This window comes from Gossypium hirsutum, chromosome D07 (genome assembly GCF_007990345.1).
Source record: "Gossypium hirsutum isolate 1008001.06 chromosome D07, Gossypium_hirsutum_v2.1, whole genome shotgun sequence".
In the NCBI taxonomy this organism is placed as follows: Eukaryota; Viridiplantae; Streptophyta; class Magnoliopsida; order Malvales; family Malvaceae; genus Gossypium; species Gossypium hirsutum.
The window spans coordinates 7,221,745-7,287,875 of NC_053443.1; the positions used below are offsets into that span (position 1 = coordinate 7,221,745).

Sequence of the window (66,131 nt, forward strand, 5' to 3'; positions counted from 1 at the left end):
AGCAAGTGCCTGATGAGGTGGCTTGTTGAGCGTGTGGACAAGGCCACCTTCGAGAAGGAGAGAGTGGTCCGAGTTCTTAGTTGAGAACACAAGGAGAGTTAGGTGAAGAAAGCAGGCGATTTGGCTTGGAAAGATGTTCGAGTGAATGGGACCTAATGACGGGGAGTTGAGAGTCTAGTTTCGATAGCTCATTGTGCTGACACGTGTCCTAGCTCTAGAGGGTATAACAATTTTCAAAATTTTATGTGTCAAACATATTATTATGAGTATAATGTCATGTTGACTTATTATTTCCACACAATACTCAAAAAAAACCAATTAATGAATTAACGACTGTCATTTGTATCAGAATTGAAAATTTAAAATTTAAAAAGTATAGATACTTAGAATGATCGAATTGAAAAATATGGACCAAACCTACAATTGTATGCATAGTATAAAACTAACAATTGAATTTAACCAAATGTATTTAATGGTTGTGGCTTGGGTTAGGACTAAAACTGACCAATTAAAGTACATGGACTAATCCACAACTATTGTAAAATATAGAGACTATAGTAGAATTTAACCTAAAATTTTTTTTTAAGAAAAAAGAAGAGAGGAGAAATGCAATTTTCAAAATTAAAAATTGGGTGGAGAATCCTATTCAAAAACAAGTTGAAAGGTTATTTTCTCACCAGTCTGATAAAAACCTATTATGCCATTACTTGGCAGTGCCAGGGAAGAAACCCAGCCTGAAAAATGAAAAAAATTGGTTTCACTGTTTGCTTGATAGTCAAAAGGGTTGGATTTGTATTCTCATTCACATTCAAATCATAAAAATGATTGCAATCAACAACCATTATTATGACTTGAAAATGAGAAATTGAAAATCAAAGCGTGATTAAAGGAAAAGATTCTGCCTAAAATTTATATGCTTTAGGGAATAGGAAAGGAACAAATGGGGGGAGTCCCCACTGGATTGGATGCTTTCTGCTCAAGACATCACTCCATTCCTGCTATTTATTTTGTCCAATCATAGCTACTGCGCCTCTGCTGTAAGCCAATCCAAAACCTTTGTCTTCTTCTTCTTTTTTTTTTGGTTAAATTATGATACAAGTCTTTCTGCTATTTCTACATTTGAAATTTAGTCTTTATACTTTTTAGATCTCAAAATTCAAGTCTAATTGTTAAACTTTTTCTGTAAACTTGAATTTGACAAAAGAATTTTAACTATGTTAATAATTAGATTTACATTTTTAAATCGGTTAAAATATGCTCCAAGCCCTTATATTATTTGTATATTTAGAATTTAGTCTATCTACTTTTTACTTTTAAAATTCAAGTACAATTGTTAAAACTTTTTCTGCTAAATTTGATGATGCGATATTTTGAAATTAAAAATACTCACTCGATAGCCATGTAACTAATAAAAAAGATGTTGCAATGAACCTAAATTTGACAAAAGATTTTTAACTGTGTTAATAAAAAGACTTGCATTTTTAAATCGGTTAAAAAAATACTCCAAGCTCCTATATTGTTTGTATATTTGAAATTTAGTCGCTCTCTACTTTCATTCAAATAAATTTAATTCTTTTAATTTTAGATTTTAAAATTCAAGTCAAATTGTCAATATTATTAAAATTCTTTTGTTAAATTCAAGTTCATTACAACTCTAATTTTTTTATTGCGCGGCAACCAAATAAGTTTTTTTTTATTTCAAAATGTCACAGCAATGAATTTAACAATATTGACAATTGAACTTGAATTTTAAAATCTAAATAAAAGTAAAGGGACCAAATTTCAAATGTGTGGAGTGTAAAGACTTGAAATGTATTTTAACCTTTTAAATCTGAAAAGTTATTTGTAGGGTCAGTTGAAACAGACCCCACAGATCTGACTTTTTGAAGACTCTATTCCCAATTTCATAGATGCATTTCTTGGCTTCCTAACCCTAAAAAGAAAAGAGTGAAAATACCCACAAAATATCATAGCCTCAACCTAACTTTTGTTGAAAAAGACAAATAGGCTGTGACTTTAAACCCTTTTCTCTTACAATACTTAAGTCTCAGTTTTAAGCTTAAATAAATAATTAAACTTCTCTGTATGAGAAAAGAACAGAGGTTTACTTACATACAGATTCCAAAGGACACAGTGGCAGCCCTCTCTCTGATAGCTAAACCCTACAAATTCCCAAAACATGACTTATCATACCCCCGGCCCCCACCTAACAAACTCTTACCATTCAACCGGTTTTTTATCGAAAAAATAAAAAACCAAAATAGTATGGTGAAACAATTATGTACTGGTACATTAGATGGGTGAAAGGTGGTGTATAGGTGGTACCTTCTTCATTCTGACATTAATCAGTTAAAAATATATATTATTTTAATAGTGGAGGGATAGGGATAGGCTGCACCACTTTTACTTTTCTGGTATATACAGGTATAAAAATATGAAGTAGGTCTGATGCCTATCTGATAAGCGACACCACTGACCATTATCTGATAGGCGGTACACCCAGTATATTTCCCCCCGACTCCCCCATCTAGCTCGTATTAGTTGGAAAAAAAATTTAGCAGAACAAGAGAGGGAGAAGAGAAGAAAGGAAGAAAAGAGAAGAAATAAAATGTATCATTTTTATTGTTATTCAAATAGAATAGATTATGATAAGAAAAAAATTATTTTGTTAGTATTATATAGTTTGTTTAGTGCTATTTTTATGTTTTGTTTTAAAGTTATTTTGTTTATTGTGATTTGTTAGTAAGTTTTGTGTTTAGATTATTTGGAATGTTATGTTGTAAAATTTTTTAATATATTTGAAAGTTTTTATGTTAGTAACTATTATAAAGTAATTGTTAGTTAGTGATAACAACAGGAAAAAATAGATAAATATTGAAAATGTTTTTATCATAGATATTGTTAAAAATGGCAATAAATTTGGTATTGTTAGAAATGGACTATTTTCATTCATTAAATTTTTTATGTACGTATTTTTATGTTGTTCGAAATTGTTTTAAGAATTTTTGTTAATTTTTTAACAGATACAGTATTGAAGATGGATAATCATTTTTTGTATGTGTTTATTTCGATGGAATCATCTTGACAACAACCGTTGGATTATATTTGAATGTCGATAACAAATAGTAATGAGATTTAATAGAAATGTCTCGTTCGATGATATGAATGAAAGGGCTAAAGCAAAAATTGTTAGACGTTGTGGGAGAAGGATATCGAAACTTTTCTACAAGTTTCCAGTTTCGACAGATCCCATCAAATTTACCGAAATGGAACTTGTATAAGATGAAGATGTGGAGACAATGATTGCTCTTTTTTGTGGGAATCGGAGTGACCAAAATGCACCGATTCACTTATTTGTTGAGTTAGCCGGTGTGGGGCAAAATGAACATCTCACTGCATATGGTGAAGAACATGGAGCTCAAGAACCGTGTATGGTGGCTCCAATATCGTACGTTGATAGTGAATCGACCATACGCGATATCGATATCGATCTTAATGTTGCTCCCGATATTGATGTGGTTGGTGATGATGGATACGATAGTAGTGATCATTGTGATCAAGAGGTCGATAGTGATAGTGATCCCGATGTGGACGAGGTGAGGTCCCCAATGATATTAACAACGAAAACGTGAATGACGATGGAAACATTAATGTGTCTTCATTCGAGAACCAGATTCGATGTATTGTGATACACAAGAATCCTGGGCCACCATGTCGCTTATAGACCCCGATGTGACGCACGTAGCCGAGTTCTCGGAATACCTTGAAATACTACTTACTCACCTACTGGCCGTAAATTCTGATATTGAAGAGTTGTTTCGTAGCCCAGAAATTCAAAAGTAAAGAAGATTGTGTATTTGCTATTAAGCGGTATAACATGAATATATCAGTGAACTACAAAGTCACAATGTCTAAACCGACATTATATATTGAAGAGTGTTGAAAGTTAGCGGAAGGCTACAATTGGCGGGTACGAGTTGCATTTATTCAAAATTCGCAGATATGGGATATACGAAAATTTGTTGGGGGTCTCACACATGTACATCAACATGTATGATAGAAGATCATTGAAAACTTGATTCTAAAACTATCTGTACATATATCATGCCAATGGTGAAAGACATACCGACCATTAAAGTTTTGGTATTGATTGCCGAAATGCAAGCATAATTCCAGTATCGAGTATTATATCGAAAGACGTGGGTAGCTAAATAGATGACAATAGAGAAATTGTACGGGGATTTTGATGCGTCGTATAATGAGCTACAGAGATGGATAGCCGCTATGTGGGAGTACGTATTGGGGGCGGGGGGTCTTTATGATACAATCAATAATTTGATTCATTTTCAATTAGGCCTTGCACTAGCTTCTTTAGGGGTTATTACGTCATTGGTAGCTCAACACATGTACTATTTACCTGCTTATGTGTTCATAGCACAAGACTTTACTACTCAAGCTGCATTATATACCCATCACCATTACATCTCATGATTCATCATGACAGGAGCTTTTGCCCACGGAGCTATATTTTTTTATTAGAGATTACAATCCGGAACAGAATAAAGATAATATATTTTGATAATATATCCAAATGCATTTATTTTTTATTAAAAGGAAATGCTATAGCTCCAACAAATAAAGTAAATAGAAGCAATATAAGTATAGGAAATAGCATAGTATTATCTGATTCATGAGGATAAGAAAAAGCCTTCTTGTAGCCAAAATTCGTAATAATAATAAGAGCTTCTTCTTTTTTCACCAATTGTATATGGCTGCTCGTTCTTATTCATTGTTAATGGTAACTGTCATTAAGTTACAGACACGACCTTATTACGGCTTGGATGACCAATTACAACCGGGAGAAAAAAAATTCATTGGATGTTCTGGACGTTTGATCCATGTGTGTGCGCATTTCCCCACTGTAAGTCATTTGTAAAAGTAGATGAGACCTGGCTATATGAAAAATATAGACAAATCCTACTTCTTGCGGTTGCTCAAGACGACAACAATAACGTGTTCCTGATAGTATTTACCATCGTAGATAATGAGAATATGAAATCGCGAGAATTCTTCCTTACTAACCTACAGAGGTATGTTATAAGCAACGATAATATTTGTATCATCTCCGATAGAGGGAAATGATTAATTGCCGCCATTAGGTGTTCCGGTATGCTATGGAGATCCGTTTATTGCATCTAGCACATTATGACTAACTTCTATCGAGATTATAAGAATGCAGACTGGCGGAAACAAGTTGTGAAAATGGGTAAATGATAACTTTATCTTTTCAATATAAGTTTTAATGTTTTAGGGCAATACTGTAACTTATCTTTTCTCAATACATATATAACGCACGAGTTAGAGCCACACATTTTTCGCCAAAGAATGACTTGACTTGAGAGTGACATGGAGGGTCAAACGAGCACATCTTTCTGACAGTGGTTGGGTACCATAGAGCCGTAGCAATGAGCTCAAAGTTTTGACGAGGGCTTTCGTTTTGGTCAAATGACCACAAACTTGGTGGAGGGGATCAACGCTGTGTTGTTGAAAACACAACATCTTTCGATTTCATCTGTTTTCTCGGTTATATTCTACAAGTTGGCAACCTTGATGCCAAGAATGGGTCAGCAATAAGTCAACCAAATGGAGGTGGAACACATGTTTATCGAAGATGTCACGGATGTAATCGTTACAAATCATTGGATAGTGAGGTCGATGAATGTAGAAGTATATTCACGACGTATTGAAACATTTTAAGTTATAGAAACCATCGGTCGTCAACCTGGTATACCACCTAGGTCCTATGGAGTTGATCTCTGAAACAGACGGTACGATTTTAGGAAGTTCCAAACACTTCATTATCTATGTGCGCATGTCGTGGCAACGTGTGCTAAAGTCTCACTCAATCTTGAACAATTTGTCGATGATGTGTACACACTCGAGAGTACGTTGCGTGTCTGGGAGAATGAGTTCCCCTTCTTACTTTACCTGTCTCTGTGGGAGGTGCCTCCGACGATTTTCGAGCTTGTCCCAAACAAAGGGTTACGTAGGAATCCGAAAGGTCGTCCGCAATCATCTAGAATCCGTAATGAAATAGAGATTAGGTAGAAATCCGACAGTAAACGTTGTGGATTATGTAGATTAGCTGGTCATAATTGGAGTAAATGCCCGTAGCGAAACAACCATGTTGGACAATCGTCACGATCGGGTAGGAATTGAGCTTATGTAATCCAATGTACCAATTTATATTACAAAGTTTGTTCCAATTTTTAATGTTGTAATGTATTTAATTTATATAACAAAATTTATATTACAAAGTTTGTTACAAGTTTTAGTGTTTTAATGTTGTAATGTTGCGATTAATCTAATTTATGACCACAAAGTTTGTTCGAAGTTTTAATATTGCAATTAATCTAATTAACTAAATATAAAGATTGTCTTTTTCTTGATTTATATATTTTTAGAATAAAAAAATACAAACTTTGTAATATTTAAATTGCAAGAAACCCCTAAAATTGATGGTTCGATGATGTGGTCCTAGGGGTATATTTCTACGGAGGTCGACGTTCATGTTATGAGTGATTGCGGTGATTAACATCTTCTTAAGCCGTAGGTGAGGGTGTGCGAAACATGGAAGAAAAAGCATATACCCCGAACGCCGTTGATGAACTTGAGCAGGGAGGAGTGCTATACTGCAGTGGATACGACCTAGGAAGAGTAAGGTACTGTGGTGGATATAGGCCAGGATGAGTGCTGTACTATGGTAGATACAACCTAAATATAACAAACCCGAAATGATATCCGTGTCTTGACGAGCCCGAGAAATAGTCATTGACCCGCAACTTCGGATAATAAGAAATATCAGCCGAATGTGTACGCGATCGCACGGGTTCGAGCTCCGACTGTGGCTCGGGCTCAGGCTCAGCCTCTATATCTGGCACTGGCTTGTATGCCTCAGGTCGATGCATGTGCGGAGGGACTACAGTCGACTGCTTACCAAGTAAATATGGTTTTCCCGTACTAGAGTACCATTGTATGTACTCTAACAATAGTTGCAAATCGGAAGAAATATCCATTTGAGGTCTTCGCGCCATATGATTATCCCATACTACAACATATTTACGGTGCACAACCCTCAATTATTTCCATGTTTTCCTCTCTTGTTGATCCCGTGAATCTTCCCTACATGTATTGGCTGATTCGGGATATACTGGATGCGACCAAGCTGCTAGAGTACTCTATCCCCATTATACCACTCGATTGTCTGGAAATTGATAATTGGTGCGTTGTTGCACCACATGTGAGAATGAATGTGGGCAGGCGAGGGTATAACAACCGTAATTTCTGATATTCGATACGACATCCAGATAAACTGCACGATTAATAACATGGTTAAAATTTAACACGGTTCGAGTAAGATATTCAAAGAAATTACATGTCACAAATATTGGAAAGCTTACCCCTTCCCTGACATGTTGTTCAATCATCAGATGATATATTGGGACAGTGTACGACCTCTCGATACCCGGATAAAAACTTCATCTACGAAAACAAATTACATGTTAGAATAATATCATTAGAAAAAAATGCCAATTAATAACAAGTTAAATTTTATCACCTATTCACTAGTGGAAATACGTATGGTTGATGCTAACCGATGCCAAGAATGACATCCGGTAAAAAGCCTATGATTGCAGCCATAGAAGGCATCCGTTTATGTCTATAGCATCAGGCTTTGTCGTCCAACAAAGCTTACGATACAACATAGCCAGAACTGTAGAACCCCAACTATACGAGTGAACATTTTGCAAATCAATTAATAGGGGTAAATACATCAAATCAACCCTGTTATTGTTTGCATCGGGCATCAGTACACCCTCTATAATATGCATAATGTACTCTCAAACTGCGCACATCACCTTATGCTCAGTGACATTAATTGATAAATGTTCAAAATTGGCTTTCAGCCATGAAAATTTCAAACCCGTAACATTGAACTCAACATCGGCGGGCGAGACTTCTATTAGGCTATAACAAAGGGTAGCTGGCTCAGCTATCGCACTTACGCCCGTTACGGCACTCCCGTCAATTGGAAGCCCAAGTTGCAATGCAACATCCTTGAGAGTGACAGTGCATTCCCCACACGACAAATGAAAAGTGTGGGTCTCTAGGCGCCAACGCTCGACCAATGCGGATATTAAATTGTACCGCAAATCAAATGTCCAGATTAATGCTGCTGACCCGAATCCAGCTAACTCCAAGTATGGCATCAGTCATTCATTCGTGGAATATCCTAAACCATTCACCCAACTCGTTAATGTGCGGTACAGGCTCTGACAGTGTTAAATTACAGAAAATAGTTATAATAACATAATTTATTTCCGTAAATTACGTAGATCTGTTTTTAAGGGAATCCGTGATTAACAAATAACAATATATTACCATATTATTAACTGTGTTTGATATGTGACCATCGTTTTTAATCAATGGAGCCATTGCGATACCTGCAATTTTAAAACAAATTTCGGTTATTAATTTCAAAGTTTGATGGATTTTAAATATTTATCAAAATACCTAAATTTTATATATTGCTTTTAATTACAAAATAATACAAAACAATTTTTTCCACGTCATATTTTTTGCTATACTACATTAACAAAATAAATATATATAATAAGTAAAATGTTTTGGTTTAAAATATAATATATATAATAACATGCCAACTTAATTTTTAGCAAAAAATATACTTTTTTTCATAGAAGTTCAAAAGAAATTTCATTTTTAATATTTATAAAAAACATAAAATAAAATTTAAAAACATAAACTCTTATTCTCAATTATAAAATCTTAAAAAATTAGAACATATAAACTAATTCCTAATTTATCTCATAAATTTCAAATTCCATATCAATGGTCTCATCTTTTACCTACATAAAAAATAATAAAAAACAATATTAAAATAATCAAAATAAAATGCCAAATAAATTTCATAAAAAATATATCTAATCAACTTAAAAAACACATAACAAATAAATTACATAAAATAATAAAACATTCTTTGTACATAACATAAATAGGCTTTTTTACTTCTAGAAACATTAAAAATAAATTATGAATGAATGAAAATATAAAATAAATACAAACATACCTTAATATCTTTTTTTAACCAGATAATACCTTACAAAAATAAATTTAAAAATTAAATCCGAATTAAATCAACAGTAATAACGAAAAAAATTAAATTAACAGTAATCCATTAATTTATAACAAAAAAATTACCTTTTTATTTTTATTTTTTTTCCTTCTCTTTCTCGTTCTCTCTCTATTCTCTTCTCTTTTTTTCTTTCTTTTTCGCTTCCCTTCCCTTCCATTCCCTTCCCGCCCTCTCCTTTTCTTCTGTTCTTTTCTTCTCCTTCACTCACCGGCCGAAAATGAACTTGGGGACCTTATAATGGTCCCCAAACACACAAAACAAATTAACTCAGCTTGCATCCATCCCATCGCCTGTGATGCCGCTTCTGCCAGCTCCTCCACCAGTGCCGCCTGCGCCAGCTCCTCCACCAGTGCTGCCTCTTCCCTAAGCGTGACTCGTGTCCTGTCCCATCATGTCAGCGGGTCGATTTTCGGGTCCGATTTTTACTATATGCGACCTGTATTTGACCCGTATTTTTACATGTGTGCCGCCTGTCCCTATCCCTCCACTACTAAAATAATAATTTTTTAACTGATTAGTGTCAGAATGAGGGTGGTGCCACTTATGCACCACCCTCCACCAATCTAAATATACCATTTTGGTGCATATTGTTTCAACATACCATTTTAGTATTTTTTTAAAATAATTTTTCGATAAAAAACCCCATTCAACAAATGAATAACAAAGTCTCAATAAAGTAAATATAATATGGGATATCTTTTATCTAATAAAATTAAATAAATTAATCTTTATATGTTAGATTAAAGAGTAAATTAATTTTTTTATTAAAAATTTTATCCGTTTTTATTATTAAAATCGGGCTATTGTACGTTAACATAAAACATATGTGGCATGTCATGTTTTATTGCTTGATTATTCTGTCATCTATATTAATTTTTAATAGTACAAACGAATAAAATTTTTAATAAATAAAACAAAATATAATTTCACTCCTAAAACCAGAATAAAGAGTTGAACTGATTAGATAAAGCTAAAAAATTAATTAAATTAACTGTTAAATAGTTTTCTTTTATTTTTATTTTTTTGAGAATTTATTTAATTAAAAAGAATAAACCACAAATAAATCAACATAAACCAGTGGTACTCTTAAAAAATTGACCCTCATCAAATCCAAATCAAAATTCAATGCAATAAAAAGGAAAAGGAAAAAACGAACCTCATAACTCACTCCATCTTCTTCTTCCCCCCTCGTCTAATCCTTCAATCTGTTTTTTTTCATTATTAACATTTCTCTTTCTCTGTTGCAGAACAAACCAACCCAACCCAACCCAACCCAACCAAACCAAAACAATAGCCATGCCATTTCTTACAGAAACCTCAGCTTCTGTTTCTGCTTCTTCTTCTTCTTCTTCTTGTTCCACAATAGCAGAACATCTAAAACTAAGAAGACCAGCCAGGAACCAAATCAACACGACAGAAACAGATCCAGACCCAGTGTCAGAAATCCCATCTTTAATCCAATCCACTCGTTCTAAATCCACCATTTCCTCTCTTTTCCTCTCCTCCAACAATGACACAACCAAAAAGAAAACCAATCCTTTTAGCCAGTCTGCTCTTAGAGGACTTGGTTGCACCGCATCTACATCAGAACAAGTGTCGGTGCCAGCCATGATACGTACATCAGCCGATTGGGAAACTAAGAAAGTAAAGAAGAAAAAGAAAACACAGCAACAGCAGCAGCAGCAGCAGCAGCAGCAGCAGCAGGAGCAAGAAAAGAAGAAGAAGAAGAAAAAGAAGAAAAGTAGTAAACTTGTTGTTGGCAATGAGAGCAGCAACAGCCATAAGGTGCATCATCCTCATCATCAACAAGGTGTGCTTTTGAATGAAGGGAGTGGTTATAACATTAGTTGTGGAGTGATTCAAGATGTTTGGTGTGGACCTGGAATTGGGTTTTCAGCTAATGCTGTTGGCTCTGTGGATCGTGTTGCTACAAGGAGAAATGTGCCTGCTAGAGGGAAGATTGATGTTGAAAAGGTCAACCACAGGGGGGTATATCCATCCTTTTATGCTACATATATGGTTATTTCTTTTAGGGATTACATATCATGTCATTGGATGAGTTCTTTATGAGTTTTGGGACCTTAGGATGCTAATTTCTATGCTTTAGTACAATTTGGACTTCTTTTAATTAATGTTGTGTAGGTTATTATTATTATTATCTGGATTTGGCACTAGAATTAGGTCCTTTTTCCCCCCTTTTTGGTGCTTAGCCCATGCATCCTTTTGATATTTATGAACACTTTTTTGGCCATTCATTCAATTCATTGTGAATGTTTAATTGATCCCTGCCTAAAACTTCTTTAGAAAACACTTTATGTTTTTAATAATTTCAATATACCCCACAGATTTGCTCATTATGAATGAACAAATTGCAATTTCTGAAAGCTTTATTGTGCCTTAAGTTGGTTCCATATTTGCATTTGAAGCAAGCATATAGGTGATCTTGGCACTTTACTTTACAACCTGTTTCATACTTACTTTTCCTGAATTTATTTTTATTCTTAATATATTTTTTTAAATTCATTAGTGACACAACCACCACTTAAATTCTTGGGGGGTCTTTTGGTTTTAATTATTTTTAGGGTTAAATAGGCTGAATTTAACAACTATTCTCACATTAGGGCTTCAACTTTTTTTGTCCAAGTTAGTTCCTTAACTTGGCAATTGTTGAACTGTTTTTTTCTAAGTTAGTCCGTAAACTTGACAGTTATTCCCACATTGGGGCCTGAACTTTTTTTTGTCTCAGTTAGTCCCTGATATTTCCTTGAAATCCCTAAAGTTCAGGCCTTAATGTAACACCAATTGCCAAGTTCAGGGACTAACTTGGACAAGAAAAGGTTCAGGCCCCAATGCAGGAGCAATTGCCTAGTCCGGGCCCTAATGTGGGAAAAATTACCAAGTTCAGGGACTGACTTGGACCAAAAAAAATTCAGGTTCCAATGTGGGAGTAGTTGTCAAGTTCAGGCTTCAAATAGTGATTTAACCTTTTTTTTTATGGTACATTTCTTTTCTTTGGATTTGGTAATGTTTCTTATTTAGTGCTTTCTTAGTGTGTTAGAGGAGCAGTTATAATTTAGCTTTGTTAGTGATGAAAGGTAATATCTTTGGATTTTAAAGCCTATCATGGACCCTATCAAATTAGGTGACAGTCTTATACAGCTTTTGATAAGCATGTAAATGTTTGTTCATCTGATTTGGTATTCTCCTTTCTGCATGATCAGTGTTCTTTTATATTATAATTTTGGATGTAACTTCGTTTTTATGCTGGCTGATTTCGTTTCATCTATGTTGACAGCCTTCGTATATAGCAAGGCGGACTGTAAATCCCGAAACACTCTCGTTTCTTGATTCTGATTCAGCCTTCATCTCATCACGTCCTGAACCTGATTTCTTTGGATCTAGATACTATCGCCATGCTCGACATCCTTCTCCAGAGGGGCTTGCTGAGGTATGTCCACATTTGACTCTCACATTTGTGTCCTACTATTGTAAGTAATGAAGGAATGGTTGAGATCCTTATTTTGAGAGTAATGTTTACCATTCAAAAAAGATTCATTAAGTGCCAATGAGGCCTTGGCACCATTGGCAAAGGTTGAGGCCCCAGACCTTGAAGGCCCAAACCTTGAGGTTGGTTTTTGTCCGCTTCTTCACGTGCTGTGTGTTGTATTAGTTGAATTCTAAGTCAGATAGGTTTTTTTTGTTTAATTTCCATGTCAAACTGTTGGTGGCTGCTGGTGTAGATAATGATGCTGCAGAACAACTTGCTAATGGGCGGAAGATTAGATTCACGTGATCGATTTAGCGACTGGAGGCTTGATATTGATAGCATGTCATATGAGGTATGTTATGTTATCTTTATCTTCTTAAATTGTCTTTTAAAAAGAAAGAAGCTTAGTTATTTGGCATGGTTCGACGGATTCTCGTTCAACTCTTGATTTGGTACAAAACCAAAGGTTTAACTCGTTTCATGTAGCCACCTTTAAGAAGGTCTTTAGCTCTAGGATTCAAATCTTAGTTGTGTGATGTGCCTTTGTACCAAAAAAAGCTCTTGGTTCAATACAAAGAATAAACTTTCTTTTCATTGATGTAAAACAGCAATTACTGGAGCTCGGTGAGAAAATCGGTCATGTTAACACCGGATTGAAAGAAGATGAGATAAGTAGATGCCTTAGAAAGATGAAAGGCTCAGTTATGAATGATTTACCACTAAGTGTGAACATGAATGTGGATAAGAAGTGCAGCATTTGCCAGGTGAGTTTTTCAAGTTTGTTCTTCATGTTCTATTATCTTACCTGGGAGGTCCTTGTCTTATAGGTATTGAATCAAATTAGTCCTTATACTATTAAAAGGAATCAAATAAGTCTAAATTGTAATAGAGTTAACATTTATTTTATAAAAAATGTCTTGAAATTTTTGTTTTTCATTTACAGATTCATAAAACTTTAAAATTATTAACTGTGTTAAACAACAAATGTTAATCTTACTTCAATTTGGCATTGTTTGATTGTTTTATAGTACGAGGATTAAATTGATTCATTTAATAGTAGAGGATTAATTTGATCAGGCCCCTATAATTAGCGGCAGTGGGAAGGGGGTAGCAGGAGCCCAGCCCCCCCTAAAATGAGAAATTTAACCTTTGGCCCTTTTAAATTTATAAAATTTTAAGTTAGTACATGATAAAATTGTACTTTGGCTGGCCCTAAAAAATGATAAAATTTTAATTTAGTCCTTTAAAAATTATAAAAATATAAGTTATTAAAATAATTAAATTGCATTTCAACTTTCATAAAAATATACAATTTAATTTCGTCGTCCTTGGCTATAATAGAGGGACCTCTCAAATTCATTCACCCTTTTTTCTTTTTATTTAAGTTTTAATTTTTTGGAATATAGGAGGAATATGAAGCGAATGAAGAAATGGGAAAGCTATATTGTGGACACAGTTTTCACATCCAATGTATAAAACAGTGGCTTGTGCATAAAAATACTTGCCCGGTTTGTAAGACCGAAGCAACGGCTCAATGCTAGCTGCAGCCAGCTGTGGCGGTGCCGATGGAGATTCAATTTTTACTCCCCCCCTCCCCTTTTATTTTCTGAAATGTGTGAAGCCTTAAGGGTTCAACCTGTGTTGACTTGGGCAGTACGGGGAAGAGATATGTTGCAACTTTGCCCAGCCCTCTTCCTTGAAATCAACTACTGTAGGTTTGTGATTGTGTTGCCATATTTATGAAAATTTTTTCATGTTTATAATTGGTGTTATGTAAATTTTGATAATGAATTGATGATATACTTGTATTGGTTTTTATGTTTTTTTTTTTAAAAAAATTTGGTGGTGTTGTGTTATTTAAAATTTCCCAACAATTAAATAAATGCTTTGATTTCTCTACTTGCTTTGTTTGGGAAAAAGTTAAATAATGAAGGAATGTTTGGATTGTTAAAGTTGCCTAAAGTGTAACTTAATTAATTGAAAATAAGAAACTCGAAATCGATTGGGGTATGAAGGATGATATCGGCTTCATGTTTATTGTTTTTCTAAAATTAATTTTGGTTTTAGATTTTTTTTTGATAAAATGAGCTCTACTCTTGAGCTGGTTGTTCAATTTATCTTTTAACCATGAGGTCAAGAATTTGATATTCGTTCATGCGAATACAAAAATTTCATAATCATTAGTGGACACTTTAATTTTGACAAAAAAAATTATTTTTAAGATTTTTAAATATTATTTGACAATTTCATAGCCTTTTTTTATAATTATTTTTAAATTTCAAGAATTTTTAAATTATTTTTAATATTTTTAATTTAAAATTTTCATTTTAATATAAAATGTTTATTTTTTATATCATAAAAAATTAAACTTAATTATTTATTAAATCAAAAATAAAATTTGGTTTGGTTCGGGTAATCGTGATTTTAAACGTGCATTTAATAAGTCATTCAAATACTTAGGTTCGATTCAATTTTTTGTTTTTCGATTTTTCTTGCTCAGTTCTATAGAGTATTGGTTCGAAGAAGGGCTTTAAATCAATTGATCCGAGAATCAATATAAATTAATTGAATTGGGCAAAAAATTAATTGAACTAAGCAGTTAAATTAGATTTTTAATATTTTTTATAAATTTTTAATAATTTATTTAATTGAACCAATCAACTAATTGAATTGACAAATCGATAATGTAACTAATTCGACCACAAGCCTGGTTCCAAAAATCTTACTTTCTACCGCCATAAATACCCTCCTTGCTTGTTTGTGCTCTTTTATATGTCCCCCAATAATTAATTATTAACACATGGATTAATAAATTATGGAAAATTAATTGTTGAATTGCATAATATAGTAGCTAAGTCATAAGAATTTGTGTAATCAAAAAATATTTGGTGTAATTCATGTTACATGTTATTAATAAATATTGTAGTGAGATAATATATATTGTAACAACATAAAAGTCTTACGGGAATTTATAAAGTATATATGGTAAGAAATTAAGTAATAGTGTAATATATATTATAATTTGTGTTACACAATATGTTTTGCAATAAATACCTGAATGAAGTAATATACATGATAATACAAAAATCTTACGAGGATTTACAAAATTATTATGTCTATTTATAAGAAATTGTGTAATCAAATAATATGTTGTAATTAGTGTTACACAATATGTTACAAGATCCACTTGGGTTCGAGCCTTCGAGGCAGCAAATGGTGAACCTTTATTTGGTCAAGTCCATATTGTGTGCATGTGGTGTGGGTATGTTCCTACCATGTGTGCAAAAGTATTAACTTTTAATTGTATAGTATAAAAAAGAATCTTATGAGAGCTGTTCTATTACAAAATATATTAGATAAGTGATAAAATTATATAATTAGGTGATATATGTTATAATTCGTGTTTTTGTAAGGAGTAATATATATATATATCCTATAATGAGTAGTAAGCTGTTAAGTAGATGAAACCTTAGGGTAGAAATTTCCAACAAACGTTCTTCTAGGTGAGTTGAAAGTTAATGTTGAATGGGTGGTCTAAAACAAATGTTTTCCGAAGCAAGTCATCGTTTTCAAGAATGTGTAGAATTTTTATATGTAATGGATCAGGGATTAATGCTTTTAAAAATCTTTTGTATGTATCAAACAAATCCCATTTTAGATTTTCTTGAAAAAAAATTGTACGAAAATGGAGCATATGTTTTAATTTGATAGTTCAAATGATAAGATAAAAGTTTCGGTAATTGCGTCAACACGGATGCATAGTCTTGAATGAGCTGAGCTTGCACTGATGCAATTTATTGAACAAGTAATTACGATATTGAAAGTAGCTATAAGTGTTGTTTGAGGACTTGAGGGAGATCAAGCATCGACTTCAAACAAGATATAAGGTGAAGGAGAAGTAAACGAAGGAAGGTTGCGTGAAGGTCTAAGGATTAACTATTCCTTGTTTGTGATTGGTTGAGCCTAGTGTCATTATTTGGTAGGACTACTCTTACAATTCGCTTCTTGCTCATGCACTCTGATCCTTGGCAGCTGCTATTGTTGGCTCTTGATAAAGACCTGTTAGCCGTTTATTATATGACAACTGTCTGTTGTGGATCCTTTTTTCTCTGGGATTGAGTATCTTATTTGGGCTTAATCTTTATCCTTTTAGGCTTAATATATTTGGTATAACAATGCGTCCTCCCTTCAAGTCTGGGGTAAATTATAAAGTGAATTAATGAGAATCAAAATAAATCAATCACTCAATCCTTTTATTAAAGTATCCATTGTCACTCTCAATCATGAAGGGACTTTGTAAATGGTGAGTGGAAATGGTATGTAAGGAGATTTTGTAGTCATGAAATACCTCATTGTTGAATGTATGATGATAGCAATGTTGTATTGTGGAGTAATTGCAAAAAGTTTGCTAGAAGTTTGAGCTACATCAACTTGATTGAACTAGTGGTATGTGAATCACATTATGCATTTTCCGGATCAACCAGTGGGGGTTTCGAATCAGGGTAAAGTTGTTAGCATGAATTGTGTCCTCCTAAGGTTATGCATTTTTCTAATTTACTATTAGAGAAGCAAAATGTCAAAACTGTTGTGCAATGGATGTGTTTGGTAGAATAGGAGTATGCTACTAAAATTGACTAGTATGATAATGGATCTCTACAAGATTGAGTGTGTATATTTTCAGGGGTTATGCCGTGTCTTGTGAGGGAGTGTGGTATCCTTTTTGGAGTAATAAGTGAAGATGCATCCTTGTAGGGTTGAGGATGTACTCCTAAGAGACTAGGAATTTATCCCTTTTAAGGAACAAGATATTATCTCCTGAGGGATTAGGAAATTATCCCTCGAGGGATTAGGAAATTATCTATGAAGGAATAAGGAATGACCCCTTAAAGGATTAGGAAATGATCTCCTGAGGGATTACGGATTTATCACCCGAGGGATTAGGAAATGATCCCTTGAAGGATTGAAAATATTTCCCCTAAGAGTGTGAGCTGGATCGATTAAATAGGAGTAAAGTTTAGGAGTTTATCTATTTTGATAGTATTTTATTAATCTCAAATAAGGTGCTTAGTTGAGGGATGACATATTATCTGCTACCTTAGAATATATTTTGATGTGAGAGAATGCATTTAAAAATGTTTGAATGTTCTTCGTTGCTAATTTGATTAATTTTATGATAGTTATTAATTATCACATAAATCACACGTGTTATGTTGCTTTGGGAAAAATACATGTAAGCATGGTAGTTGTGTCTAGTGCCAGTTGTAGGGTGTATGAGAGTTACGGTTACATGTAACTTCTTTCTAATAACTATTGTATAACACCTTCTCTTGATCTCCAGGGGAGGCTCATATAATTTGTTTTTGAAACCATTTGATCCAAATGTTTTGTCTTACCATGCAAGGTTGCTTTACAGAGTTGTGTTCCAATGCTCTCTCTATATACGTGTTTGTGTTGAAAGGTAACAATGTGAGTTGTTTTCATTGTTGATCTTGACTTTTTACTTGCCATTGTCGATCTTCGTCCCTACATCTCTTCCCTTTTTTTTATGGCTTGGTTTGGGGAAGCGTAGGCATTTGGGTTTATGCTAAGGTACATGCTCATGTGATCTTGACGTATATAATGGTACTACGATAGTGTTTGGAGATATGTACACGCATCATGACTTGTCATACATTTTGAGGTAGTTGTATACTTTGTATTAGATATGACTGGAAGTAACTTGTGTGAATTAGCACGCAAGCGTACCTCGACACCCAAGTTCAGTGTAAAATTCTGATGACTGAATTTCATTGAGATCCAAAAGAGTATCAATTGACAAGTCTGACTTAAGACCACAACACCCACGGGTTTTGAGTTACCTTTATTTATTTAAACAACCTCAACTCTGATTGATGTCAAGTTTAACTTAATATTTTTGACTTTTTTTCTTTTCTTTCTTGCTTGCTGATGTAATCTCTTTTCTTCTTGTACCAAAGAATCGAAACAAAATTGTGTCTGACCACCAAGAATCTAGTTATCCAGTCAATTGTTTCTTTCTGATCTAACCACCAAGAATGAGTAGAGTTCTTCTACATTGTGAAGATCCGTGCAAGACAAACAAAAGAGAGTAATTCTATGATCCTCACACACTCCTGAATATGCATTACAACAAAGCATTTTGTGAAATTATTGATTGATCTCCATGAACAACAAACATCAGATCAACCGTCGTTAAACACGAAAAATTATTATCCATCAAACTTCCCTTAGCTGTTCTCCTTAACTAAAGAAAGGATGTGTTTTGCAATCTCTGCAGAAGCATCAGGTTTTGCAGCATTCAGAGCCCTCTGGGACATCTCTGCTAGTAATCTCTCATCCCCTGTCACAATGGGCACACATGATATAAAACCAAATTCAAGCATTTTCCACTATTAGGGTAGACCCTGTAACAGTGATAAATATCATGAAGGTTCTTGTACTAGGAGTTAGATTGCATTTTGCCCCCCTTTACTCAAAAAATAGGCAAATTAGTACCTGTACATTAGATTAAAAAGCAAACTTATCATTTCTTTCTGTTAAAAATTTTATCAATTTCTACCATTAAAAACTAGCTTGGTCGACAGAATAACTAAACAATTACATGAGACATATCACGTGTATGTCATTTTGACATATAGGACCGGTTTACTCATTGATCTAATATACATAGACTAATTTGCCCATTTTTCAGTAAAAGGGATAAAATGCAATCCGACTGTACTAGGTCCTCCATAGTACTTTTACCTAAAAATCTGTAATATCAAACTAGATGCATGCAGCAGATGTGTTTTTTTTTATTGCATATGGCCAGCAAAACAAAACCGAAATCCTCCATTGTGATACTCACTCTATTCTTATACTCCTTTTAACTTTTCCTAGCGAACTACTAATTTCAAGCCAATTAATCTTTTGAACATGCATCGTCTGATTATTTCTGGAATTTCATAGAATTGTCCCAAGTTGATTATCAACATATACTTGTAAAAATGGACTTATGTATGTTTCAAGAATAACAGTTGCATGGCATGAAACAAATATGTCTGAATACATGGGTCTATTAGGCACATTCGGTAATCCGATTTACCATCAATGATCTCAAGTGATTATCAGATTTCCAGTCCCCAGTCATAACACTAATCATAAATGCAAGCAACAGCTGTAAAATACCTAATATTTCGCATATAGCTAACCCAAGGGTGGTTGAATCAAGTTCATCCTCAGTTATAACCCTTGAACCCGCTACATCTGCCATTAGAAAAGCATTTTTGTGTTGATGCCCTTCTGCAACATTTGGTGATGGTACCTACAGCATCCAACAGACAAATAAGTACACAACCAGTAAAAAATAAAATGAGGCAAAAAGTAGTAATTTAGGTAGAATCTTGACTCTCATAAGAAGAATGACTTGGTTAATTCTAAACTTATCTTTAGGCACAAACTCAAGAAATTGTCACAACAGAAGGAAAAAAAATCAATATAATGTGAAAATTTGCCTCTGCCTACAAATGATTAAAGAAAAATAAAAACAAAAATGTTTTGATGCTTATATTTTAAGGATACCAACAAAAATGAAATATCTGATCATTGCGCCAGCCTAATCAGAACCAAGGCAGAACTTTTTAAGCTTCCCAAGAGTTTATGAAGACAGTTGAAGAATCATGGGCTAGCAGGTTAGGGGAGATCCTTTAATAAGGTTAACTTTGGTTGCATCTCCAAGAGAGTTGAAGAGAAGAGAATTGCAATTAAGAATATTCAGTCTCAGCTTATGAAACAGCCTAGTGAAGAGATTGTTGCAGCTGAAAAGAAAGCAAGGCAGGAATATTATGGATTGAGGGTGGCATAGGAAAAATTTTACGGACAGAAGGCTAGCGTTCAATGGATAAAGGATGGGACCAAAATACTTCCTTTTTCCATAAGCAAGTGATGATTGAGCAGAACAGGCAGACCACTCATGTTCTTAAAGCAATGGGAATAAACTGGAATGTCTTGGCCAGATTATTGAGGAGATTATTGGCTTTTCCGAATAAACTTTGGGGTAAGCTGATCCAAACATTGTTAAGGTACCTAATGAGCTGTTGAAGGAACTTATATACCCGGAACTGTTTTTGATGAGGTGAAGGAACAAGTAGCGGAACCTGTTACAATTGAGGAAATAAGAAAAACTATTCTTGCAATTAATGGTGATAAGAACCCAGAACCTTATGGATTCACAGCAAAAATTTTTCAATGTGCTTGGGATAATGTGGGTGAGGCAGTGGTGACAGCTATACAGTTCTTTTTCTCCACGGCAAGTATGTTTCCTGCTTTCAATGCAACAGTTCTGCTTTGGTCCTGAAGGTTCCCAACCCGGGCAAGATGACAGATTTGAGGTCCATTTGTGTTGCTACATAGTCTATGTTATGATATAATTTTGGGATTGTATGCTTGATATTAGGCTATAACGTAAGGGATTGTAATTGTGTAAATTTGGCTGTTAATTAGGATTTTAGAGATTACTTTATTTTGTATATTCTTAAATTGTATAAATATCCCTCTAAGCTAGAGGGACAATTAAGTTACTCTTTCAGATTCATCTCGTTCTTTTTTTCTCCTTTCATCCTTCTTCTTCCCTTTCTCTCCCACGGCAACAACCATCTTTGGCAATGGCCTCCTTTTCTCCTCAAATTCACATGGTATCAAAGCCTTTTAACTCTCACCCCACTTGCCACTGCAACGCCCACCCCCAGTCGACCCTTCTGAATGAGCACCAAAGTATAAATTCTCTCAACCTTTTCAGGAATTAATGGCCTCTAAAAGGATTATTATACCCCACGAATGCAGTAGCTGAACTTAAAAACTGTCAATTTATTGAAACTGGTCGCAGAATGTTTATTCATAACAAAGTACCACTTCATTTTTGGGAAGATACTGTTATTACTGCATGTTATATGTTGACTGCATACCTTTTTGTCTCACAAAAAGTCATCATTCCATTGTCTACTTTGGTCAACCTTCTTATTCTCTCCCTACTCGAATTTTTAGTTGTACTTGGTTTTGTTCATAACCATACACCAGGAAAAAATAAACTTCTTCCCAAAGCAATTAAATGCATTTATTTGGGTATTCTCGACATCAAAAGGGATACAAGTAGGTACAAATTCTATGATCTTATTACTTGCAAATACTTTATTTCTGCATAGTTAACCTTCTTTAAGACTACTCCATATTTCTCATCTCCATCTCTTACCCAAAAGGTTGTTGTTAAAGTCCTCCCAGCTCCTATCTTTTTTATTGCTAATAATACACCTCCTATTTAACATCTTCAAGTATTTTCTCAACACTCCACTACATCTTAGTACAAATTTCTGGTGAAAAAAATCTCGAACACAAGAGTGGAACTCGAACAGAAAAAGAAGAAATAGGACAAGACTCCAAGGCGTGTATCAAGTCACTATCTTTAAGGTTATATTCGCCCCCACCTATTTTCGGTGTACAAATGAGTTCCAAGCAAATTAACCTCGAGGATACAATGAAGCCAATGACTATTTGCGTTTTGCACTGACGAGAATAGCTCACTACACACTGAACAATGTATGACAAGAAACTCAATTTCTATAAAGGATTTTTGCAGTAATACCTTATAAAATAATCTAATAATATTAGAAAATGAAGAAGGAAATAAAGAATATTAGAATTTGTTGGTGTGATTTCCAAATGAAATCTCATTCCTATTTATAGGAATTTTCATGTCTCTTCTTTCATCAATAGGTGTCTTTCAGAATAATAATGTCTTTAAAATAAACACATAATTATTTATTTAATATTATAACTATTCAAATAATATTATTTAAATCGTTATAATTCTTTTTCAAAAAATCAAATAGTATAACTTTTGATTAATTAAACTCATTCATTTATAGTTATTGGAACATTATAAATATTTGAAAATGTTCCAACAATCTCCCCCATTTTTAAAATACTTTGGATTTTGATATTCTTGGAAATCAATTTGCATAAATGAAGGTATATTACGATTGAACCTTCATTTAGTAAAAACATGTTAAAGTTAATTGAAATTGCATAGTAGACTAAGCTTTGAACCAACTATTCCATTTGATTAACCAAACACATCTTACACAATAATTTCAACATCGGTCAATGCATGGTATCTAGGGACACTATTATAGCCATGTGTCTATGTCCTCTTTTCATGAATGTTGTCAGAGCCAAGCCCTTGAGCTCTTAGAAGCAGCCCTTCCACTCACATAGGTAGATCCTATCAGGAGTGTTCCCGTAATTATAACACTCTAACATATTTATGTTATGGGTCCATTAAGAGTACATTACTCATCTTTCCCTTATCATTACGGGTACCTAGCGCTTTAATCTTAGGATGAATTTATTTACAGTGCTAATAGTCACATACTAATGATATACTTTGTCTTATTGAACTCAAGACTTGACGTCATACCAAGCGTTGAGTCGAGTTTCCATTATGGGTGACTTTAATTAATGGGCTTAAGTCACATCCCTTTTGAGGTCATTTTTACTGCACCTCTAGCAAGACTTTTTGTCAAAAGATCCACTAAATTTTCACTTGACCTCACATAATTAATAGTGATCACTCCATCAGAGATTAATTGTCGAACATAACTGTCTTAATCCAATGTGTCTAGACTTTTCATTATATACTTGGCTATATGCCTTTGCTAGAGTAACCTCACCATCACAACAAATAGAAATAAGTGAAATTGACTTAGGTTATAAAGGTACATCATAAAGCAAATTTCTTAACCATTTTGCTTCTTTAGATGCAACGGCTAATGCAATAAATTCTGCTGCCATGGTGGAATCAGTAATACATGTTTATTTCTTAGAACCTCAAGAAATGACTCCTCCACCAAGAATGAAGATCCATCCACTAGTAAATGCATGATCTTCCAAACTTGTAATCCAAACTAGCATCCGAATGCCCTTCTGAAACTAAAGGATATCCATTATAACACAATCCATAGTTAATAATTTTCTTTAAGTACCTAAGTACTCTATTCAAAGCTTGCCAATGCAAATTATTTGGATTATTGTGTACCTACTCAATTTTCCAACAACATATGCAATATCTGGTCTTGTACAAGTCATTATGTACATAAGACAACCAATTAGACTTGTATATTTCAATTGATCAATTTTCTTACCAACATTAGGTACTAATTTTATTTGAGGATCCATGGGTGTAGATGCTGGTATACAGCTGAGAAGATCAAACTTTTTAAACACATTTTCAATGTAATGTGACTGTGATAAAGCTATAGTGCTTTCATCTCAGGTTATTTTAATCCCAAGAATAACATCTGCTACACCCGTATCATTCATAACAAAATTGTTTGACAAGAATTTCTTTGTGTTTTCTATTTGTTCCAGATCTGTGCCAAAAATGAGCATGTCTTCTACATATAAGCAAATTATGACACCTTTTCCATTTTCAAATTTGCTATTCAGATTTATTTATTTTATAGCCATTAGCTAAAACAACCTTGCCAAACTTTTGGTGCCATTGATTTGGTGCTTGTTTAAGCCCATATAAAGATTTAACAAGCTTACATACCTTATGCTTGTCCTGGAACAACAAATCCTTCCAGTTGCTCTATGTACACTTCCTCTTCCAATTCACCATTTAAAAATGCAGTTTTAACATCCATTTGGTGAACAACCAAATTATATATAGAAGTAAGTGATATTAAGAATCTAATCGTAGCAATTCTTGCTACTGAAGCATAGGTATCAAAGTAATCAACCTTATTTTTGTGTAAAACCTTTGGCTATCAACCTTGTTTTAAATTTATCAATGGTTCCATCGGCCTTCATTTTCTTTTTGAAGATCTATTTACAACCGATTGGTTTGGAACCTGGTGAAAGATCAACTAAGATCCAAGTTTGATTTCCCATTATTGAATCTATCTCAGCATTTATTGCTTCTTTCTTAAAAGCAGAGTCTTGAGATTTCATTGCCTCTTCGAATGTAATAGTATCAGATTCAGTATTATAACAATAAGGTATCTTACTGTATATACTTTCACATTTTCCTTCTACAAGAAACATAATGAAATTTGGTCCAAAATCTTTGACCTTTTTAATCATTTTACTTTTTCTTAATTCTTGACAAGATTCATCATTATTATCAATTTGTTCCAATGAAATCTCATTTTCATTTGAAGAATGAATTAATTGTTGTGGTTGTAATTGTCTTGATATATAATTAAATCTATTTTCATCAAAAATATCATCTCTTGATTCAATAGCAGTATTAATTGAAATTAAATCATTTGATTCAATTACCATGAACCTATATGCCTTGCTATTATATGCATAACCTATAAATATGCATTCAATTCCTCTTTCACCTAACTTTTTACGTTTAGGTGTTGAAACTTTAACAATAGCTCTACAACCCCAAACCTTCAAATAATTAAAGTTTGGTTTCATTTTCTTCCATTGTTTATAAGGGGTTATTTTAGTTTCCTTATTAGGAACTCTATTCAATATATGGCAAGCTGTTAGAACAACTTTTCCCCAAAAACTTTGTCTAAGACCTGAATATGATAACATTGAATTTACTATTTCAGTCAAGACTCTATTTTTCTTTTCAGCTGCACCATTTTGTTGTGGTGTGTAAGAGGTTGAAACTTGATGGACAATTCCAGTGAATTCAAAATAACTTGGATTATAGTATTCTCTACCTCTATCCGATCTTAAGCACTTGATAAATGATTCACACTAAAGTTCAACTTCAGACTTATAAACTTTAAATTTATCAAACGCTTCATCTTTTGAATGCAATAAATATACATAACAATATCTAGAACAATCATCAATAAAAGTAACAAAATATTTTTTTCACCTAATGTAGGAATATTATGCATATCACATAAATCACTATGTATCAAATCAAGCAATTTTGTTTTCCTTTTAACCTTAAGGAAAAGTGTTTCTTGTAATTTTAGTCAACATATATGTATTGTATTTTTTAATACTATTATTAAAAATAGGAATTAAATCTAACTTATACATGTCATTCAATTTTCTATAATTCAAATGACCTAATCTATAATGCTACAAACAAAAAATTTAAACATATAAGCAAAAATAGTATTTTTCATTCTTATTAGTAATATTGAGTTTAAACATACTCTCATACATATACCATTTCCTCACAAAAATTCCTCCATTAGATAAAATAAACTTATCTGCCTCAAAAACAAGTTTGAAACCAAACTTATTCAAAAGACTTTCAGACACTAAATTCTTCCTAACTTTTGGTACATAATATACATCATTTAAGGTTAAAACCTTTTCAGAAGTGAATTGTAGTTCAACAGACCCTTTACCTTTGACTACTGCGGTGGAAGAATTCCTCATGTACAAGACAGTCATTTTCACATCGTGTGAACTTTGTGAACATGCTTTTGTCTTTGCATACATGTTTGGTTGCTCCGGTATCAATCCACCATGTATTATCATCTTGTATCATATTAATTTTAGATATCATTGCAACAAACTTTTCGTTATTATCAGCCTTAAAAGATGATTTCTTCTTTAAAAATCGACATTCATTCTTGAAATGTCCCGATTTTTCACAATGATAGCATGATCCCTTTTGTTTCTTGTTGAACTTAAGTGCTCTATCAGTCTTTTTGAACTTTCTCTTGAATGGTTTAGCAGTCTGTGCTTCATTCGTAACATGCACTGGCATTTTTAGAATTTAGGTTCTAATCTTGTTTTCGATATTCTTCTTCAATATGAAGATGATTTGCCAAAGTCTCAAGAGATATTTTCTCTTTCTTATGTTTTAGACTTCTTTTAAAGTCTTTTCAAGATGGAGGAAGTTTGTCTATTATGGAGGATACACCAATCATTTCATCCATTTTCATATCATATTGCTTGAATTGATTCAGCAACTTTTCAATATCACGGAATTATTCCATAACAGAACGACCATAAACCATTTGATAATTATTAAAACGGCTGACAAGAAATTTCTTACTTGTAACATCTTCGGTCACGTATCTTGTCTCCAATTTGTCCCATAATTCTTTAGTGATGACCTCGTTTTTGTAGGTGTCGAACAAACCATCAGATAAACTATTCAATATGTGGCCCATGCACATGTAGTCAGCATTGTCCCATTTTTGTCTTTCTCGGGTTGCAGCAACAAATTCGTTTTCATTCTCTTCAGGTCTTAGAGTATCCAAAACATAAGCAATCTTTAAAGTTGATAATAAGAAGTACATCTTTTTCTGCCATCGTCAAAAATTACCACCATCAAATCGATCAAGTTTGACAAAGTTGGAAGCCAACTCCCTTAGTGTTCTATTTTCATGTGTTGTGGTAGTCATCATGAGATATAACCTTAAAATTGTTAGTACAAATCTCCGGTGAACAAAATCTCGAACACACGAACGAAACTCGAACAGAAAAAAAAAATAGGACAAGGCTCCAAGGCGTGTATCAAGTTACTATCTTTAAGGTTATATTCGCCCCCACCTATTTTCGGTGTGCAAATGAGTTTCAAGCAAATTAACCTCGAGAATACAATGAAGCCAATGACTATTTGCGTTTTGTACTGACGAGAATAGCCCACTACACACTAAGCAATGTATGACAAGAAACTCAATTTCTATAAAGAATTTATGTATTAATACTTTATACAATAATCTAATAATATTAGCAAATGAAAGAAGGAAAGAAAGAATACTAGAATTTGTTGGTGTGTTTTCCAAATGAAATCACATTCCTATTTATAGAAATTTTCATGTCTCTTCATAGAGACATATTTCATAAATATGTGTCTTTTTAAATAATAATGTCTTTAAAATAAACACATAATTATTTATTTAATATTATAACTATTCAAATAATATTATTTAAATAATTATAATTCTTTTTCAAAAAAATAAAATAATATAACTTTTTATTAATTACACCATTCATTTATAGTTGTTGGAACCCCATAAATATTTGAAAATGTTCTAACACTACAAATGCTCCTAATCCTTTTTCTCTAGATACAAGTCAAGTAGATGTCCCAAGTGACTTATCCTCTTCATTATCATATTTTCTATCTCCATTCATGCCTTAAATAGAAGAACACATTCCACCAAACAGCCTCAAAACAATATTTTTTATCCAAAAATTTTTAGGGAAAAAAATATTTTTAATGGGTAAACGTTTTCTGAACGATCTAACGAAGTTTGTTAAGTTGCCCCGCAATTTCCGGGTTTTCAGCGATTTTCATTGACTCTTAGCCTGAAGTTTTCATTTATTTTTGCTTTTTTATTATTCATTTACGCATTCTAACACTTTATTATTTCTTATGTTATTAGGTTAAAGCATGTTGCACATTCCTTCTTTCGTGCATCATAATTCTTTGGTGTCTAGCCGATTTTGTACTCCTAATGCCATATAGGTTTGTTTTGCTATTTGATTTTAATACATTCTGATTAGTTGATATAAACATTTTAAAAGATTCATAAAATTAATTCTTACCTCATTTAGAATTTAATTTAATTTTTGAGTCCGTAACAATGATGTTTGCTTAATTTTTCTTTTTGAGTATTGTGTTCTTTTCAAGCTTTCACAATGACTCGTGATACTTGTAGTAACAAAGAGAGTAATAATTTGAGTGAAAAGCCATCAGTTACCATGGAGAACCTTGTTGGTTTCACGATGAAATTGCAAAACGACCTCTACGAGATCAATGATAAGTTTGAACACTTGATTGGCAAGATGCAACGAGATCTAAATGCTCGAGAGGCTAAAGACAAACAACGAGATGCTATACTTCAAACAATGAGCAATACCTTGAATTGCTTGGATGCTCAAATTGAACGTTTGGCTTGTAAATTGGACAATGATGATGGTGTTGAGATTGAACAATCTCGTGCTCGTGGAAATAATGCTAGACACACCCCTCGTACAAATGATGAAACTTTGGTTAATAATGACTATAGGCATCCTTCTTTGGTTAATCCAAAGTTTTCTATTCCACAATTTCGTGAAAAGAATAATCTTAAGGCATATTGTGAGTAAGAATAAAAAGTATAACTTATGTTCTGTTACTATAAATTTCTGGAAGATGAAAAAATCTCATTAGCGACCCTTGAATTTTCGGATTATGTGTTAAGTTGGATGCAACTTGGAATTAATCGTCAAAGAAACTACGAAAGGGAAATTGAAACATTGGATGAGTTGAAGCAAGTGATGTGAAAGTGTTTCGTTCCTTCTCATTACTACAGAGAGGTCAAAATGAAACTTGCCATGTTCAAGGCAACCAATCAATTGATGAGTACTTCAAGGGGAGATGGACAAACAAAAGGAAGAGTAAAATTGATCTCTCACCTATCGTGAAATATTAGTGGTGTAGTCAAAAAGATCATGAAGGTTCTAATGTCCAATTAAATATTCAACTAGAGAAGAAAGTAAATACGACTTTGTGTCTTTTGTTGACTTTCACTCTAGTGAAAAAGAGATTTGTGATGGGAAACTTTGTGAACCGAAAAAAGATGAAAGTGAGAATTTTTTTCTCGAATCTATGGATATAGAAACATTATATTCTCCTATTGATATGTATTGTATTGAAATGAAAATTTATAAAACTTGTAAGGGGATATGAGAATTCAGGAAAAATCATGTGAAAAGAACAAGAGAAAAAGAGACCTTAAGTGATAAAAGTTTACTTGATGGTCCACTTTTGGTGGGTGAAAATACATATAAAGTAAAATTGAAGAGTTCTCAAGTGAGAAAAGAGAATGAAAAGCAAGGAAACACCCATACAAAAGTGAGGAATGATTATGTTTTAATTAACCATAACTCAAATTTGTTTAGTGGTGTTTCTTTGTTATAAGATTTCAAGGATCCATTAACGGACTTCCAATTACGTTACTCTGATAGACAACTTTACTTGTGGAAGAGAGGTAAGTTGAATATTGATAATTCTCCACAAGTGCTACAAGGTAAAAAAATGTAAGGAAACATTAGGAATTGATTTAAGAATGTATACCTAAAATGTTTTTGATAAGTATGTTACTGATTTTGTTTGTAAATATTTTCTTACGACATGCTTTCTCATTGGTCAAGTTTCATTAAACCTTTGTTTGAAAGTTCAATTAGTTTTTTGGGTTTATCTAAGTTTGTAAATGGTACTTTTGTCGCATTCGATAGGTTTATTAAAAAATCTTATGCATTTGATCTTGCAATAATATTTTCTACCTTAAACTTTAACTATGAATTTTTACATAATAATCTTAACTTTCTTGATTTTTATTGTTATGTAAAATTCTTGACTCATCGTTGAAAATTCTTATGGATGACCATGCATATTCAAAGAAAGCTACAAGTTATATTTTACTTCAACACTCTGTGCCTAACATTTATTTGTTTAATTTTAATTGTTCGTTTTTGAAGGAGAGGTACTCATGTGCCTAAGCATGGATGACCATGCTGATTTGGGGGATCAAAATCATGTCTTTGGTCCTAGAGATAGTTTTGGTGCACAGGAAAACTTAAGTAAGTATTTGTTTGTTTTTATTGTTATTAATTCTAATCCTTTTTCTTTTTCTACATGTAAAGATTCGAAGACAAATTTTCTTGAGGAAGGGGGGAATGATGCGAGTCTCGAGGCCCAATTTCAGGCTTCTGGATGTGATGGGCTTGCACTACCTTAAGGCCCAACAACAAGGTTAAAGGCTAAGTAAATCAAGCTAATATTCAATCAAAAGAAATATGTGAGGATGAATCTTTTTGAGGAAATGGGGAATAATACATGCACGAAATGAGTGAAATTTATTAAAGTCAATCAATTTTCAAGCTGAAAAGATTAGTCAACTTGCAGCGAACTTTTAGATAGGATCCAGACATTTATGAGCTTAGATGTCTGCATAGCATTTGAAGAGTTATATTTGGGAGTTTTATTTACATGTACTTAACTAGCTTATACTAAGGTCTCTTCATTGAGTTAATAAAATTCTTTTTGAGTTTTGTATTTAAGAATTTCTTTTGAATTATCTTTTAGAAGAGTTTTAACAATCTTTTCAGATTGTGTGGATCATCGGTGCTAATAATATTATCATGGTTTCCAAGAGATATTTAGAGTGATATGATATCATCATGGTTGAGGAAAATTTCATGAGAAAAAATCTTGTTTAGTTCCCTTCCACTTACGTTAATATTTAACGCTATTATCACTACAACAGGAAGCACAAAATATTTACAAAGTCTTTTATGGTTTGGAATAATAATGCTTCTGGCTACAAGCAATACTCTACTATAATGTTTTTTTCTAAATATTTATTAAACAATGACACAAAGTTCAAGAATTTCCTTCACTGAAATTGGAATAATATGTTCTCTGAACAATTAACCGCCCTAGCTTTCATGTCATCAAATTAGTAAAATGATCTAAGTTAGCTCATTCATGGTTTTGATATTTTTAGAAACTAATGTTAATTAATACCTAAAGAGACCAAAAATTATAACTAACAAACAACAAGAAAAAGAAAGAAAGATAGGGGTAAAGGTTTTCAATCTACCAATATAGAAGGTTTCCCAGTAGCCAAGATCTCAGAACAAGTCATTGCACCAGCTCGAGAAACAACAAGGTCAGCTGCTGCATATGCCATATTCATTGAATGCAAAAACCTTCATAATTATCAGAGATATATCAAATATTACGGAACTAAAGAATAGACACATCAATAGGCACATAATTATTTAAAGAATCTAACCTTCATTGAACCACAAAATAGACAAGATTAGAATAATAAGCTCATAATTATCTATATCAGCACAACCATGTGCAATTTGCTCTCAAAACTATATACAGTTATCACTACATGAGAAAGAACGATAGATAGCAGATCAAAAGGTAGATTCCAGCAGCCAAGCAAGCATACGATCAAATGAGAAGCTTCATAACCTTACAAGGCAAACAAAATGATGCATATTGACTTAGATATTCGAACAAGCCCAGGACCATTACATTTTTGTCTTCTCTTCAATGCGAAGACATGAATGTTTGTATGAGTGTCTATAAAACTAAGAACATCCAGAATCAACAAAGCCATGCGTACTTGTGCATGTGTCTACCAAGTTAATATGCCCTTGTGACTAATGTAGAACAATACATTCATTAATTTTCTCCAAAAATATCTGGTTATGTAAAGTTCTTTCCAATCTAACTACACATAAATTCATAAAGTACCATGTATTTCAGCCTTCTCAACTTTATCTTTATAGTAAATTTTCTTAGATTATTATCTATAACGAGGTGAAAATAAATAAAGTCCTGACAGAGTTCAAAGTTCAGTGTGCTGCAAAGGCATTATTTCTTCCAAAAAGTTAACATAATTGCTTCATCTAGTGTATCGCATTTGCATATTCAAGTGATACTAAGCAGCAGAAGTCTTAAATTAATCAAACGAACAATATTAATCATATGAACAAATAGGTTAAATCCTGCATCACAAACACAGGGCAACTTACGGTGCCAAAAGCAGCCGAGGGTGGCTCCTAACCAAGCTCTCCATTTCATTAAACGACTCCACCCCTGTTTGCCATATAATAAACCAATTCTCATGTTCCAACAGCAACTGAGAGTACACATTCAACAAGGCAATGTTAACAGCATTAGCTCCTAAAGAACCTCCAAGAACCAAAATCACTTTGATCTCCTCTGAAGAACCCTCCATTTTTCTAGCCATGGAAAAAAATGCAACCTCGACACTGCCTTTGAAACCGAATTTTTCAAAGACAATCGCACGGGATTCCCACAAACAACACATTTTTCTTTTCTTGGGAAACTTTGAACCGTTGAATTGAATGCAACAAACACCAAATCAGCAAACAAAGAGAGAAACCTATTAGCAATACCGGGAACGGAGTTCTGCTCTTGGATCACAACCTTGATCCCTTTCAGCAGAGCAGCTAAACAGACAGGAAAAGAAACATACCCACCAGTTCCAACCACTAGATGGGGTTCAAATTTTGACAAAAGGGTAAAGCATTTGGTGATGGATTTGATCAGAAAGTACGGGAGGAGGAGATTACGGAGAGAGAAGAAAGGCCTGACTAGTTTGACGGCCGGTATTGATTTGAACTCAAAATGAGCTGACGGAATTGCTGTGCTTTCCATGCTGTTGGGGCGGCCTAGGAAGAGTATTTCGGAGGTTGGGTTGACGAGTTTAAGCTCATCCGCTATAGCTACAGCAGGGTAGATGTGTCCCCCAGTACCACCAGCAGCAAACGCCACACGGAGGCTGTTCAGGGCGTTGCTGCCGCTGCTAGTGGTTTGATCATTTCTAGCTTGTTGTATGGAGAGGCAGCAGGTGATGTTAATAGACCTGCAAAAATATAGAATTCTTTATAGTTAATGGGGATTTGTGGGCAAGCCAAAGAAAGAAGAAGACGAAGCAAAACTCGGTTTACCTGGGTTTAGAAGGGGAGGAGTAGGATAGTAAATAAGGGGGTTTAGGAGGGAGAGAGATGAGGAATTGAGTTGTGGAAGCCATTTTCAAAGCATTAGTATTTCAGCTGCTCAGGTTTTAGATAGTAATGTGAATAAACGTGGGAGGTTTTGGAGTTGAGAGAAAGGGTTCAAAGTTGAAACAGGGGAGGTGAGGAAGAAGGGGAGATAGGCCATGGTGGGCCTTTTTGCTGTAATTGCCTTCTCTGTTTTCTAGTTTTACATAAACACTACACACAGCTCGAAGTCCAGGGGAATCTTAAATTGGTCCTTTTGTTAATATTTTCCTCCGTTTTACCGTGTGTAGTGGTCACGTGGCATTGCTTGTCCTTTTTCGGAGTTGGATCACTCACCTCGCCTGGTATATTTCTGGTACATAAGACACCCTTAATCACTGCAACTCTGCATTACTGATGGCCACTTATTCATTGTTTAAAAAAAATATTTTTAACTTTAAAAGTATTTTTGAAAGAAAAATTGTGAAAAATAATTTGTTTTCGGCTAAAATTTTCAGCTTTCCAAAAGAAGGTACTTCTGAAAAAGGAGTTGAAAAAGAAAAAACTATGAAATTAAAAATTTTAGCTTTTTTTCTTCCAAAAGTATTTTTGGTGCTTAATTATTTTTTTACCCTTCTAATAACATGGTATTTTTTTCTTTGTGCTTAATTATAATTGTGTTAAAATCATTAATTAAAAATAAAAAATATTTTTTAAAATACTAATTACAAATATTTAATGGTTATATTTAAATATTTAAAATATAGTTTATATATTCTAATTAAATTTTATAAATAATTAATATTTATTGCTTAAAAATATTGAAAATTTATATTTCATATATTAAAATATTAACAACAAGTTATAATAATTTTTTTATATTCTTACTAAAATATAATAATATTAACTAATTTAAATATTATTTAAATACATATTTGTTACTTGATAATAATATGTCTAAAATGGACATTTTATTTTTCAAAATCACTTTTTAACAGCAATGCTAAACACTCAAATTTTAAACTAAACTTTTCAAAAATACTTTTCTGTAACACCACCAAACCCTAAACCGTCACTGGAACAGGGTTATGGAGTATTACCGGATATATCGGATAACTTATAACTAGTTCACAATTAAATAACAGGCATAGCATACTTTAATCATTATCATTTCATATTAGTTCCATTTCATACTTATAATCAATTTAAACATCATTCTACAACCACAATCACAAAACTCTTATACTTAACCTATACATCACTTAGGTACATGCCACATTATCAAAATAAAGGTACATCACTAAAATTCCTCTGAGGTCGGGATTACTCTGGATGCTGAACCGAACACTGGTTTTCTACTAACCTGCGCACGGAAACAACCGTACGCTGAGTATGGGAATACTCAGTGGTATTACCATAATTCAAATTAATAACATTAATCGATAAATTATGTGCATTTAATTTATGTCTACAATTATTCGTTAATTGTCTCGTACTTTAAATCAACTTGATAATTAATAACAATAAGCAATATTTCAATCTTGTATTTAATTGTATTCATACATTATTTCACTATCTCAATTCTATTGGATTTTTCAACATCTCATTCTAATAACTCATTTCAATTCATACAAATTCAATCAATTTATCAACTCATTCATTATCATTTCTATTTATATTCAATTTATACTTTAAATCTTTTAATAATCAAATTAAAACATTTAGACCAATATGTTTCAATAATAATAATAATAATAATATCTAATTTTATAAAATTGTATTCAAATCAACTCATACACTATTTCTTAATTCAATTTATACCATTAATCTTTCAATAAACATTTAATACATTAAATCAACTTGTTTCAACAACAACAATAATAATAACTATCTTTTAATTCGATTCGTTCATTTATAATCAATTTACACTTATAATCTTTTAACACTCAATTTATTCATTAGATCCATAAATAAATTTCAATAACTTGTATTCAATTAAATTCATATATTATTTCACTATTTCAAATCATTTTATTTTCACTTCTCATTTCTCAACAATAGCTATTTCAATTTGCTTTTCTTTACTTATATTTTTACATCATCTCATACTACCAAAACCATTTCATGAACTATATCGTTATCTATTTCTTGAACCCATGGTTCATACATTTCATTTCCATATCTCGATTTAATATTTTATTTCAATTCATATTCAAGATCATTCAATAAAATTTATATTATCAAAATTATTCATTTACCCCTATTAACTTGACTCGGACTTTGGCGGATACACGGATCCAACCAAACACACCAGAATGGCACCCAGTGCCTCATCAGATAGTTTGAAGCAATAAAGTGACACCCAGTGTCTCATCGACCAAGCCGAAGTAAGTTGGTACCCAGTACCTCATCGAATCTATCCGAAGTAACAGTATGACACCCAGTGTCTCATCGACTCAAGGTCGAAGTATCCCTGAACACTTCCAATCCTATGGCATGCCAACTATATCCGACTCAGCTCAACTAGTTAATAGGGTATTCAAATCATTTTTCTATTTCAAAATCACTTTCGATTCAATCACAATTCAATTCAGATTCACTTCCCACTTTCTAATCAATATACAATTCAATACCAATACATATTTCAGATATTCACGTACAATCATACTTCGATTCAATTCAAACCACTTTTCAATCTATACTCATTTCACATATTCACACATAATCATAATTTAATTCACTTTTATTCAATTCATATTTTTAATTCATTTAATTCAATATCGATATTCACCTTATTTTTATTTACTAAACATATTATTCAAAATTCAACAATTGCTATTAATAAATTCAATACTAATACGTATTTATCATTTAATTCGATCATGATACTTACCTCAATTTGCTTATCATGTATATTAATTTTAAATTTAACAATTAATAATTAAATTCGAATTATGGTAATACTAACCGAAATTTCTCTCGAGTCAATCCTTGTCCATCTTCTCCTTTCCTTTCTCGGACAATGACTCTTGCACGATATTAGCTACGTAATTAGACAATTAAAAATCATTAATACTCAATTTCATTAAAATATTTCTATTTGTACCTAAACTTTACCCAAATTCTAATTTAATCCCTTATCAATATTAATTTTATTTTCCCAATCTAACTCCATATTCTCTCTTAATTCTTACTATAAACTCATTTTAACTCTTCATTTTCACCATAAATCTCTAATTTCGAAATTCTCTCAATTTAGTCCCTATTAATTCAAAACCTATAATTTATTTTACAATTCAACCTTTTACTAACTTCTAACTTGAAATTCAATCAATTTAACACCTAATTCATCAATTAATTCTACATGAACAACATTTAAAAATTTACTAACTTTCAAAATTTCAACTTAAATCAAATAGTATTTTGTTCTAGGATTCCAAAAATATCAAAGTTATAAGAAAAAGGGACTAAATTGACTTACCAATTGAATTTAGAAGTTTTTGAAACCCCTGAACCGTGGCTCTCTTTCTTTTTCTTCTTTCTCTTTTTCTTTCTCAATTTTCGTTTTGCTTCTCTGTTTCTTTCCTTCTCTTTTGTATTCTTTCTTTTGTTATATATATATATATATATATATATAAAATATAATATAATATATTAATAATAATATAATATAAAAACATAATCATTAATTACGTATATATAATATAATATATATTTTAAACTAAAAAATATCTTAGATTTTTAAGGTTAAAACGCCTCAACTTTAGAAAAAGGCATAATTCCCTATTTGGTCCTTTTAACTTTTCTTTAATCTATAATTAAACTTTGATCTCTATTGCAATTTAATCCTTTTTCATAATTAACCACAATTTAGACAAATTCACTTAATTAAAACCTAATTAACTACACAAATAACTTCATAAATATTTATAATAAATATCTATGAATTCGATTTACCGAAACGAAGTCTCTGGAATACTTTTTTTTAAAAATTTTGTCCTTTTTAATCAATTAACCATCGAAACGTTAAAATTTCTTAACGAAACTTTAATACTACCCTAGTGACACTCCGTAAATATTTATAAAAATATTTACGGCTCAGTTTATAATATCAAGGTCTCGATACCTCGTTTTCAACCCAATTTACCTAATAATTTCTTTAAAATCACAAAATTCACTAATTCAAAAATATTTCTAAAATCACTTTTAACTTATAATTATTAATTAATAAATTTTCTAACATTTTCATCGGATTTAGTGATCTCAAATCACTGTTCTGACACTACTGAAAATTGGGCTGTTACATTTTCCACAGTACTTTTCAAAAGCAATGAAGAACTGGCCCTAAATGCTGTCGGACCAAACTAGGTTTTCACAATCCGATACATAGTTAAATTGGTTAGGTGTTTATAAAAATAAAAATATATTTAAAAGATTGGTTCAACTCTTAATTTAACCATTTTTTTTAATTTAGTTCATATTGATTCCAGGTTTAATTGATTTGATATTTTTTTTTTTGAATTGATATTCTGACCGATCAATTCAATTTGATTCAAATAATTATGTTCAAAACTTATGAAATTCAACATTTTATTAATCAATAAATACATCACGAAATCTGCCTCATAGTTAGCTTCTTTTGAGACATAATTGATCGTTAAGCTCTATTACCATTTATAGATATTCATGATGAGTTTGATCAAGGAGCAATGAACTGTATCTACTCTGATGTAGTCAATTTTGTATCAATTATGGTTGCACCAACCGACATACACCATTCTAGTAAAAAATTGAAATAGTAAACTTTTTGTTCTACATTGATGAAAATATCAATTTATACCAATGACACTAACTCGATCGCACCAGTTAAAATATTGTGCACCAACTAGTACATTATTTAAAATTTACCAACTTTAAACTTAATTTTATTTATTTTAAAATAAAAAATTAATAAATAATAAAAGAATATTGTGCACCAACTAGTACATTATTTAAAGTTTACCAACTTTAAACTTAATTTTATTTATTTTAAAATAAAAAATTAATAAATAATAAAAGAAGTGTTGGGTTCGATTTTATTGATTTTTTCGGTCGGTTATCAATTTTTAAAATTTTAAACCGGTCCGAGGGAACTTAATTTTATATTTTAAATTATATAAAATATATTTATAATTTATAAAACAAATATAAATTATTTAAACCCAATAACTAAAGTTGGTTAACCTATTGAACTGATTGACCTAAGAACAATTCGATTTTGTCAGATTTTGAATTCTATTTAGGTCCAATCAATTTTTTTTTTAAATTATAATCGGTTAAATTGGCTTAATACCAAATCGGATGCTCTCCCCTACTTTTGTTATATCTAAGAGTTAGTTTAGCATTGCTTTTGAGTGGTGAAAAAGTGATTTTGAGAAATATTTTTGAAAAGTTTGGTTTAAGATTTAAGTGTTCAATATTTTATTGTTAAAAAGTACTTTTGAGAATTAAAATGTCCATTTTATACATTGTGTTATAAAGTAACAAATATACATTTAAATAATGTTCAAATTAGTTAATATTATGATATTTTAATAAAAATATATAAAAATTAATTTATTATAATTTGTTGTTAATATTTTAGTATATGAAATATAAATTTTAAATATTTTTAAGTAATTAATATTAATTATTTATAAAATTTAATTTGAATATATAAATTATATTTTAAATATTAAAATATAACCAATAAAAAATTAAATATATAATATTATATATTTAAAATAAATGTCAATGGAAAAATAGTTATATACCTAATATAAATATTATATAAAATATTTTGCAAGAGTTAAAATTATTCTTTGTTCCCAAATGTGTTTTTGCGAAAAGCAAAAGTTAAAAAAAAATGTTTTTGCTTTTGGGTTTAAAAGTTATCTGTTTAATATTGCTTATGACTTCAAAAACACTTTTAAGAAACAATGCTAAATTAAACCTAAATAAATCCTTAAACTTTAATTGTTACCTAAATAAGCTCTTAATTTTTTTGTTTTTCTTTTTTTATATTCAACTAAGCCCTTGTAAAAGTGGGCTATTGTCCCTTATATTGTATCTTTACACAATAATAATGGCTTAATTAGATATAAGTGAAAATATAATGACTTATTTGGATATTAATTCATGACACACTATGTGAATAAAAAAAATTATATTTTAAAGGGTAAACTACACAACTAGTCACTCAACTATAAAAAATTTTTATTTTAGGCATCAAAAATAAAAAATTTGCAATTTAAGCACTCACGTCACATAGTTCGATCATTTTAGTTACTCTCGTTAAAATCACAAAAGATGAGCTAACATGACAGTTAAAAAAATTGGTATAATAACAAATTTAACCCTTAAATTTTTATATATTATATCGATCTAGTCATAATTGTAAAAAATTAACCCTCAAAATTTAAAAATATTCTCAATTTGGCCGTAATTCTAAAAAAAATCAAAGAAATATATAAAAATACATAAATAATTAAAAAAAATGTAATAATAAATTTAAATTTTAAATATTACTATTTTGCTTTGTCTTAGTGCAATGTATTGTTACATGTGGAAAAAGAAAATAACTTTTTATTGAATATTTGTTTATCTTTGATCTTAAATATTTGAGTTTATTACAAAACAATTCATATCATAAATTAAATTAGGAATCCAAACATAATTGAATTGTATATTCTAATCAAGTGTTAAATTTAACAAGAAAATAAGTCGTAATTAATATTGTAAAAATATTTTCATAACCATATATACTTAAATTTCATAATTGCTAAAATATATTACATTAATTTAGAATCAAATTCATTATTAAAGTGGACAATTAAAATTTTCCTAATAAAAGACAATTAATTTTCTAATTTAAATATATAGTACATTCATAAAAATAATATTGCAATCACCAACAATACATATTTCACCTTTAACCAATTTATTACATTTCTTGATTGTTATAAATACCATAAAAAAACTTAAAAACTAGAGGCTGATTTTTGAATTGCTCCTCTCCCCTCCGGTGGGTAACTGCAAAGGCAATTCAGTTATAATCTCTACTGTAAATTAGTTTTCATTCCATCACACTGGAGGTGCAATTGGATCCCCTAAGTGTTCATCATCAAAATAATTTGGCTATTACCCGAATTCATAGAATAATGGAAAAGGAAAAGAGATATCCAAATTGTTCGAGAAGAAATATTATATCCAAATCATCAGAACATACTCAAGTGGTGTAATTTTGTTCGAGTTGAAAGTGGTATTCACGTAAAGTTCTCCTAACAATATTATATTCATAGTTTGGAGAAGAAGTCTATTTCCACTTTTTCCAACTGTAAATACACCCATAGATGATATAGAGACACCCATTACAAACTATATCAATTTTGCAAGGTGTTATCTGGCCAAACATTTTGCTTTCAGACCTAGAAAACTGACAAAAAGGCTTTGCATCAGAAGACTAAAGTTCTCAGGTGAGGCCATAAAATATACTAAAACAACCGGCTTAGTAGGATCTTACACCAAAGTTTGTTTCCTAGTGAAGCAATGCAAAGCTGATTAAGATTCCTTATAATGCAAATTGAATATGCTGAGGTCAACACTTTGTAATATGACAAAAAAACTGATCCTTCACATTCCCTTTCACCAATGAAATAAATAATTAATGTCAGCCTCTGCTAGATTCGCAAGCCAGTTAGCAATCAAACGGCTGCTGTTTCTTGCATATGATCTCATTGCTGCATTCTTATTTGGGTCAAAAACTTGCTACCATATCTGATTTACTAGGATAGATTTTGTAATATATAATTAGTCACATGGTCTTGTTCTGATATCCAAAACCTCATATTCTTCTCCTCAAACAGTCCTGTCTATCATCTTGAATGTTGAAGTGTATAATTGCATGGGTTTGATTTGATCTTCATGCATATAAAAGTAAACTGGAAAGCCCTTTCAAAATAATTTAACAATCAACGCAATGCAAGGACTTGTTATTATGTTACACAATACTACAACAGCCATAGGAAAAGAAAAGAAACTTAAAATAATGAACGATGGTGAATATCTTATTGTGAATTATCTTACTAAAAAACATTAATTTTGTGCCTATAACCATTATTATTCGGGTAGAAAAATCAAGGTACAACCACCATATTCATCAAAATTGTATGTTTCAGTAAACCAATCACCTGATTTGCTGATTGCTACCATCTGTAGGCAGTTGTTTCGAAGCATCTGCCAATGCAGCCGCTGCAGCAGCCGGAGTCAAGGTTTGATACTGCGGAGGAAGTTGAGAAGTTTGATGCTGAGCATAGTACATTTGATCTTGTGTAGGGTTTGGATACTCGTAGCAGTAATTAGCAGTATGAGTTACAGCAGGTGATGGTGGGGGATGCTGCATTTGGGAGAAGCCTACATATGGTTGTTGAACTTGAACCACTTGGTGAGGTGATGGAACTGCTGTTCTATACACAGTTGCTGCCATTTCAGGTTTAGCTGTACTTGTGGGATAGATGGGCGGCATAGTCTCTTTGTAAGCAGTTGAGACAGTAGCCATTGAAGGAGTTGGTGGTGTCAATGGGCGAGTTGGGGCCATAATACTAGCATCACTTGCGTTGGATTTCATAGTCATGACACCAGTATTAGATTGCATAGACATGTATGGTTGTGGTTGTGTTACTTGTGTAACAGGCATTACATATACTGCAGGGTACTGCTGATCAGCTGGATGATGAAGCAACTGCTGCTGTTGTAATGGTGGAGCGTACACCGGATAGTAAGATGACATCTGCATCGGAGCAGGGGTGTAATGCACAGTGTCTTGCACGAACTGTTGTTGTTGTTGTTGCTGCTGCTGCTGTTGCTGTTGTTGATCCAATTGTGAAGACAAAGTGTAGGACTCTTGAATCTGTTGAATTTGGGTTTGGTTGCTTGGAATGGAAGTATCTGAATTGGTATTGGGGTTAGCAGCAGTCCTATTATCTCTGGTTGTAACATGAGTTTGATCTTGATAATACATGGCCTTTGAGAGAGAATTTGCAGAGGCAATGCTACTATCACTGCATGTAAAATAACATTGAAATCAAGAAGACTGATAATAGCATTATAGCATACTAGAACCCTGTCGAGTGCGAGTATCTATTTTAGAGTGCCTCATTCCCTCAATGGTGAAAGTATTGTTCTTAGGATGTTTATGCTTGATTTTAGCTTCGAGTTTTTGTCTGTCAAAGGGGTTCATGGAATTTTGGCAGGAGCGCTTTGTTATTATCGCTAAGATCCTTTAAGGGCATGGTTTGAATCTCATCAAGGCCAAATGATAAAACATTTTCTTGGTAGATTTAGGCGCTACCGTCAAAATTCCGTAAACCCTTTTAGGCTCTCCTTGAAATTAGAAGACAAAAATCGAGACATCCTGAGAACAATACTTTCACTGTTCAGGGAGTAAGACACCCAAGGCAGATATTTGCGTCCAACAAACCTAATTCCGGCTAAACATTGGACTATGGGACTGTTAATCTTCAGAAAAATTTACCTTGCAACTGAATCAGGGGAAGGCAAATTGTAAGTGCCACAAGCTTTGTGTTGTACTGGCTGCAATGGCAGTGGAGGTTTGCGAAAACCGACTGGAACTCCTTGATCGGATCTCTCATCATCAGATAAAATACGATTCAAGTTGTCACTAGAACCACCTCCGCGAGTAGGCGCCAGATGCGGAGGCAGAGCGGACACTGCCGTCGCCCCATAGAAATCATCTTGCTTATGGATATTAGTAGCAAAACTTATCTGAGCAAACTGTTCTTCTATTCCAACCCTTTGGTCTTGAACTTTAGGACCACCATCTTGATCAAATCGAACCCGAATAGGTGGCAAGTTGGACATTGAAGGTGAAGAAGAAGATGAACCAAAAGATGAAGTTTTCTCCACTAATGGAGAATCAGGCAATGAACACTGAACTTCATGAACTACATTATTGTTTTTGATTTCTTTATTCTGCTCTTCTACAACTTGTTCTGCCTCAAATTCACCATCAATATTCAACAAGGCTTCTATGGTAGCAGAATCTGAGTTTCCTCTAGGAACCAATCCTGAACCATTAAGTGCATCAACAAACCATGTTTCTGACTTAGCATCATTTAGCAATGGACCCATTGAAGCTGCAGTGTCCGGCTTGTTAAAGAAAAGAAACAAACGGATTCTCGAGGAGGTTGCCGAAGAAGCTGATGGTGCTACTAAACGATCATATTCTTCAATCATGTTCTCAAGATCCTCATCTGTAGATACAGATACAAGGGAATCAAGGTCTTCGGTTGGAAGCTGGTACTTCAAGGTAAAAGAACGACCATTAAGAAGAGCACGAGAGAGACGGGTACAAAGGGCCGAAAGGGAACAATGACGATCAACCGCAACGATACGAGTCTCACCGCCGATGTAACAAAGCGATTTGTCATGTGGACGAGGCATTATATGACCACCAAAGCTACACATTAGGCGTAGCCTTGCACCAGGAACAGCTGGGAGAGGATCATCATAGGTGTTGTCATTATGAGACCGTGGAGATGATTCAACTGATTCAGGATAGTTTAGATGTACACTTGTGGCACCAACTGTGGGGCAGCAGGGAAAGATGGTAGATCCATTGGAGGAGGACGCAAAAAGAATGAAAGGGAAGGGTTGGTTTTATAGTTACTGTCTTATCATTTTGGACTTTCTCTAAACAAAGCAATGCTATTAAACAGCTAAGCCTTGACTATGACTAGGATTTAACAGCAAAATTGGTATTGGTGGTATATTATTATTATTATTTTTATAGGGGTAAACTAGTTCGAATGTCACTGAATTATTTGTAAGTTTGTATTTTAATCACTTAACTTCAAAAAGTTATAAAATGGTCATTGAATTATTTAGAAGTTTTCATTTAAGTTACTAAGCTGTCAAAGTCGATATTGTACATGATCTTCTCTATTCACACCGTCTGCACCAATCAAAATCCTTCATTCCTTTTTTTCTTTTCCTTTTATAGTTCAATTTTTTTTTCAAAATCTAAATAATTTTTTTCTCCGATCTCTAACACTAACCGTTAGATCGATGGGTACTAATCCACTGTACCGTTCGTCGAATCGTCATTTAGAGTTCGTTAGCTGGACTTTAAAAAGAAAAACTTAACAGTCAGTGACATAAATAAAAACTTTCAAATAATCCGATGACTATTTTATAACTTTTTAAAATTAAATAACTAAAATATAAACTTAAGAGTAATTTATCCTTTTATAATCAGAATGCAAATTAAAATACAAGTTAGCAAGTAGGTCGCATGGCAGCATGTGCCATGGGAGCATTGCTAGCTGTAGATTTGGTGGGAATGGGAAAGGGGTGGAATCCTAGACAAACTAGTTTAGTCATGGCATCTGGACTTTGATGGGAAATGGAGTCCATCACATGCGGATTTATAGATTTTTGTGCTTTATCATCATAACTGCTGCTTTAATTCTTTATTAATTTAAGAGCCAAAAAACCCTTGGCGAGTCACCAGCTAAGATTGTGAAAACTACTTTGCGTATATTTAGTTTAGTTTTGCAACTTTGCTTTCCAACAGATACGAGGAGGCTGCAATAAGTATACGAAACCCAAGAGAGAAGCTATGGGCCATTAACCACCATTCATAACCTCAAAATACTAATGGCAAGGGGAATGAATTTGGATTGTATTTTATTTTTTATTAAATAGATTAATTTTTATAGGTTAAAATTAATTTTATGTTTTGTCAATTCAGTTTCATTTTAGAAATTCAAACCCAATTCAAATTATAAAAATAGTCACTTTTGATTATTTCAAATTACATTTTAGTCACTTATGTTTGAAATGTTACGTTCTAGCTACTTACGTTATCGTTTTGTTACGAAGTAGCCACTCTACCGTTACCTCTCTAACGGCTGTCTTTCGTGGCAGTCCAAATTACATTTATTTAATTAAAAATCTATTTTCATTCCAGCAACTGGACATCTAAGTTGGCATTTAAAACCCATTTGAGTTGCCATGTAGGCCTGTCATTAGGGAAGTAACAAATTTTAACAGTAGAGTGACCACTTAATAATAAAGCGATAACGTAAGTGACTAAAACGTAACATTTTAAACATAAGTGATTGAAATGTAATCTAAGACAAACAAAAGTGACTATTTTTACAATTTACCCTTAAATATAATATATATTTAAACTCAAACCCATGCCTAAACTTAAGCCCAATTTAAACTTTCTTTCAAAACCCAATCTAAATATTTTGGATGTTGCTTGGAAATTGAGAGTTGGACCTAGGATGATTTAGGGTGAATTTGGATGAGCGGTGCGTTTACCTGCGATTAGTGTAAAAACAGCAGTGGCGGTGAGATTAAATACTGTAGCGATACTATAGCGTGAGACAAAAAGTAAGCTAAACGCACCGCACCACATCCAATCACCCATCCAAACTAAATTTATTAAAAGAATATCATTTTTAGTAGTATATTCTATTGGGATAATTTATTTTTTTTCTTTAATTTTTAAACAACTTTTAAATTTCTGTAAATAGTTTTTTATTAAAAGAAATATGGTTTTAAACTAAATTTATTAGTAATGATATTGGTATTACATAATAAATCATGTTTAATTCTTTATAACACTAGTTATCGTATTATTAAATTAATATATTATGTCATTATGTATTAAATATTATCATTAAATTTAAATTTTATAGATTTTAATAATTACTAATTTTATACATATATAATTATAGTATTAATAATATTTTATATTTAATTACTTTTTTGAAAATTTATTTCTCTTTATAATTTAACATAAAAATTTGTTATTAATAACTTTTTCTATTAATAAAATTTTAATATAAATATGTAATATGAAATGCTTTTGAATATATTTTCATAAAATAAATAATTATCATTTATTTATATTTTAAGCAATTTATATAATCATAGTGATTATTAATGTCTATTATAATTTAGTTTCCATTATTCAAATATGATTTTAATCTTAGTTTACTTTGATTCTTTTTTTAACATTAATCTTATTATAGGTTCTATCAAATCTATTATTTTTGATACAATGCCTAGAACTATCTATAGCCTCCTTCCCAACTTTTAAATAGAAGGATAATGCACTTCAACACACTCGACCCTACGTCCTCCTATACTAGCAATGATGTTCATACCAGTCAGACTAATTAAAACTCAATCAACAAGTTTATTTTCATTTTTTAATTTATTTCATTTAATTTTAGGTCTCATATAACTACCTTATTCCTTTGCCCATTAAATATCTAAGCATTTAATACGCTAGAAAAGAAAGATTGACACTAACAGTGGCTAAGAGACCCAAGAGGCCATGGCTCTCCTAAAATGGTCAACTTTCAATTTAAGCTTTTATAATTTATAAAATTTTAAATTAATAATAAAATTGTATTTTAATCTCAAAAATGATAAAATTTTGATTAAACTTTTTAAAAATTATAAACATATATACTATTAAAATGATAAAATTATATTTTTATTTTCATAAAAATATATAATTTAATTCTCACTCTCAAAATTTTTTTTTGACTCCACCATTGTACACTAAGATAATAGCACGGAGATGAGAAGACACAGCCTCCACAATTCAACCAAAGGCATATAATAGATATCACTTCTTCCCCAGCTAAAAGCAGAAACTTCACACTTCCAAATAACCCTAAGCACTAATTCTCCTTGTCAACTTCTCTATTTATTCCCAGAATATTTGTTTGTTTTCCCTTTTATTGTTTATTCTTTCACATTATTATCGCAAAGCTACTTTAAAAAATGATGCCTATATGTTTGCCTAAAATTGCAGCTTGTGTTGCACGCCAGCAAGGCTCGATTGAAATGTCTGGGGGGATTCAAGCATCTTATTCGAAGAAAGCAGTCAATTAGAAGAGATAGAAAATACATAAAGATGGATAGGGTGGAATTTCAAGGGTCTTCTAAATGATTCCAAAGTGTGCAAGCGAAGAACCAACCAACCCATTAACCCCTCATTATTTTGTAGCATCCAATCAATCACACTAGCAATGGCAGCATATCCAAACCCAAAAGGGGAAATCACAAAGCTTCAAATATATCAAATTCCCAAAACGGCATGCATGCTTTAGCTTCATATTTACCGGGTATATTACACCCGAGTTCACTAAACAATCAGTAAATTTATGTTTTAATCATTTAACTTTAAAAAAATTACAAAATGATCATTAAACTATTTGAAAGTTTTCATTTAAGTCATTGAATTGTTAAAATTGCTATTGTATGGCTTTCTCTGTTCGCATCATCTTCATCAATCGAAAGCTTTTATTCTCCTTCTCTTTTACAGTTTAATTATTTTTCATTAAATATATTTAAATGTCACGAATCTATGAATCAAACTTCAAATAACTTTCTTCTCTGATCTTTGACACTGACCATTAAATCGACTTGAATTTAAGGTATATTCTTCTACTCGACAATGGGTACTGATCGTTGAATCATTATTTCATTAGCCAAATTAAAAAAAAATTAACAACCTGGTAGCTTAAATAAAAACTTTTGAATAGTTTAATGACTTAATAAATTTTTTTGAATAGTTTAGTGACCATTTCTGTAACTTTTTGAAGCCAAATGATCAAAATGTAAACTTATTAATAATTTAATGACCATAAATATAATTTACCCTAATCTTATTATATGTACTAATACTCACCCAATTTTTAGCGTATTTGTATTTTGGTCGTTAAGGTCGAATTTTTTTTTTTTTTGGTAATAAGAAAAAGTAGTCTATGCTAAGAAGCACCAGACTAAGACATTGCAATTCATCTCATATTAGTTCCAACAGCCAAGTCCTCTAATAATATGGTTCTAATTTCATCAGGGGAACTATCTACGATCTCCATATTGAAATGACCTTCTTGCGGCCTATTACATAAAAAATCTGCAGCTCTATTTACTTCCGGAAAGATATGGCAGACTTGAGCTTCCCACGGACGCCTGCAGGGTTCGCCACTGCTTCTAATAATGGGACAGCTGCTAGTAGAAACTCCAGCACCTTTCAAAACCGTAATAGCTGAAAGATTGTCTGATTCCACAGTCACTCTTCGACAGCCTTTTTGCCATGCCTACGACACCCATCAACAATACCCCAAAGCTCTGCTTCAAAGACCGAACAGCATTCGATGTTCCCGCAAAAACCAAACAACTGTTCCCCATTGCAATCACGGAGAATACCATGTATTGAAGCTTGCAAAGAAACCAAATCGACAACACCATCCGTATTTAAGACTATGTAGTCAAGGGTTTCGGGTTGACATTCATGTTTGATTAGAACTAGCGGGTTATAAATGTCATTGTAAGAAAATAACTTTAGTAGCCTACTCAACAATACTTTGAGTTCAAATAATCGTTGAACCAAAAAAGAGGAAAAAAAAAAACCTTTTGGAATAATCATCACTCATCAGCCATTCTTGAAGATAAGAGCGTTACGGTTACGTTTTAAAGTTGTTATGATATTTGTTATTACTGGCTCAAAACTCGAATGGGGCCTAAATGGGTTCGGGTAAGATGCCATCAAGTTTGCAAACTGAGCTTGCATGATAATGGGTGTTTGTAGGAGGGATACATATATTCTCTTGTGAAGTCACACATGAAATCACGTATGAGACCACATAAACACGTGTTAAGTCTAGAGTAAGATACATATTGATATGTATAGAACCTACCTAGTATGTCATATTAATGAACAATACTTATATCATATCAATAGAGATCATCATCTAGGAGAGACAGAGAAAAATACTCAAGAGAAGGGAGCTTTGAGAAGCAAGCAGAAAGAGGCAACAATGGTGGAGCTGTTGGCGACAAATATCACTCTGCCCGTTGCTGCCGCCATGGCTGATTTATCTTTATAAAATGGTTTTTCATTTATTTATATTTTTCATAATTTTATATGTATTTTGTTCAAAAAAATAAAATTTAAATTTATTTAAATTTTATTTTAAAATTTTTAAGAATCAATACTAAATTGAATGATCATACTATTAAATAGGGGCATATTTAAAAGGGATATGCAGGGGCTTGGTCTCCTTTGGCTAAAAGAAAATTTGCTTTACGATTCTCCCTCAAAATTAAATGATTCAATTTAATTCTTTTTAACATTTAATTAAATGGAAAAAAATTATAATTTTAACCCTTTTAAAAAAATAATAAGTTAATTAAGCATTTTAATACAAATTTTTAAATTTTAGCCCCTAAATTTTATAATCTTATCTTAACCTTCCTAAACAAAATTTCTAGTTTAACTCTTGATATCAAATGTCGATAATATAAATGACTAAAATAAAATTATTTAAATTTAGGTGATCAAAATAAAAATGCACTAATTACGATATATACAAAATAAAACTACATTATCAAAAAATGTAATTTGGAAATGAATGGATTGAATACACCAAACTGATAAAATCTAAACAAAAAAATTATCATTTCGTGGAGATGTTGCAGCCAATACAAGCGGTATCTATTCCAGGGGTGTTTGTGATAGGGTCCTTAGGTGAATAAAATGTGGAAAGTAGCGAACGGGGTATTGACACGTAGTTTAGAGGATAATTTAGGAATGCGAAGCCATTAAGTAATTAGCACCAACCGCCCAATTTGGTTCTCTATTTCTATTTAGAAGAATGTGCAAAGTGATTGTGAATTGAACACACAAAAGATAAGAAATGCTTTGGCCTTTTGCCTTAATCAAACTCTCTTCCATGCTTCTTGGCAAGTTGCAAAATGTGGCTTTGCTCTACAAATGGATTCAATACTGCCCTCACCTTGATGCTCTTTTTGGTTCTTGTGATATTGGTAGAAAAAAGAGAGTTACCAAATAGTATTAAAGTAATGCAAATTGCATGAAATAAAGCTGATGACCACTTGAGCCACATGCAACTCAGTCAACAAAGGACCACAAATGTCCTGCTTTTTACATTATTTTTCTTTTTCTGTTGCGGTCAACGATTGTTCTCAAAGCCAAAAACATGGATTCTTCATTTAGAGATAGCAGGAAATGGCTTCCACACTATGATAACAATTTTTGTAAAAAAAAAAAATCCTAGCTAGCTAATTGTTATACCACTATATTGCCAAAACACATGGCACCACGAGAAGACATCGAAGAGACATTCACAGGTAGCCCTCCTCTCACCTTTCATTTGGATGGTCTCTCACCTTACAACATTCGGTTGGTCACTGAATGACTAATCACTTGGCCTTCTCATCCTTTAAGCCACCATGCATCTTTTTAGCGTGAATACTTTTTTAAGGATTATTGAAATATACTTAAACAAAAATAATCTCGTGCTACCTCAAAAGAATAATAGAATGGGTCCCACCTCGTATGCCCCCACACACTCCATAATACAACTGCCTTACTACATCATTACTACCTGACAAGGAGATTTTCTCTATAAATACCCTCCATATATAATAAGGAAAAATGATCTTCCGATTAACAACCCTAAGCATTTACCCTATGCACTTAACCTCCTTTGCTTTCAAAGTAATCCTCCTCTTCTTCCTTTTACTTTCTCCGACTCTCTACTTATTTAGATAAACTGATATTCTTTTATACCACCACTGGTAACCCTAGCAATATGTGCTTGATTTTTTTTCCAGTGTGCAGAGATTGATTGGTCCACATGTGTTTCTGGAGCATTTTCCAGAACGTAGCATTTGTCTATAAATTGTAATTGGTTTTGGTGTGGTGGGGTCTCACATATGGTTGATGATAAGTCAACAATATGAAAATCATAACAACTGACCTAAAATGGATGTAGATTTTACGGCCACACGGCATGCGGTTTTTGACTTTGTAAAGATAATCTTCCAAAGATTTGCATTACATCTCATATCATATAAAAAGTTGCCAACAATTCTTACAGTGTAATATTTATAAAAATTGATTTATGCCAACAATTCGATTAGGAATTTAATATAAATATTACATTTGAAAAAAATTAGTTAAGAAATTTATAAAAAGTTAAAATAAAAATCAAATGTTGGTTTAGTTGAAATGATAAAGTTGTGTTTATAAATGTAACGAGGTTTCAAGTTCAAATACCATTTTGAAAGTGTATTTTTTTTATAAAAATCTCTTTCACGACAGAGTTGAGACCCTCAGCAAAACACTTATATATATATATAATATTCCAAGATCAAATTAACAAAATATGTAGATGTTAATGCTATGTTTGGTAGAAATATTATTTTTATACACACGTTTTAGTATGAGTTAGCAATAAACTAATTCAATTGGTAATATTTAGCCACTCCCATTACTTATTTTGAAGAGGTTATATTTTTACAAGAGCTTTTACTTATCTATCTAATTTTAAGTTTAAATCTATACCAACTATTCCTTATTTTATATATAACTATTACAATATATATATATGTATAAATAAGCCTTTTTCATATATTATATTATAACTATCCTTTCGTTAATAATTTAAGGGGGAGTGACAAAAAAATCAATGTTGATAATGTCGGTGACAAAATTAATTTTTTTTGGAGTTAAGTAACAAAAATAAAAACACATTAATGCTTAAGTGGCTAACTATATAATTTATCCTAATATTTAACTTATTTAAATATAAGTTTAAGACCTTTTCTAGACAACATATGCTCTCTTAAAGAATAAAATCTCATGGGAGGTTATTGTTTTATGACTATTAAGTGAGTTTATTTTTATTCTAAAATGTCACATCAATAAATTTAATAAAATTTTTTATTGAAATTAATGATTGAATTTAAAATTTAAAATTTAAGAATTAAATAACTTAAATTTCTAAAAATAAAATTAGATGTAGAATAAAAAAATATAAAAATTTAAAACATATTTTATCATATTTTTTTTTTAGTATTTTCTATGTTGGAAATAGATTAGCAAATCAATGGTAAGTAGAGAGAGTACAAATGATAAGACTGCCGGTGGTTAGCACCATCAGTCTTCTACTAGAAAAAACCAGTATTTATCCACTCTTAGGGTGAGTTTGGATTGACGGTGCATTTATTTGCAGTTAGTGTAAAAATAGCGGTGATGGTAAAATTAAATACTATAACGATACTGTAGCTTAAGACAAAAAGTAAGCTAAACGGGCCACATAAAACTGCACGAAATCGCCCTTCCAAACCCACCCTTACTTAACATTTCTTACAGTGGCCATCCCTTTTCCCTTCCTATATATAGATGCCCATGGGACACTCCTATACATCATCCCCCAACCCTCAAAACTTACACACACGCTCTCTCTCCCTTTCCAAATTCATACCTATATGGCTTTTGCTCTCTCCAGGGCATTCTTTCCTTTTAAAGTAACTTTTTATTCTTTTATGTCTAATGTTTTCTTTAATTAAAACAACAGGGAAGGGAGAATGGGTATAGGGTTGAGGAGAAGAGGAGGTAGTGGTGAATGTTGTTGACAGAAGATAGAGAGCACAGATGATGGTTTGCAAGTACTTAATGCATTCCACTCCTTTGTGCTCTCTATGCTTCTGTCATCATCACCTTCAGCCCCTCTTACTACCCCCCAACCCCCTTGCCTTTCATCTCCTCTTCTTTACTGTGTGGTAAATGAGGAAAACTTGATATATGGTTTTAGTATTTGGCTTGCAATTACTATGTTTTGCAGTTAAAATTTGTAGGGTAAGTTTTTTTTTTCATCAAGAACCAAGTTGATGAACCCTAGCTTGTAATTTAAGTGGATACTTCGTAATTTATCATTTCTTTTCATTTTTGTAATTAATCTACTATTACTTACATGGCTTACTTGTCATTCTTTTTATGCTCTTTCAACTGGGATTTCACAGATCCAGAACTCCAGATTGGTTTATATCTTGACATGGTTTGAAACTTTGAACCATAACTCAGCTACTAGATAACCCTTTAGTGATACGTGTCACTTGTTACAGAATAATAAAGAAAAATTGTCTGATTCTTCACACTTAAAAGGCTTTCATTGCTACTTACTTTGGAAGGGGAGGGTAATTGAGTTTCAAGAAGTGTTGATGCACTTTCGGGTTGGGAGCTTGGAAGATGAGTGGTTCTGTAGGAGGAAAAAAAGTTGAGCTGTGGGTGTCGGAGTTGACACATTGTTCTCCGATGCTTTAAGTTAGTGAAAGGTTGATGGTTATGGAGAGAGTAAAAACATATTAGCTTAGTGAAGAAAGAAGATGAACAAGATTAACAAAGAAAAAGAAGAAAAGAAGGATAATAATTTCTGGTGTTATGCTTAGAATTGCAAGACACAAATAGTCTAATGGGTTTCGAACTAATCTGCTTCAATTGAGTAAATTTTTTTTCATTTGAAGAGTGAATGGAGGGGTTGGGTGGATTTTTTTTTTTGTGTTAACAGCGAGTATAGAGCGATTATATATTTATTGAAAGGGTAAAAATGTAGTAATATGTTATAAAAATTCATATTTTTATGTTTGAATTATTTTAAAGAACTATGTTTAAATATTTAGTTGTATTTAAAAATAGAAAATTTTATCAACAAATAGTTGGAAAAAGTGGAGTGGAGATGTACTTCTTCCTCAAGAATTTGGACTAAGTTTGAATCATAGAGTCCTCATTGTTGGTAAAGCTTTACCTAAATACTAGGAATGACAATGAAGTGTGGCAGACGTAGATGTTGCTTCACTTCAATTTAATTTTTGTTCTCATTTTTAACATTTTTAATCTTTTTCAATGCAAATAAATATTTAAACATAGAACATATGAATTTTTTATAACATATTATTATATTTTTACCCTTTCGATAATTATATATATACAAAGATAAAATGGTACTTTCATATAACATAGTGGGGCAAGTAAACAATTACCATAACTGTTCCATACCTATTGTGCAAAAAAGAAATTCACCCTTCTCCGCCCACATTCACTTTTAAAAAAAAAATCTACCCCACTCGAAGCAGGTCAATTCAAAATCCATGGCGCGATTCAAGTTTTGTCATCTCTATTGAATATCACCTCCAGCATAAAAAAGACTAGACTCAAATCATAAAACGGATGAAGACATCTATGATATATGCCAAGAAAAAGATAGAACCAACTATGGAGTGGTGATGAATTCAATAACATCCACCATGTTTAGCTCCTTTGTTATCCCTAAATTTGTTTTTTTATTAACTGTTTGGTGTAAATAGTGATCACACATTATGCCAAGTAGAGTTCATGGTGCTTGACAACTAGCATATTTTGTCCTTTATCTATTGTTTAACAAGAAGCCACTGCAAAAAGATATCCAAATAAATATTCTGTTAAAGTTGTGTGACTCAAATTTTAAGAGATTGTTTGTAAGTTAAGTTAAACAAATTATATTTTCTTTCTAGAAGATTTAATATTTATGAGTATAATATATTTAGCATTTATTAACATAATATATTTGACTTTGATTAGAATTAAGTTTTTTCAACCTATAAATAGATGTAGTCGAAACTTCTCTTGCAATCATTCGAATTTGACATAGTAAATTTTCTTCTCCTCTGTCCGTGATTTTTTTTCCCGAAAGGGTTTTCATGTAAAAATCTGTGTGTTCTTTATTTTTATTTTTATTTTTTTTACGAGATATTATCATTACCGACATTTTACTTTTACATATTCATTTTACCTTGTATACAAGAAAACTTTTATCAGCCCCATATATATATATATATATGGAAAGCAAGGTCCATGGAACGATGAAATCTTAGACATCAACTATTTCTGTTACTGTAACTCGTCTCTTTCTTATAACAATACCATCATTTCTTAGGGATATTTACAGCAAATGATGAGGAGAGAGGTTTTGAAATGGAGATGGAGAGTGGCTAAGGCTACTTAAAATTGATATCGGTTGGGTTGGTTCCACATACAAGATGTAAATTGAAAACAATTGCCATTACGGAATCTAACTACTGACCTCTCCCTCGTAATTCGTTAAAAAAAAGCTATATATATATACATTCAATTAGCTTCCATCTTATTCATCGCCCTTTTCTTTCTATATTGTTTTAAAGGCCTGAGGAGTTTTAGTTTTGAAGAAGCCAATTTTTTCCCATTCAAATTTGGCTTCTTCCAAAACTAAATAACAGTACCAAAAGATTAAATTTTAATGTTATGTATACACGATGCTAATGTTGCAAATAATACAGGAATTTCATATAATCCAAGTTAGCACTCGAATCATACAAGATTCCGAGGACAATGGTTTCACCTCCTAATTGTGCCTCTCGAGTGAAAAATTCACTCAACTCTTTCTTTTATATAATCACTTTTGGAATAACATTAATCTTGATGTCAATCGCTTCAACAATTGATCCAAGATAAAGTACCTTCTTTATAGGACTTGATAAACATCTCACGTTTTCAATTAGAATAAGGATATATTTAAATTATCTATTAATATAAATTATTTTTTTATTTTACGGTCCGACTACATAATAACACTTAATATTAATTAAATGCTATATTATTAGTGAGCTAATATTTGTTTTCATTTTGTTTTATGTGCAAAAATACTTGAGGACAATACACAAAGGGTATTAATATAATTAATGAATATTTTATTAAATCAATATGTTCGAAAAATACAAATATACATGAACGAAAATACTACACTAAGGACACTAGATCCAACATATATATTATTTTTCAGATAAATAATATTATTTATTTATTCCTCATTCAACGTATGCTCTTATATTTTTATCTAGATATGGAAATCATTGGTTAGGTAAAACATACACCACTTAAGCATTAATACTTTGTCAAAATTGAGTGTGATTTATTCTCAAAATAAATATTATATTTTGAGGGAGTTCCAGCCTTTAAGATAAATTGAGTCCATACTCTAAGTAGACCGAAAAGATCATTTTGGTCAAAAATTGTGATACATTTTAGACTAATTAACTCAAAGCACATGTTCTAATTTAATTAAGATTTACTGCTATAAATAATACAACCACTCGATTTTTAACTATTTTATATTTTTTTTTCCTTTTTCTTTCTTTTCTTGTAAATAATACAAGCTTATAAGTAACTTGAATTTCGAAACATTTCAGGAATTATATACTGAGCATATAAATGGTAACCAAGATTCGAAAAATCCTCGTGATTCAATCATCTCTATCATACACGTTTGCTCTTTTCCATTTCTGGTTTGGTATTATAATATTTTAAAGGTTAAAATATGTTATGAGTTTTTATATTTTTTACAAATTTAGAATTTAGTCTTTATACTTTTGTTTCAAGTAATTTAGTCTCTTTATTCTTTAGATTTCAAAATTAAAGTCTAATTATTGACACGGTTAAATTTTTTTATTATATTTATTGGTGTGATATCTTGAAATTTAAAAAAAAAAAGGTGCTTGATAGTAATGTAACTAAAAAAAATGACATTATAATAAACTTGAATTTAACAAAATAATATAATAGTATTAATAGTTGGATCTGAATTTTGAAAAATAGAAGGACTAAATTCCTAAAAATAAAAAGTATAAAAACTAAATTCAAAACTTATGAATAGTACAAGGACTAATGCTACATTTAACCTACTTTTAATTTTTTATATTCAACCCTTTAGTTCCATTATGTGCTAATTGTTTATGTTGTTGAATCTTACCCAAATTAATAGGTAAATACTAAACTAAGTGATTTGTGTTTATTTGCTGATTATCTTGGTTGGGTGGAAAATTAGAGAGTTGGAAGGAGGGAGTGAAAAAGAGGAAAGAAAATCAATTATGAGTATGTTTGGTAGAGGAGAAAAGTGAGAGAAAAGAAAATAGGAGAGATAATCATTTTTTATCCTAATGCATAAAAATCAATCATTCCAATTTGGAATGATGAGAGGAGAGAAAATGAGATAAAAGTGTATATTAGTTCAAAATTATGCATTAATTTTCAGATATTTTATTTCTTTTCTTTCAATTTTTAATTCTACCAAGCAAGGGGAAAAAATTACTTTTTCTTTCCATTTTTCCATCGTTCCTACCAAGCACACCTATGGAAAAAAAATTATACTATATCTTTTTATTTTCCTATCCCTTTAATTTTCTATCTTTCTAATTTTATTTCTACCCTATCAACTAAAACTTTAGTAATTTCCATTAATTAGCTCAAATTCTATCTGAACACCTAGTTTGACTTGAAAAATGCTAGATATCAACTCAATTACGAACGTCATAGGTAGCATGGATTCAAGCAATTTGATTGCTTAATCTCATTAACCAAAGCAGTTCCCATACCATTATTTATTGCTAATGTTGTTCGAACTAGATTGGACTGATCAATCTGATTGGTTAGACCGAAAATCGGTTGGAGTATCAATTCAGAGAGTGGCTTTGAACCGATTAGATTAGGAATCGATACAGACCAGTTAAATCGATTAAAAAACCAGTTGAACCAACGAAACTAGGTTATTTTTTTTATTTTTTACTTTTTTTAATCAAATTAATCGAACCAACAAATTAATAACCTAACCAGTTCGACAATCAATCCGATTTAAGAAAAAAACATTGGTTATTGCTCTTGATTTAAGTTAACTTCAAATTATTTACATTCTTGCATTTTAATTTATTAATATAATTGCCTCTATCCATTACTATTTTATATTTTTTTATCACATTAATAAACAACTATTGTACTAGAATAAACTCAGTTTATTATTTTAGTGAGTTGCAATTTCATTTTTTTAATATTTAATTTTGATATTTTACACAATTTGAAGCTTTTCTTAAGTTGAATACTCGATAATATACTTAATACTTTATATTACTTTAATTAATTCATTTTTAGATGATCATATATTGTATCGTTGATTTCATTTTGAGACATTCAAATGTAAATACTCTTTAAAATAAGATTAGACCTATAAAACTGAAGGGAAAACATAAATTTAGGGTGAAGTGAGAAGCTTGTAGTGAGTGTAGCTAATAGGAACCTATTAGAGAAAGAATTTCCTATCACCCCCAATTAAGTAGAACAAGGGAGTGAGGATTCATTCTTGAGGAAGATATGGAGAAAGATACCCCATTGATGTGATTCAAGAGGATATCCCAACAACAATGGAAGTAGAGTGCAAAATGAAGACTATTCCCATTAATAGATTCTTTGCAGGCATGTGTGTCAAATGGTTACCACTTGAGCTAGTTTGCTCACATGCCCTTTGTAAGAGGCATTTAATTTCCATCATATCTAAACTCTTCAATTTTTATAGTTTCAGGACCCCGATTATGGCTCTCGGCACAATTGTATGAATCATTTATCGTATGAAACACCTTCCCACACTAGATGCTCTTGTCCCAAGAACACAATATCCAAGAAGCAACCCTAAGAAGTCTTCAGTTCAAATCCCTCTATCCTCGTTTGCACGCACAAGATTCCACACATTCGAAGACATAAATAAATCAAAATCAAAATAAAAGAAACAGTCACTTCTACACGTAGAAAAGGAAGGGAACAAATCCATGAATATGAACAAAAGCTAAACGTCAATCTACATGTTGGCGTTTGTGAAAGCTAGCTTGCATAGAATCTTCAAATAGATCTTCAAGAAAAGGAATCTTAATTGCAATCATAATACAAAACAATCTATAGAATTTCTTGACAATTGGAAAGTGGTATAAGCAACATAAAAGAACTTATATATAAAGCCAACGAGATCGTGTCCAAATGGAAAGGGGGGCAATTTTGGAACCTTCATACCTGAGTCCAAATCGGTAAAAATACGGAGGTATTTGTATTATAAGTCGGATTGCATTTTGTCCCCTCTACTCATAAAATAGGCAAACCGGTCCATTTGTTAAAAATTCTATCTATTTCTATTATTAAGAACTAGCCTTTGTACGTTGGCACGAGGTAAACGTGGCGTACACCACGTGTAACTGTTTGGTTATGTCGTTAGTCATATCAATTTTTAATAGTAGAAATGGATGAAATTTTTAATAGAAAGGACTAGTTTGCTCTTTAATCTAACGTACAATGACTAGTTTGTTATTTTTTAAGTAAAGGGTGTTGGTGTGTGAGGATAAAATAAACTTATGAGAAATTAATGAAGGCTTCAAAGTGTGTATCAATCCCATTTTCTTTAAGGTTCTATTCGCCTCAACCTATATTATAGTGTGCAAAAGAGTTACTGACAAATGACCGATGGCTGTCTACATATTGTATTGATGGAAATAGTCTATTGAGCACTGAGCGGAGTATAGCAAGGATATTACTTTTTATAAAGAATTTTTGCATTAATTTTTTATAGAACGATTTAGGAATATAAAAGATAGCAAGAGAATACAAAGAAACTTTTGATGTATTTTTCTAGCGTGTCAAGCAAATGAAATTTGACTCCTATTTATAGGAGTTTTCATATCTCTTCATAGGTACAGAACTATTTAAATGAATAATTACATCTTTTAACAATAAATATGATTATTCAATAGATGTATATTTGAATAATCATGATTCGTTGTTAATAACCAAGTGATATAACTTTTGATTATTTATAACTTTTCATTTGGAATTATCAGGGCACAGTATGTATTGAAAATCTTCCAACAAAAAGAACAAAACCAATCCAAATCCCACCCTGTAAAGGCTAGTATATTCTATTTCAACAAAGAAAAAAGTACGGATATCACCCTTTTTTTAAGCTCACTCCTCAGTTTATCACACTTACATTTTACTACCCATTCCATTAACAATACTATATAGCAGACAGAACTATAAAAGCAAGTCATTCCACTAAATAGCAAATGTAGATTTCACGATTAATACTCAACATATAATGCAATGCCTGGTAATTATTTATAAACATGTGAATACACATTAAACTTGTTCTCTTCAAAACAACATGAAGCTCCCATATCCATAAACTAACAACTGTAAGTACAAATGGTGGTAAGAATAAGAACCCACCAAGCGAAATTCTAGATTAACAAGGAAATTGATCTTAATATAGGAATTCTCTAGGATAAGTCACCAAGGTCATAATCACATGCACACAAAAAAGTTTCTAGAAAAAATATTAAAAGCTTCAAAATCACTTGCGATAATTGACCAATTATTCCAGATAACCAGTTTTCAGCGTTTCCTCTTTGAATGAGCGGCGATGAAGTTGGCGTGTGAAACTAGTTGTTGTGTCCAAGAAATAAAGAACACATGACATGATGCAGCAGCACAAAAAGAAGGGTATGGGACCAAAGATCCAAAGCAATAGGGGGAAGGATAAGTAAAAGGCTCGTAGCCCGAGCGACCAGGAATAACTTCCTCTGTTTAAGTTTCTTGCAGCATATTCAACAGATTCCACATTGTCTACTGATGAAGGGAGAGTGATCAAGAAGCTCACATGGGCATAATATCTAATAGACTGCACATTGCAAATAAAGGCAACAAGGAAACACAGCAAGATGGAAAAATACTTGATTGAAGAGAGTATACGACTCTTATTGCCATAAAATATTTCTGAAGTTGTGTTGCTAGAGTCCAAGCTGCTGGTTACGAAAACACTAATCAACGAACTAAGAGTGATTGCCACGGTTGCCAAAAGTGTAGATGCCATTATGTTGTTGCGTATTGTTTGTACTGCTAAAACACCATTTTTCAAGGGATCCTGATACATCAAGATCTGATGCTTAGTACGTGGACCATTCTAGACACAAACATTGAAGTTGATATCTCTTTACTAGGTTGGGAAGCAAGAAATATTTAAAGAAAAATAAATAATGCAGCCCATATGTTGCAAACAGCAAATTCCCCTGTTATAGCACACTGGTTTGCGGACATTGAATCTTCAAAATATATCTCTACATGGTGGATGCGACAAAGAAAACATATAATCAACTGAATTTTCAAAGGGCATTGGTAATGCTCCAAAACAACATGCAAATGCTTACAAAAAATTCTCCTTATGTTACATCTGATTATTGCAAAATTTCAGACCAGACAAGGAAGTTGCATTCTTTCATAAAGATCTACATGCCATAATCTTAAAGCTCATTAATTAGAGAAAATAAAAGGCATATCTTGGTTAGAAGCTGTCTTTTTCTGTAATCTCCCAAGAACCTAGACTTTCTTATAGCAGCTCAGAGTGAATTGGTATGTTAACAAACATATCCAAATAACAATCTCATTCCCTTCAATATTCAGATGTGGTGTGTAGCATGTATATGCTACATAATGATTAATCAATAAGTTACAACAGCAAAAAGATGAAGCAAAGAACAAAAGTGTCCTTACAATTTCTTATGTAGCATAACAAACCTCATACTCAAGCCAAGTATAAAAGCATATCAACTATCTAAATTGAGCCAAAGGAAGGAATTTTAGAAACAGAACAAGAGCTACACCTTTTTCATTATGAAGATTTGTATTTATATGCAATAGATATAGATCCATCGGTAAAATTACCATGGAGACCCTTATACTAAGAGTCCGATTGCGTTTTGCTCTCTTTACTAAAAAAATGAGCAAATGAGTCACTGTACGTTAAATCAAAATCAAAGAGCACACTGATCCTCTCTATTAAAATTTCGTTCATTTCTAATGTTAAAAACTGGTGATTAATAACCAATCAGTTGCAAGTGACCCGCTACAGAGACCTCATGCTGACTTGTATGGAACAAATTTTAACAGTAGAAATTGAAGGGCTTGTTTGCTCTTTGATCTTACCTACAGGGATTAATTTGCCCATTTCTTGGGTAGAGGCAAAATGCACTCTGATTCATAATACAAGAACTCCGTTGTAGCTAGATCTATCCACCTTCAAAATTTAAAGTCAAATATCTTCAATTCCTCAAGTATTGCAACTCCTAAGAGCTCAATCACAGCCAGATATTCACTATATCCTACAATATTAATATAATTCCCAAGTTCTAACATGTTTTCATTCATAGCTAGAGAAATTAAAATAATAATAATAGCAGAGAGAGAGGACTTACAGACATCATGGAGAGAACCCATTGGTGACGAGATTCAGCATTTAAGCCGATCACGGTTCTAGTGGGATGCTTGAGAATGGTAAAAAGAAGCCAAACATGATAGAGAGCAAGCTGGAGTAGACCCGCCGGAACCAGTATGAAGTCCAGCTTCTCTTTTTCCATGGCTTTTGGGAGTTTTTTTTTTTTGTCTCTGTTGATCTTTCGTTCAAATTCAATCAGAGAGTTCAACAGTTACAGCTTTACCCGAACAGTCCAAATTAACCCCCCAACAACAACAGAACAACTGTATCCGACTGAAAACAACTAAACACAAAGATGCTTCCACCAATGGCTGATAACAGCAATAAAATAAAAGGTAAACTACACCAAGGTCACTACATTATTAGTAAATTTATGTTTTGGCTACTCAATTTCAAAAAGTTACAAAATAGGTATAGAACTATTCGAAAGTTTTCATTTAAGTTAGTGTATTATTCAAAAGTTTTCAAATCACGGGGTTGTTAAGTTTTTATTTTATTTTATCAAAAGTCCAGTTAGTGAGTTCCAAATGACCATTCGATAATTGATACAGTATATCAGGACCCATTAGTGAGTAGAAGAACATACATTGGATCCAAGTTGATTTAACTACCAATGTCAAAAATCGGAGAAGAAAGCTATTTGGATTTTGGTTTGTAAATTCGTGACATTCAAAGTTGTTTTACAAAATAAAATAAAATTGAATCGTAGAAAAGAAAGGTAAAGAGAGCTTTCAATTGGCACATGCAGTGCAAATAGAGAATGTCATACAACAATGATTTAACAATCTAACGACTTAAATCAAAACTTTCGATTAGTTTATTAATTATTTTGTAACTTTTTAAAATTGAATGACTAAAATATAAACTTACTAATAATTTAGTGACTTGGGTGTAATTTACCCTAAAATGAATTATGAATTAAGTATAAAATTATTCTTTTTTATCAAGTAAGAAAACATGGATGATTTTTAAAATATATATTTTTTCTTGAAAAATGTATAATTATAATCTTTCATTTTACTAAGTTATTAAATTAACAATTTAAATTGATAAAATTTTTAGATTCTTTCTATTCTTAGGTCAAAGCATCATTAACTAAAATTACTTAAATTGCAGAAAAATATAATTATTCTTAAATTTCTGTTTTTATATATGATTGTTTTTTATATAATTTTTCATCTCTTTTTTAAGCTTTACACTACTTTGTGTCATGAGTTACGTGGTTTATAAAAAAAATTATATTAATGAATCAACTATTAGTAAGTAATACTTTGGTAACTTAATTATAATATGTTTAATTCACGATTTAACTCTTAAAGTATACTTATTTTTTATTTTGGTATCTAAAATTTTTTTGTCTCAATTTGATACCTAAAATATTAATTTCCCTTATTTTTAGTCTATTTTGTAATGAATGTTAAAAAAATACGCTAAGCAATTTGACTAATGGAAAAGCGTCATGTGACATGTTTTGAACAATGAAAAAATGTCAAGTGACAATTAAGTTTATTAAAAATAAAAACTTTAAATTTAAATTAAAAATTATATTATTAAATATTAAAATATTAAAAAACAATTTAAACTTTTACCAATTATTGATCGATGTTGAACGAGCATTGATTAATTGTTGACTAGCATTGAACATCCATTGATTGGTCAGTGACAACACACCACATGTCCTTTTTTACTTTTTAATATTATATATATCATATTGATTAAAAATGTAAAAATATATAATATATATAAAAAGTAAAAATAGTATATAAAAATTGAAAAATATTATAAAAATTAATATATATTTAAATTTCAATTTTTGTATATTTTTTAATATTTATATATTATTTTGATTTTTTAAAATTTATAATTATATGTTTTAGAAAATTATAAAAATTTATTTTTTTAACTTTTTTAAAAATATTTATTATATACATTATTTTACATTTTTAATTAATATAATATGTATAGTATTAAAAAATAAAAAAGGACACATGACGTGTTCTAATAGCGCCACGTGGTCGGTTAAAGCTTGGTCAATGTTGATCAACTATCATTTAAAGTCAAATGTGTTTTTTGATATTTAAATATTTAATATTATATTTTTTATTTTTAATTTAAATTTAACGTTTTTATTGTAAATAAACTTAATTGTCACGGGACATTTTTTCATTGGCCAAAACATATCACATGGCACTTTTCTATTAGCCAAAGTTGCTTAACAGATTTTTTTAACAACCATTACAAAATGGACCAAAAATAGTGGAAATTGGTACTTTAGGTACCAAATTGGGACAAAAATAGTTTAGGTACCAAAGTGGGAAAATTGGTATACTTTAAAGGCTAAATCGTGAATTAAGTTGTTATGAAAAGTTACAAAATGATCATCCAACAATTCAATTTTTCTTTATGATGTGATAGCTTTTAAAATTGGCTTAATAGTAATTTCAATCCTCAATATTCATACATTGTGTCATTTAGTCTTGATTTTTAAAAAATTAACTCGTAACATTTTACACATTTTGTAATTTGATTCTTTTTGTAATTTTATTTTTCTTTGTGTCCCTTTAATCTAAAAAGCTAAAAAAATAAATTTATTAGCTAAATTTAATCGAAAATATATTTAAAATGGAAATACAAACAAATTCAATATCATAATTTTCACCCTTTTTCTTTCTTTTCTCTTGATACTCTAATTCTCCACCATTAGATTGAACACTAACGACTGAGATGACTCGATCTTCATCGATTCATTCTTTAACAATTTCATAAGGTTCACGCTTAGTAAAATTGCTAATATTTGTGAGAAGTTAAAATGAACTTGTGAAGATTAGATTGACCTTTAGTAAAATTTTTAAGCTTGAAAAGTGTCCAAGAATGTATGAAAATGAAATACATTGTTTCTGAAATGTTTACAACTTGATTTGTGGATCCCTTATTACAGGTCTCGAGACAAAAGAGCCAAAGTGTAGAATGCTAGGAAATTCAGTCAAGACTCATAATGGGCTCCTTGGGCCAAATTTTTACACATGAACACTTATTGAATTCAAATTTGGGCTAAAATTTTAAAAGAATTACAAAACAAGCCACTTTTAAAATTTGACCAAGAATTCAACTAAGTCCTTTAATAAACTTCATATTGGGCTTATTAACATCTCAATGGGCCAAATTTCAAGAACTCGAAAGTGTGATCCATTTGCCTTTAAAATTGGCTCATTCAAGCTCGAAAGTGTGATCCATTGCGTACTAGCTTCAAGAATTGGTTTACTAGACCAAGAATTCCAAGATTTGAAGTACTTATTTTCTTGATTTTTGAAATCATCCAAAATAAGAAAATTGGACCAAAATTTAGTTTCTTGATTTTCTTGAAAATAAGAAAGTGAATCTTGATTTTCCTTTTTCCTTATATGCACTTCTAGGGCCTTTGTAACGAAGTCTTGGATAGTCTTATTCAATCTTGCCTTGATTTGCTTCGTCTTTGACTTCATTATTGGGCCTTGAGGTAAAAAAAGTCCATAACGTCCATGATCTTCTTGTTGGGCCTTGATGCATGAACCAGTCAGTGCTGGAGATCAGAGATGAAAGTTGTTTGGATTTTGATTCATAGATTTGTGGCGTTCAAAGTTATTTCATAGAAAATTGAATTGCAGCGTGAAGGAGAAAAAGAGCTTTCAATTGGTGTTGGTGGTGCGAACAAAGAAGGCTATACAATAACAATTTTAACAGCCTAGTAACTTAAATGAAAACTTTTCAATAATTCAATGACCATTTTGTAACTTTTTAAAGTTGAGTGACCAAAACATAAACTTATTTATGGTTTAGAGACTTAGGGTGCAATTTACCCTTAAAATTTTGTATTTGGTTGTGTAACTGTTTTTCCTGAGTATTAAATATATATGGGATT

General features: G+C 31.7%; 4 protein-coding genes and 2 long non-coding RNA genes across 7 annotated transcripts; 1 reads left to right on the forward strand and 5 right to left on the reverse strand.

The window, feature by feature from the left end:
* Nucleotides 1-6,418: 6,418 nt before the first annotated feature.
* Nucleotides 6,419-8,691, reverse strand: LOC121219346 (uncharacterized). The gene is made up of 4 exons (XR_005916036.1): nt 8,443-8,691; nt 7,619-8,293; nt 7,461-7,542; nt 6,419-7,372 (listed from the first exon to the last, which is right to left on the reverse strand). It is a non-coding gene; the product is annotated as an uncharacterized lncRNA (long non-coding RNA).
* A 1,387-nt stretch (nt 8,692-10,078) lies between these two features.
* LOC107953336 (uncharacterized) lies at nt 10,079-14,600 on the forward strand. 2 transcript variants are annotated; one of them, XM_016888619.2, is made up of 5 exons: nt 10,079-11,188; nt 12,510-12,662; nt 12,955-13,053; nt 13,310-13,465; nt 14,108-14,600. In XM_016888619.2, the coding sequence occupies exons 1-5, from the start codon at nt 10,511-10,513 to the stop codon at nt 14,240-14,242; spliced, it is 1,221 nt and encodes a 406-aa protein (XP_016744108.2). In that variant the 5' UTR covers nt 10,079-10,510; the 3' UTR covers nt 14,243-14,600. The 2 variants fall into 2 exon arrangements, with proteins under 2 accessions (XP_016744108.2, XP_016744107.2); XM_016888618.2 differs by having other exon boundaries at nt 10,095-11,203.
* Nucleotides 14,601-18,714: 4,114 nt separating this feature from the next.
* Nucleotides 18,715-33,464, reverse strand: LOC107953335 (UDP-N-acetylglucosamine--N-acetylmuramyl-(pentapeptide) pyrophosphoryl-undecaprenol N-acetylglucosamine transferase). The gene is given in 6 exon segments (XM_016888617.2): nt 18,715-19,059; nt 19,887-20,022; nt 31,283-31,391; nt 32,235-32,446; nt 32,449-33,091; nt 33,177-33,464. Coding segments are annotated over 6 exon segments (1,296 nt in total). The 5' UTR covers nt 33,260-33,464; the 3' UTR covers nt 18,715-18,946.
* A 793-nt stretch (nt 33,465-34,257) lies between these two features.
* On the reverse strand, nt 34,258-36,794 carry LOC121219347 (uncharacterized). The gene is made up of 3 exons (XR_005916037.1): nt 36,691-36,794; nt 36,178-36,252; nt 34,258-34,572 (listed from the first exon to the last, which is right to left on the reverse strand). It is a non-coding gene; the product is annotated as an uncharacterized lncRNA (long non-coding RNA).
* Nucleotides 36,795-41,207: 4,413 nt separating this feature from the next.
* Nucleotides 41,208-48,488, reverse strand: LOC107953333 (probable serine/threonine-protein kinase yakA). Its single transcript, XM_016888616.2, has 5 exons — nt 48,399-48,488; nt 48,209-48,306; nt 47,256-47,341; nt 42,760-43,831; nt 41,208-42,286 (listed from the first exon to the last, which is right to left on the reverse strand). The coding sequence occupies exons 1-5, from the start codon at nt 48,486-48,488 to the stop codon at nt 41,413-41,415; spliced, it is 2,220 nt and encodes a 739-aa protein (XP_016744105.2). The 3' UTR covers nt 41,208-41,412.
* An 11,571-nt stretch (nt 48,489-60,059) lies between these two features.
* On the reverse strand, nt 60,060-62,536 carry LOC107953332 (uncharacterized). Its single transcript, XM_016888615.2, has 2 exons — nt 62,214-62,536; nt 60,060-60,886 (listed from the first exon to the last, which is right to left on the reverse strand). Exons 1-2 carry the CDS (start codon nt 62,373-62,375, stop codon nt 60,338-60,340), a joined length of 711 nt encoding a protein of 236 aa, XP_016744104.1. The 5' UTR covers nt 62,376-62,536; the 3' UTR covers nt 60,060-60,337.
* Between the last annotated feature and the right edge of the window lie 3,595 nt (nt 62,537-66,131).

Bases quoted from the DNA above. Each gene is read 5' to 3' on its own strand.
- LOC107953336 (XM_016888618.2), top strand. From the start codon at position 10,511: ATGCCATTTCTTACAGAAACCTCAGCTTCTGTTTCTGCTTCTTCTTCT. The intron at 11,204-12,509 runs GTATATCCATCC...CTATGTTGACAG, and splicing joins AAAAGGTCAACCACAGGGGG to CCTTCGTATATAGCAAGGCG. The intron at 12,663-12,954 runs GTATGTCCACAT...CTGCTGGTGTAG, and splicing joins CTCCAGAGGGGCTTGCTGAG to ATAATGATGCTGCAGAACAA.
- LOC107953333 (XM_016888616.2), bottom strand. From the start codon at position 48,488: ATGGTATTCTCCGTGATTGCAATGGGGAACAGTTGTTTGGTTTTTGCG. The intron at 48,307-48,398 runs GTATTGTTGATG...CGGTTTTGAAAG, and splicing joins CTTTGAAGCAGAGCTTTGGG to GTGCTGGAGTTTCTACTAGC. The intron at 47,342-48,208 runs GTAAATAGAGCT...ATATATTTGAAG, and splicing joins TCTGCCATATCTTTCCGGAA to CTTTGTGATTTCCCCTTTTG.
- LOC107953332 (XM_016888615.2), bottom strand. From the start codon at position 62,375: ATGGAAAAAGAGAAGCTGGACTTCATACTGGTTCCGGCGGGTCTACTC. The intron at 60,887-62,213 runs GTAAGTCCTCTC...TTGATGTATCAG, and splicing joins GGGTTCTCTCCATGATGTCT to GATCCCTTGAAAAATGGTGT.